The sequence below is a fragment of the Pinus tabuliformis genome, chromosome 5_2, assembly GCF_031772625.1.
Source record: "Pinus tabuliformis cultivar Carrire ecotype Pingquan chromosome 5_2, CPIR1, whole genome shotgun sequence".
NCBI classification, from domain to species: domain Eukaryota; kingdom Viridiplantae; phylum Streptophyta; class Pinopsida; order Pinales; family Pinaceae; genus Pinus; species Pinus tabuliformis.
Genome location: NC_142306.1, coordinates 317,089,797 through 317,161,885, shown reverse-complemented (window position 1 = coordinate 317,161,885; position 72,089 = coordinate 317,089,797).

Below are 72,089 nucleotides of genomic sequence, written 5' to 3'. Positions count from 1 at the left end.
AATTTAACTCAGTTAAACTGAATTAAGTAATTACAACTCAATAATAATGCAACCTGGGCCCCCAAAATTTAGGGATCACTCTACATGACTCTAGATAGAAATCTAACTCGAATTTACTGAGCCAACTAATTTAGCTTAACTTAGTTAATTGCTACAAGTTTATATGAGAATATAATTACAATTTAATTCCCAATTTAATTCAAGGACAAATTAAGTTAGGATTTTCTTGTTGCTATTTTTAACACTACAGAGGTTATTGAGCATTTTGTCAGTCACTATTATTTTGGATAGTTGGAAGGTTGTTGTTCATGCATATACTTGTTTCAAGGAGAATGTGTTGCACAAAGTGCCATTGTTGGGTACTTCGTTTGAAGGAGGTACAACAACGTAGACAGATGAAGGAACAAGTGAAGAAATGCAAATGGACGCAGGATCAGATGTGCCAACAACAAATTGACTCGAGGGCGACTCAATAATCTATGGTTGGGGCCTCTTAGGTCCTTCCTTTTTTTGGAATAATTTTGAATAATATGATTGAAAAGGAGATGCGGAGAAGAAATCGCTAGATTTGCTGGAAGTGGCCAACGAAAATCAGGAAGTGATAGAGAATTGAAAATTCAATTATGTTTGGATTTGTGAAGCCACGAAAGAAGGAAGTGTGGGCCAAATTTTGAAAGTATCAAATATGATAAGGAAAAAAGCACTATAACTCTTCAAAGTGGACCCAATCGATATTGGGATCAAGGAAGTTGCATCAAACGAGCGTGATCTATAAAAAGGGCCAAAGATGAACAAATAGGGTTGTTGTTAGTTTTTAGTTGTTAGGTGTAGATTGAGTTCTAGTTAGCATAAGAGTCAAAATTTTGTTATTTTTTTATAATGAAATGCAGTCCATAGTATTAATAACTCGCATTATGTGTGGGATTCCGCTGTAATGATTTGGCTAATGAATAAAGGATTTATTGCGGGAAAGAATTGTGAATTGATGGTTGATGATTGTGTGCCCCTTTAAAATTGTAATTGTCTTTGCATTTTTATTCTATTGTGTTTAGCTATGATGTTTAATCTGCATGTCATATCTATTGCATTGGGTATTGGAATGTTCAAAATACATGTATAATATAATGAATAAAACTTGTTCTCCACCATTCTAGGTCCCTTATTTCTTGTTGTTCTGGCATTCCTCGAGTGAGACATTCCTTTTTCCCCAAAGAGGAGTGAAATGTCGATGATAAGCTATACTACGTGTTACATAGTAATTTGTCACCGAATTTGCATTCCCTAATCTCAGATATTGTTACTGACATTTGTGTTGTGTCATGTTGCCAATTATGTGTCATTACCTTCCTTGTAATCTCAGGAAGAGTGTCTCATTTCATTATCCCTAAAGAAGACCCTTTTTACCTAAGTTTCTAGGTCGTCGCGAGTCAGAAGTTACCCCCCTCACGAAGATGGACAAGTTAACACTAGCCCTAGCAAAGTCTTTGCTCTGTCCCTATGTTGCACCCGCGACGAGCCAGATTTGGCAAGTTTTTCAACAACTCGTCGAAACTTTGAGATGAAATTGCTTCATGGGCGGTCCTACGGTTGGTTGTTGGTTCAATTGAGCTCGCCTTTCCCCTCTAGGATAGTTGTTCCACCTTTTTTGCAACCTCCCTAAGAGATAAGCTCTTCCTTCCTTCTCTTATGGGACCTCTCCCTCCTATAAATATCACCTCCATGAATAACATCAGCTATCTTGGATGTAACTGGATGATAGCTAGATGTAATTTGATAGTTTCAAGTTTCTAAGAGAGGAGTAGAGGTAGAGAGTGTTGTTGGAGTGTGGAAGTAGCCTCATTTGTATTTTGATTTAAGAGATGTTTGAGTAGAGTTGGCTTGAGATATTTCTAGTATCAATCCTTTTGGACAGAAGAGAGAGTCACATGTTCCCTTGGGAGACAGTTCACAAGTAAATTCTTAAAGAGACATACCGACATGACCCTTCAAGGAGGCTTACGACGTCAAGGCTCGGCCGTAAGTTTTACTTCGATTTATATTAATACACATCAATAGCTTGTTTCCTATATCATGCGTTAAATTGTATGTTGATAGCTTGAGGTTCCTCGACTCTTCAAGTAGATTGTTTAGTCATTTTCTATTTGCGTTTGTGGTGTTTCTCTACATGTTGCTTTCAAGTATGAACGACTAGAAGGAAAAAGATATGGAGCAACATGAAGAGGACTTCATCGAATGTCGGATTTGAAGTTAGGTCTTCATAACACCAACTTTCTAAGGAAATTTTCTTTGGTATTGTATGTGCAGTGACTAGACCCACTGTAGGGCTAGAGGGGTTGCCTCTATCCGCAAAGAGAACTTACCTGTGTCACAAGTTAGAGAGCATATTGGGGACCTGTCTTTTGTCTTGTGTTGATTGGCTTTGTTGGTTTATTGTCTTCCTTACTAGTTAGGTAGCATGCTTCATTCCGGAAGTTGTTAGACTACTTCTATAGGCTTCCCAACCCTCTGAGTGATAGATCTGGCCCTAGTCCAGTCAAACCTTCATTTTCTACTTTTGATTCTGGGTCATCGTTATTTATTTCCTAACATTCGTGAAGTAGTCGCGTCTGTGTTGACTCCTGGGTTGCATCTTTTACTGTACGGTGCGGATAAATTATCTAATAGTCGCGCCGAGGCATGAAATTAGCTCGGCGCAGCTAACTGATGTACTTTCATGACGATGTCACAAAGTGCTTGGTTAGGGAGGTGCAACAAATTTTTTTTGGCACATGTTGCTAGTGTTTTACTTGCGACGATTCCTGTAAGTTTCAAATTTTGAGGTTTGTTTGGTTGATTAGCCAGTGTGTTTTGTCCTCAGAGCTTGTTTTGATCCTCTTTATTGTGTCAAAATTGTTGGTTGTTAAGATTTTTGATTTCGATTTTCAAGTCTTTTCAAATCCTCTCTCTTGAACCATGTGACCTAAATACCGTAGGGTTTCTCTATTTCTTGGTTTGCTTGGGTCACTCATTCATTGAGATCTTTAGACTCTACTTGGTAAAATCTCTCTCGATATTTGAGGCTTCTTCTATTTTTCTATTTGTCATCCTATTGATTGGTGTATGCATTTGGTCACCAAACTTCCTTGTCTTATTCATTCGGTCTCCTTCTTTCGCTTGGCATAAATCACTTTTCTTCCCAGTCAATGAGATAGTTTTCAAGTTTTGTAAAAAGGCTTATTTATTTAGTTTGAGTCTTTGATTCATTTGTGCATGTAGTTTCTTATCATTTATTCAAGAAAATTTAAAAAGTGCATTCATCTTGTATTAAGGTTTGAAAGACGATTTTTGCATTAGTAGATTCTTGAGATTAAGACATTGAAAAGCAAAAAGTGTGTTTCTCATTATTTCTTGGATTGCTTGCAAGTTTGAGTAGATGGTAAAAGTGTTCCTTTTTATTTAATTGGTTTGCTTGTTTGCCATTCAACTGTTATGCATTGAACCTCTCACTCTTCCTTAGCTAGTTGTTCATCCAACGAAAATGGTCTTTTTGCTCATTTAGTTGCATTCTAGGAGTGTTAAAGATACATTTGATAGGGCCTTAAAATCGAGACTTAATTCAAGATTAACTGTTAAAATTTATTGAATGAACTTAAAAATGCATTGGAACCTAACGCTCACATATCTAGAGGTCTAGGCTAGAGACGTGTTCTAGCGTCATTAAACCTAGTCCCTATTGTTTTCACTAAGGTTGGGTGATTCCTCCTTTTGTGATACAATAGATACTAGTACGGATTTGTGCTCCCCGTACCGTCGCGTATATATTGGGAGACCCCACTAGGTTATCATCCTATTATCCATAGGAAGCTGAGTCTACCACCTTACGAGTCATAACGCACCGAACACAACATTCGGGAAGATTGACTGTCATATGGGAAGTCCTTGGTCATTTCTCTTTCATTTTATTACCAAGGTGTATATGCAATTTTACGATTTGTCTGGTAAACCTCTTGCCTAGAATTCCAGAGCAGTCACTTTCATTCCTTTTCGACTCTTTAAAAGTAAAAGGATCATTTGAGCACTTGTCCTTTCAGGCTCATTAAACTTCGAAGGCGACTAGAGTCATCTTTGTCTTTTTTCTCGTCTCTTTAAACATGAAAGGGTAGTGTTTTGTTCTAGTGTCCTAAAATTTATTTGTCCGCAATAACATTTTACCTATTAATCTTGGCCACCTTGTGATCACATCTTAAAAGATTTTTTCAACCCTACTAATTATACCTTTTCTCCCAGACTTTTGAGTTAGGCCATCCTGGCGGACTCACTGAATCCGTCTTCCCTGCCAAGTGACGAAGAGCCCCTTTCTCCTGTCTCTTATAAGGTATCATCTATTACTAGTACTCTTCCTATTGTCCCAAGTGTTCAGCCTCTTGATTCTCGAGCTCTGAGTGAAGACCCTTTTGATTGGACTCCTCCCAACATTTGGGAATTTTTAGACATGGATCTCCCATCTACTCCTTGTTGGCTTATATGGGCCTAATCCAGGTTCGGAAGAGTTATTTAGCCAAACAAATCCCACAGCTACCGGCCCTTTTGGTAACAACCCGCGGAGCGCAAACTGAGATCTCACCTGAGGTAGCAAGGGAGGGTGTTGGAACTAGGTTTTTGCACCCTTGGGATGTCTTGATGTGGTCTGGAAGGTTTGCGCGCCGTTCTGTGGCCTCGCACCACTCTGCTTCCACGCAAACCCAAAACAAGGCAATTCCTTAATATTTATTATTACTGAATTTGTTATAGATCAGATCTACTTCTTACGATCTTTAAGCAAACATTTGATAGAGATAACTAGTTCGCGGCCCCAGAGAAGCTATAGATTTTCATAAACTCATAATATAAGCATAAATGTGTAGATCAAACAGATATATCAACCATAAATTAACTAAATCCACAATATTTCAGAATCAACATAGTATTTTAGAACAAACTTATCTTTATTCAACTCTGTCACCAATACAACCAGATTTACCCTGCGCACTCAACTGTAGGGGTCCACACACATAGCTGCGGACTCTACCAGGCCTCTACGCACACAACTGTAGAGCCTCTATCTACCCAACAACACCCTCAACTCGAACTTACAGACGCAGAGATTACTGTCCTTACAAACCCATAGCACTTAGATCTATCAACAACCAAAAACTGCCTTTTTCCCCTAGAGCCATGCTCTATTTATACATTCCCATGGTCTGTGGACCAAGGGCAGGCCGACTTACTTCCTATTATTCTATACTATTTCTTGGGTAGACAACCCCTTGACTCGACCTATTACATTTTGTGCTCCACATATTTCAGATATTTGCACTATTATTATCTTAACTTATAGGCTTTAAGTCCCAAAACTATTATGCGGGACCTCCGATACCCAGCAGACCCCTAACACAATCATCGTGACTCGTCCCGAGTCACTCGTCGGTGCAGCGAGATGCACTGCCTAGGATTCGTGGTTCACCTTCCTGTGAGTGATGTACTGCTTCCTCTTTGTCTCCTGCAACTCTTCTTCTAGCTCCTGCTCTAGTGTCACTCCCACTTCACACAACTGATACTGCTCATTCTACTCTACTTAGTTAACACAGAACACCCCCTCATAGGATTTTAGCTCTAGTTGGGGTGCCGCATACGGGAACTCCTCGTACCAACACAGCCATTTTCCAATTTCGTATCTTTTGTACGCACTTTCTGTTGCAGCTTGTGTTGCAATTTTGCAAGACCATTGCTGCTGTCCACGGGATCCCAATCTTCAAGGTGCATCAGAGACAACATATTAACTGCAATTCCACCATTTGTCTCCGTATTTACAGCCTTTCCCTTATCTTTCATGGTTCGTTGTCCAACCCATGGGTGAGGCAGCGGCATCCGGACCAGTTCTGCTTCATGTCTATAAGTTTCTGGCACATCCCCTACCGTCGATGTTGAACTCTACACAATGCCCATAGCTGTCAACACCGCCCTTTTCAGAAATCTTGGCACCTCCAATGGCCAGATCACAACCCTCGACCTTACTCCTTGAGCGTAGATAATGAATAGTTCCATAGCGGCTGGAAGGCACAATATCTTACAGTTCTCAGAAGCGTAACTCATTCGGTGGATGCCCCCCTGTGATTTATAAGTGTCTCGAAATTCAAATTCATTGGCTCCCACCTTTTCTGTTGCCCTCATGCTAAGCCTACGGTAGATTGTTTTAGATCTGGCTCATACCCCGTCTCTTAATTGCCTGCCGCCTGCTCCCTTTCGCCATAACTCAAACATCTTGTCATGAATAGTGATAGCAACAGTCACCTCTCTACTTGTCAACACAGCAGCGCAGACCTGTCGGCGCAACCGCGATCCTTGTGACAGATAAAATCGATGCGCAGCCCAGTTGTTGCACAGCTGCTCCGCAGACTGCTTTAACATCCTGCGCTCTCTTTCAACTGGCCGGAGCGGTGAGACTGTCCTGCGGGCAGTTAGTCAGGTGGTCAGCCCACCCATGTAGAGCTTCAGGTGACTGCATTTACTCTTCCCAGGAAGGGGTCTTCATTGACCTTAACAAGCTGGACCACGCCCCCATCTGTAACTTCTTTCACTACATAAGGTCCCAACCAGTGCATGCGAAGCTTACCAGGGAATTTTTCGAACTTGCTGTCATATAGTAATACTAGATCATTTTCTTTGAATGTGCGCATCTTGATGTGATGATCATGCCAAGCCTTCTCTCGCTGCTTTTGTACTTGTTGATGAAATCCTGCTAGAAATCACTCCTCCTCCAGTTCCTGTAGTTGCGCAATCCTCTCTTCCAAAGCCGCGCGATCTACCATGCCTGTCGTCGTTGTTATTCGTAAACTAGGTACAATGTACTCCATGGGCATGATGGCTTCCTTGTCGTAGACTAACCGGAAAGGTGTCTGGCCTGTCAACTTTTTGCATGTTGTTTGGTATGCCCATAACATAGCAGATATGCATAAATCCCAATCGTTGTGTTGCGCATTACATACCTTGGTCAACACTGTCTCCAAAATTTTGTTAAATGCTTCAATGGTCCCATTTGCTTGCGGATGGTACAACGTACTCTGTTGATGGTATATATGAAATTCCTCAGTGAGCGCGCTGATAGTCTCATTCAGGAAATGCATTCCGTGGTCACTCATTAGAATTTTCGGGCATCCAAATTGCGTTAACACATTGTCGAACAAGAATTTCGCGGCTGTAAGTTCCTCAGAAAGAATACCAAAAGGACACCACTCACAACCAGATCTCAAATCAATACACCAGTATTTTTGACGTGGTTAAAACCCTCAAAGTGCAAGGAGGGAAACAGTCCATGGCCTGTCCCAACGTGGGTACTACAGGCAATTTATTAATCAAAGAATGAAAATTTACATAAGCTTCTCTCATGCACGGATTACCCGAACAATGACCCTCCATGCGCTTTAAATAGAACTCATGGACCAATCGGGTGTCAAGCCACGGATCAAGTGTCGGTAATACCGAGGTGAGAGTGAACCGTCGGATCACTACATATTGTGACCGTCGGATTGTAAGTTACAAAATGTACAACGGTAAAGAAACACACTTTACCTAACTCTATACTAGACCAAGTTGAACTTAACTATATCCTATGTGTCGGAATATCCTAACATCCCCCCTTAAGAACAACTTGGGATAGGATTGAAGGATTTACAAATATGACACAATAGGAGAAGGAAGGAGGCACTAGAGCCTATCCCCCCTTAGTGACAACTTCCTGAACTCCAAGCATATATCGAAGTTTAGTGAACTTCGCCTCTGTGAGAGCCTTTGTGAAGATGTCTGCAACCTGATCATCTGTTGGACAATATTGCACTTCAAGAACATGGTCATGAATGAGCTTTCTGATGAAGTGCATGTGTAGTTCAATGTGTTTGCTGCGCTGATGCTAGACTAGATCTTTGCATAGCTGAATGGCACTTTGATTATCACACCAAAGTGTGGTTGGATGCTGCTGCTCAAAGCCAAACTCTGATAGGATCTGACGAAGCCACAAGGCTTCCTTACTAGCTTCCACGGCACCACGATACTCTGCTTCTACTGACGAAAGAGAAATGGTAGCCTGTTTCTTACAAGCCCGTGTAATAGGTCCTGAACCAAGAGTGAAGACATAACCGGCAGTAGACTTCCGATCATCAGGGTCACCAGCCCAATCAGAATCAGTGAAACCAACTAACAGAGGAGCTGCTTTGGCACTGTAATGAATCCCAAACTGTACTGTACCTCGAACATAACGAAGTATTCTTTTAGCTGCTTTCCAATGACTTTCACGGGGGTTTTGCATAAAACGAGCAACAAGGCCAACAGCAAAGGAAAGATCAGGACGAGTATGGGTTAAATACAAGAGTTTTCCGACAAGTTGACGGTATAAGGTAGCATCAACTTCAGGAGAAGTACAAGAGACTGAAAGTTTGACTCCAGACTGAAAGGGAGAAGGGGCTGGCTTACAGTCTTCCATGTGAAAATGACGAAGAATATCATAAGCATACTTGGACTGGGAAAGGAAAATACCCTCCTGGGATTGCAAGACTTGAAGACCGAGAAAATAGTGTAAGTGTCCTAAGTCTGTCATTTCAAATTTCTTTTTAAGGCTGGACTTCACATGGTTTATAAGGTTGGGATCACTACCAGTAAGAATAAGATCATCAACATAAAGAACAAGGATGATAAGAGAGTTGCCCACTTTCTTGGTGTAGACAGTATTGTCAGAATGACACCTAGAAAAGCCAGATTCTAAAAGAAAGCTATCCATTTTGGCATACCAAGCCCGAGGAGCTTGCTTGAGGCCATAAAGGGATTTCTTAAGTCGACAAACAAGGCTGGAGTCTGTTTGTATGAAGCCAATGGGTTGTTCCATATAGATTTCTTCCTGCAAGTCCCCATGCAAGAAGGCAGATTTAACATCCATCTGATGGACTTCCCATTTTAAGGAGGCAGCAAGGGAAAGAACAAGGCGGATAGAGTTCATTTTGGCAACAGGGGAGAAGGTTTCAGTGTAGTCAATGCCTTCAACCTGTGAAAAGCCCTTAGCAATGAGACGAGCTTTATGTTTATCAACTTTCCCATCTGGTCCATACTTGGTTCTGTAAACCCATTTACATCTAACAAGTTTGCGTCCCTTTGGTAGAGGAACAAGATCCCATGTATCATTTGTCATCAATGAATGATATTCTTCATTCATAGCTGCTTCCCAATGTGGATGGCCTGAAGCTTCTGCAAAAGTGTCAGGATCATGATTTACTGGAGCTTGAGCCAGTAAAGAAGAGGCTCTTTCAAACTGAGAACGTGTACGTCGCTGATCTGTAGGATCACCGGCAAGATCACCTGCTGCATCCCGAGTAGCACGGACCCATCGTGGAAGTTGAGGATCCTGAGAAGGTGGGAGAGGATTATCATCCTCGCTTTCATCATCTGAAGAAGAAATGTTTTCAAAAGTAGAAGAGATAGGAAGAGGTGGCACATCCGCCGGACTAGGCTCGCAGGCCGATTTATTTTCATCAAATTTTACATCTCTTCTAATGATAACATTTTTGGACTTAAATGGAATAAGTCTATAACCTTTTACATCTTCAGAATATCCAACAAAAGTACATTTCTCACTCTTAGGTTCTAAAGCTTTATGCTTTTCATCTGGAATATGGGCCCATGCTTCACTTCCAAACACACGAAAGTGACTTACATCTGGTTTAATGGAACTCCAAGCTTCTTCTGGAGTGATATTCTCTAGAACCTTAGTAGGAGTGCGATTGATTATATAATTTGCACAATTAATTGCTTCGGCCCAAAAACTAAGACTGAGTCCTTTAGATTGCAGCATACAATTAGCCATTTCCTTTAAGGTGCGATTTTTCCTTTCAGCTACACCATTTTGTTGTGGAGTGTATGGAACAGTATGTTGCATTTGAATTCCATTTTCGATGCAAAAGTTGATGAATGTGTTTTTAACATATTCTCCACCATTATCAGTTCTTAGCTTAAGAATTTGATGTCCAGATTGTTTTTCAACAAAGGCTTTGAAGGCCAAAAAGGTGTTAAATACTTCGCTCTTGAGTTTTAAGAAGTATACCCAAGTGCGTCTGGAGAAATCATCAATGAAAGTTAAGAAATACTTGCAGCCAGAGAATGAAGCAACAGGAAGTGGACCACATAAATCACTGTGCACAAGCTGTAAAGGGGCTGAGGCGTGCCAAGAGGCACGTTTTTCAAAACTGTCCCGATGATGTTTTCCGAGTACACATCCGGAACAAACACCATCTCTGCAAGATACCATAGGAAGACCTGTCACCATATTTTCTTTACATAGATGCTGAAGGGAGCGATAGTTTAAGTGAACAAATCGCTCATGCCAAAGTTTGCTCACTTCATCATTATGAGCAATAAATACTGAGGGAAGATTTGATGACCCAAAGTTGTGAAACTTATACAACCTTTTGGAATCATCAGCAAGACCAATAGCTAGAATCTGTTTAGGATCTCTTAGATCCTTGATTACAACATCATGAGGTGAAAATTCAACAATTTTACCTTCACCTGAATGAGTTATCTGATAGACAGATAGAAGGTTGCAGGATAAGGTTGGAACACATAATACATCATTAAACTGACCATTGTCTAGATGAACAGTTCCAGTCCCTACAACATTAAGAGATCTATCATCACCAACATATATATTTTTGGTGTTACAATCATTTAAAGAAGAAAACATGGCTTGGTTTTTGGCCATGTGACAAGAGGCTCCAGAATCAATGAGCCACTCATGAGAATGAGAAGAAGAAGAAGATACATCAGACTGAGATGATTGACAATGACATGCAGAAAGTGCCATTCCGGAAGTTGAAGTTGAAGTTGAAGTAGGCTCCACATGGATGTTATGTTTCTTCATTGCGGCTTCCAAGGCTTCCATCTTCTTAAAGCATTTAGATTCTAAGTGGCCATCTCGATTACAAAAGTTACAATGTCTATCAGTCTTCTTCCATTTGTTTTTATTGGTCTTATCATTTTGCTGAAATGATCTTTCATTTTGAGGCTGAGATGGTTTAGGACCATTCTTTTGAGGATATGACTTCTTAGGATTCTTTGAATTTGGTTGCTGCTGGGCGGCTAACGCTTTCGTGGAAGAGTTTCCAAGATTAAGAAGACCAAGGTGTAAGAGTTTTTCTTGTTCTCTTATTAAGGAATCAAAAAAGGAGTCAAAGGAAGGGGCCTTGTATTCTTGTCCTTGACAAATGAAAGCTTCCCTTGTAGAATGGAAGGTGGAAACAAATACAGAGTAGGCTGGTCCCAACTTAGTAAGGATGGAATAAATAAGGTTACCATCTTCTTTCTTAACTTTAACACCTTCCAAAAGATATCTAAGGGTCTTGAATTTGGACAAGAAATCTTCAATGCAAGAAAAATTATTAGGATCCAAAGTAAGCAGCTCATTTTCAAGTTGATGGGCTCTAATTTCATTTTTAATCCCAAAAACTTTAGTGAGTTTTTCTAATGCTTCATGAGGAGTCTCAAGTTCTACAATGTGGAATCTAAGATCAGGAGAAATAGACATCCCTATCAAACCACGTGCTTGATCTTGTCTATTTTCCCATTTTGCAGCCTTGTCTTCATCTTTTGGTTTCTTCTCTTGGTCTGTGGCTATTCTGTAGAGACCTTTACTTCTAAGTAAATCTTCCATGTAGGCTACCCATTGGAAGTAGTTAGTGCTGTCAAGAATGACTTGGCATGGACTTTCCATTTTTTTTGGAAAAAAAAACTGAAGCTGAAGATGCTGAAAGTAAGTGTTCCAATGGATAGATCTCGAAAAAATAGGCGGTTTTAAAAAAAACGGCTCTGAAAAAGGCTTCCGGATGAAGAAGTTATGGCTTTTTGAAAAAAAAATTGTTGAAGTTGCCGGCAAAGTGCGCGAATGTGCGGGAATGAAAAAATCCGCCCCCACAAAATGGAAACTTGAACCCAAGACCTCTACTCTCTTAAAATAGCTTTGAACCAATTGATCTATACAAAAAATTTGAGAGAGAGAGAGAGAGAGAGGGGGGGGGGGGCCTTGGTTTGCGTGCTTGCCTTGAGAAAGCTCTTTTTCCCTACAAAACACAAAACACAAAACCCAACACGAATATGCAAAGAAAAACGAACCTTGCGGCTCGAAGTTAGCTTTAGCCAAAAAACTAGAAATTTTAAAAAAAATCTCAAAGTTAGCTTTAGCCGAAAAACTAAATATTTTTCTCAATGTTTCTGATTTTCCGAGATCACACTAAGGTGCAGGGAAAAGAGCATACGCATGAGAAAAATCCTTCCTTTCTGTTTCTGATTTGCCCAGATCGCACAGAGTCGCAGGGCAAAGAGCATACGTAGAAATGAAAGGTATAGATCCGGTTAAAAAAAAAGGCTAAATAAACTGAGACCGAAATAAGCAGAGAGAAAATAACAGTAAACTGCAAAAAAAACACTGTATACCTCCCGATCTGAAAAATGACGCAGCTAGGGCTACCGGAAACCTTTTCGCGTGAAACGAAAGGGCTTCCTCACTGGAACAGATGCTCCGAACGCAACAGAGCAGTCCTCTCGGCCTGAAAGCAGTCAGAAACAGCAGATCTAGGAAACGACAGCCGCATGCAGTTCTACCGGCTTCAGATTTGGATCACCAACGGACGCGGCCCTCAAATAGCTCTGATACCATGTAGGAATTTACAGGGTAAGTTCCTCAGAAAGAATACCAAAAGGACACCGCTCACAACCAGATCTCAAATCAATACACCAGTATTTTTGACGTGGTTAAAACCCTCAAAGTGCAAGGAGGGAAACAGTCCACGGCCTGTCCCAACGTGGGTACTAGAGGCAATTTATTAATCAAAGAATGAAAATTTACATAAGCTTCTCTCATGCACGGATTACCCGAACAATGACCCTCCATGCGCTTTAAATAGAACTCATGGACCAATCGGGTGTCAAGCCACAGATCAAGTGTCGGTAATACCGAGGTGAGAGTGAACCGTCGGATATTCCGACACATAGGATATAGTTAAGTTCAACTTGGTCTAGTATAGAGTTAGGTAAAGTGTGTTTCTTTACCGTTGTACATTTTGTAACTTACAATCCGACGGTCACAATATGTAGTGATCCGACGGTTCACTCTCACCTCGGTATTACCGACACTTGATCCGTGGCTTGACACCCGATTGGTCCATGAGTTCTATTTAAAACGCATGGAGGGTCATTGTTCGGGTAATCCGTGCATGAGAGAAGCTTATGTAAATTTTCATTCTTTGATTAATAAATTGCCTGTAGTACCCACGTTGGGACAGGCCATGGACTGTTTCCCTCCTTGCACTTTGAGGGTTTTAACCACGTCAAAAATACTGGTGTATTGATTTGAGATCTGGTTGTGAGCGGTGTCCTTTTGGTATTCTTTCTGAGGAACTTACCCTGTAAATTCCTACATGGTATCAGAGCTATTTGAGGGCCGCATCCGTTGGTGATCCAAATCTGAAGCCGGTAGAACTGCATGCGACTGTCGTTTCCTAGATCTGCTGTTTCTGACTGCTTTCGGGCCGAGAGGACTGCTCTGTTGCGTTCGGAGCATCTGTTCCAGTGAGGAAGCCCTTTCGTTTCACGCGAAAATGTTTCCGGTAGCCCTAGCTGCGTCATTTTTCAGATCGGGAGGTATACAGTGTTTTTTTTGCAGTTTACTGTTATTTTCTCTCTGCTTATTTCGGTCTTAGTTTATTTAGCCTTTTTTTTTAACCGGATCTATACCTTTCATTTCTGCGTATGCTCTTTGCCCTGCGACTCTGTGCGATCTGGGCAAATCAGAAACAGAAAGGAAGGATTTTTCTCATGCGTATGCTCTTTTCCCTGCACCTTAGTGTGATCTCGGAAAATCAGAAACATTGAGAAAAATATTTAGTTTTTCGGCTAAAGCTAACTTTGAGATTTTTTTTTAAATTTCTAGTTTTTTTGCTAAAGCTAACTTCGAGCCGCAAGGTTCGTTTTTCTTTGCATATTCGTGTTGGGTTTTGTGTTTTGTGTTTTGTGTTTTGTAGGGAAAAAGAGCTTTCTCAAGGCAAGCACGCAAACCAAGGCCCCCCCCCCTCTCTCTCTCTCTCTCTCTCTCAAATTTTTTGTATAGATCAATTGGTTCAAAGCTATTTTAAGAGAGTAGAGGTCTTGGGTTCAAGTCTCCATTTTGTGGGGGCGGATTTTTTCATTCCCGCACATTCGCGCACTTTGCCGGCAACTTCAACAATTTTTTTTTCAAAAAGCCATAACTTCTTCATCCGGAAGCCTTTTTCAGAGCCGTTTTTTTTAAAACCGCCTATTTTTTCGAGATCTATCCATTGGAACACTTACTTTCAGCATCTTCAGCTTCAGTTCTTTTTTCCAAAAAAAATGGAAAGTCCATGCCAAGTCATTCTTGACAGCACTAACTACTTCCAATGGGCAGCCTACATGGAAGATTTACTTAGAAGTAAAGGTCTCTACAGAATAGCCAAAGACCAAGAGAAGAAACCAAAAGATGAAGACAAGGCTGCAAAATGGGAAAATAGACAAGATCAAGCACGTGGTTTGATAGGGATGTCTATTTCTCCTGATCTTAGATTCCACATTGCAGAACTTGAGACTCCTCATGAAGCATTAGAAAAACTCGCTAAAGTTTTTGGGATTAAAAATGAAATTAGAGCCCATCAACTTGAAAATGAGCTGCTTACTTTGGATCCTAATAATTTTTCTTGCATTGAAGATTTCTTGTCCAAATTCAAGACCCTTAGATATCTTTTGGAAGGTGTTAAAGTTAAGAAAGAAGATGGTAACCTTATTTATTCCATCCTTACTAAGTTGGGACCAGCCTACTCTGTATTTGTTTCCACCTTCCATTCTACAAGGGAAGCTTTCATTTGTCAAGGACAAGAATACAAGGCCCCTTCCTTTGACTCCTTTTGTGATTCCTTAATAAGAGAACAAGAAAAACTCTTACACCTTGGTCTTCTTAATCTTGGAAACTCTTCCACGAAAGCGTTAGCCGCCCAGCAGCAACCAAATTCAAAGAATCCTAAGAAGTCATATCCTCAAAAGAATGGTCCTAAACCATCTCAGCCTCAAAATGAAAGATCATTTCAGCAAAATGATAAGACCAATAAAAACAAATGGAAGAAGACTGATAGACATTGTAACTTTTGTAATCGAGATGGCCACTTAGAATCTAAATGCTTTAAGAAGATGGAAGCCTTGGAAGCCGCAATGAAGAAACATAACATCCATGTGGAGCCTACTTCAACTTCCGGAATGGCACTTTCTGCATGTCATTGTCAATCATCTCAGTCTGATGTATCTTCTTCTTCTTCTCATTCTCATGAGTGGCTCATTGATTCTGGAGCCTCTTGTCACATGGCCAAAAACCAAGCCATGTTTTCTTCTTTAAATGATTGTAACACCAAAAATATATATGTTGGTGATGATAGATCTCTTAATGTTGTAGGGACTGGAACTGTTCATCTAGACAATGGTCAGTTTAATGATGTATTATGTGTTCCAACCTTATCCTGCAACCTTCTATCTGTCTATCAGATAACTCATTCAGGTGAAGGTAAAATTGTTGAATTTTCACCTCATGATGTTGTAATCAAGGATCTAAAAGATCCTAAACAGATTCTAGCTACTGGTCTTGCTGATGATTCCAAAAGGTTGTATAAGTTTCACAACTTTGGGTCATCAAATCTTCCCTCAGTATTTGTTGCTCATAATGATGAAGTGAGCAAACTTTGGCATGAGCGATTTGGTCACTTAAACTATCGCTCCCTTCAGCATCTATGTAAAGAAAATATGGTGACAGGTCTTCCTATGGTATCTTGCAGAGATGGTGTTTGTTCCGGATGTGTACTCGGAAAACATCATCGGGACAGTTTTGAAAAACGTGCCTCTTGGCACGCCTCAGCCCCTTTACAGCTTGTGCACAGTGATTTATGTGGTCCACTTCCTGTTGCTTCATTCTCTGGCTGCAAGTATTTCTTAACTTTCATTGATGATTTCTCCAACGCACTTGGGTATACTTCTTAAAACTCAAGAGCGAAGTATTTAACACCTTTTTGGCCTTCAAAGCCTTTGTTGAAAAACAATCTGGACATCAAATTCTTAAGCTAAGAACTGATAATGGTGGAGAATATGTTAAAAACACATTCATCAACTTTTGCACCGAAAATGGAATTCAAATGCAACATACTGTTCCATACACTCCACAACAAATGGTGTAGCTGAAAGGAAAAATCGCACCTTAAAGGAAATGGCTAATTGTATGCTGCAATCTAAAGGACTCAGTCTTAGTTTTTGGGCCGAAGCAATTAATTGTGCAAATTATATAATCAATCGCACTCCTACTAAGGTTCTAGAGAATATCACTCCAGAAGAAGCTTGGAGTTCCATTAAACCAGATGTAAGTCACTTTCGTGTGTTTGGAAGTGAAGCATGGGCCCATATTCCAGATGAAAAGCATAAAGCTTTAGAACCTAAGAGTGAGAAATGTACTTTTGTTGGATATTCTGAAGATGTAAAAGGTTATAGACTTATTCCATTTAAGTCCAAAAATGTTATCATTAGAAGAGATGTAAAATTTGATGAAAATAAATCGGCCTGCGAGCCTAGTCCGGCGGATGTGCCACCTCTTCCTATCTCTTCTACTTTTGAAAACATTTCTTCTTCAGATGATGAAAGCGAGGATGATAATCCTCTCCCACCTTCTCAGGATCCTCAACTTCCAAGATGGGTCCGTGCTACTCGGGATGCAGCAGGTGATCTTGCCGGTGATCCTACAGATCAGCGACGTACACGTTCTCAGTTTGAAAGAGCCTCTTCTTTACTGGCTCAAGCTCCAGTAAATCATGATCCTGACACTTTTGCAGAAGCTTCAGGCCATCCACATTGGGAAGCAGCTATGAATGAAGAATATCATTCATTGATGACAAATGATACATGGGATCTTGTTCCTCTACCAAAGGGACGCAAACTTGTTAGATGTAAATGGGTTTACAGAACCAAGTATGGACCAGATGGGAAAGTTGATAAACATAAAGCTCGTCTCGTTGCTAAGGGCTTTTCACAGGTTGAAGGCATTGACTACACTGAAACCTTCTCCCCTGTTGCCAAAATGAACTCTATCCGCCTTGTTCTTTCCCTTGCTGCCTCTTTAAAATGGGAAGTCCATCAGATGGATGTTAAATCTGCCTTCTTGCATGGGGACTTGCAGGAAGAAATCTATATGGAACAACCCATTGGCTTCATACAAACAGACTCCAGCCTCGTTTGTCGACTTAAGAAATCCCTTTATGGCCTCAAGCAAGCTCCTCGGGCTTGGTATGCCAAAATGGATAGCTTTCTTTTAGAATCTGGCTTTTCTAGGTGTCATTCTGACAATACTGTCTACACCAAGAAAGTGGGCAACTCTCTTATCATCCTTGTTCTTTATGTTGATGATCTTATTCTTACTGGTAGTGATCCCAACCTTATAAACCATGTGAAGTCCAGCCTTAAAAAGAAATTTGAAATGACAGACTTAGGACACTTACACTATTTTCTCGGTCTTCAAGTCTTGCAATCCCAGGAGGGTATTTTCCTTTCCCAGTCCAAGTATGCTTGTGATATTCTTCGTCATTTTCACATGGAAGACTGTAAGCCAGCCCCTTCTCCCTTTCAGTCTGGAGTCAAACTTTCAGTCTCTTGTACTTCTCCTGAAGTTGATGCTACCTTATACCGTCAACTTGTCGGAAAACTCTTGTATTTAACCCATACTCGTCCTGATCTTTCCTTTGTTGTTGGCCTTGTTGCTCGTTTTATGCAAAACCCCCGTGAAAGTCATTGGAAAGCAGCTAAAAGAATACTTCGTTATGTTCGAGGTACAATACAGTTTGGGATTCATTACAGTGCCAAAGCAGCTCCTCTGTTAGTTGGTTTCACTGATTCTGATTGGGCTGGTGACCCTGATGATCGGAAGTCTACTGCCGGTTATGTCTTCACTCTTGGTTCAGGACCTATTACATGGGCTTGTAAGAAACAGGCTGCCATTTCTCTTTCGTCAGCAGAAGCAGAGTATCGTGGTGCCGTGGAAGCTAGTAAGGAAGCCTTGTGGCTTCGTCAGATCCTATCAGAGTTTGGCTTTGAGCAGCAGCATCCAACCACACTTTGGTGTGATAATCAAAGTGCCATTCAGCTATGCAAAGATCCAGTCCAGCATCAGCGCAGCAAACACATTGAACTACACATGCACTTCATCAGAAAGCTCATTCATGACCATGTTCTTGAAGTGCAATATTGTCCAACAGATGATCAGGTTGCAGACATCTTCACAAAGGCTCTCACAGAGGCGAAGTTCACTAAACTTCGATATATGCTTGGAGTTCAGGAAGTTGTCACTAAGGGGGGATAGGCTCTAGTGCCTCCTTCCTTCTCCTATTGTGTCATATTTGTAAATCGTTCAATCCTATCCCAAGTTGTTCTTAAGGGGGGATGTTAGGATATTCCGACACATAGGATATAGTTAAGTTCAACTTGGTCTAGTATAGAGTTAGGTAAAGTGTGTTTCTTTACCGTTGTACATTTTGTAACTTACAATCCGACGGTCACAATATGTAGTGATCAGACGGTTCACTCTCACCTCGGTATTACCGACACTTGATCTGTGTCTTGACACCCGATTGGTCCATGAGTTCTATTTAAAGCGCATGGAGGGTCATTGTTCGGGTAATCCGTGCATGAGAGAAGCTTATGTAAATTTTCATTCTTTGATTAATAAATTGCCTGTAGTACCCACGTTGGGATAGGCCGTGGACTGTTTCCCTCCTTGCACTTTGAGGGTTTTAACCACGTCAAAAATACTGGTGTATTGATTTGAGATCTGGTTGTGAGCGGTGTCCTTTTGGTATTCTTTCTGAGGAACTTACCCTGTAAATTCCTACAATGCAGTCTTTAACCGGCTGTGCTTCCGCCCATTGGATCAAGTATTATATGGCTGTGATGATATATTGTGCCCCCGTCTTTCCTGGAGGTGTGATTGGCCCCACAAAATCGATCGCCCATTTCTCAAACAGTTGCAGCGTCATCTGTGGCTTGAGCGGCATTTCATCCCTCCACGATTGTTTCCCAATCCGTTGACATACGTCGCAGGCCTGACAGTACGCTTTCAAATCTTGATGTAGATTTGGACACCATAGTTCAGCGTGAAGAATCTTCTGTGCTGTGGCATGGCCCACATAATGTCCTCCAGCAACCCCCCCATGTGCTTTAGCTAGAATCTGTCCTCACTTGAATTCAGGTACATATCTGTGTAATATTTCATCATTGCCCATTTTGTAGAGGTGCCCTGCAATAACAATAAAATCTATTGCGCATATCACCAATTCTTTCTTTTGCTGAACAGAATATCCCTGCAGCATGGTTCCTATGGTTAAGAAATGGATTATATCCTCAAAATGGTCATCTGCGACGCGCACCGCATATAGTTGTGCATCCGGTAGTCCTTCCTCTAAGTTTGTGGGCTCTTCGCCGTTCTCAATCCGGGACAGGTGATCTGGGCCTGCGTTTAGATGTCCCGACTTTACGACGACTTTGAATTCATATTCTTGAAATAATAGCAACCACCTACAAATGCGCCCCCCAACACAGGCTTATTCACTAGGTATTTTAGTGCAGAGTGGTTAGTATACATCTTAAAGTGTCCTCCGAGCAAATAGTGGTGGTATTTCTGGAGCATGTATACCATCGCCAATCCTTCTCATTTAGTAGTGGAATAGTTCTTCTCAGCTTTTGACAATCGGCGACTTGCAAATGCGATCGGGTGATCGATTCCTTCTGCTCCTTCCTGTGTGAGTACCGCTCCCAACGCGATACACGATGCATCAACATGCACATGAAATTCGATGTCCCATTTTGGAAAGACCAATATAGGGGTTGATGCCATCTTTTCCTTAAGCGTTTCCAAACTTTTGTTACATTCTTCATTCCAGCAATACGTAGCATCCTTTTTCAGCAATTTTTCCATTGGTGTTGTGATCTGTGCATAGCTTTTTATGAGCTTCCGATAGTAACCAGTGTGGCGCGCAGTTGTTTGACACTTCGTGGCGCTTGTAGGTTGAGTATGACAACAATCTTTGCCAGATCCACCATCATACCTTGCTTACAAACCACATGGCCGAGCAGGTTTCTGAAGGGGATGAGGAAAGTACAATTCTTTAGGTTAAGCACAATCTGGTGTCGTTGGCAAGTATCCAGCATTAACCGTAAGCTCACGGTATGTTTCTTAACCAACCCGAAAACGGTCCAATCATCAAGATATACCTCTAAGAACTTGTGTATAAACTCTTTCAATGCCACTACCACAATGCGTGAGAATATTTCTGGCACATTCTTTAGTCCAAAGGGCATCACCGTATACTGAAAGCAACCCCATTCGGTAGCAAACATTGTTTTCCTCCTATCCTCCGGTGCAATCTTGATCTGGTGGTACCCCGAGAAGTCATCCGTAAAGGAGTAGGCTTCCTGTCCCCCCACATTTTCTAGTACTTCATCTGTAAATGGCGTCGGAAAGGGATCGTTAACGCATGCATCATTGAGCTTCTGAAGATCCACGCAGATGCAAATTTCACCTTTCTATTTTTTCTCCTGCACCACCATAGGACTTACCCAATCAGACTCCTCCACTGGTTCAATTATCCCGGCTGCGAGCATCTTGTCCAATTCTTCCCGGACCTTCGCTTTGTATTTTGGATTCAACTGGTAAGGCCGCTGCTTGACTGGCTTCGCATCCGGCTTCAAGGTTATCTTCATCACTCCCAAGTCACCAATGATCCCTTTCAACTCCGTGATTTTAGTCGGGAATAAGTCTTGATATTCTCGAAGCAATTCGATGACCTTTTCTACTGTGGCATCGTCCCAATAGTCCCAAGAGTTGCACACTTCAGCTCTTCCTTTGTTCCGATGTTTATTTGTTTTGTTTTCAACGGCGTGGTGATGTTTAGATCCTCAATTTCTAGTCCGCGAACCTTGCGACTCCCCTCTATTTCCAGAATATTGATATTCCTAGGGTCATCCTCATCATCTTCGACCTGCACATTATAACATTCCAAGGCCTGGCTCAACTGTCTCGACCAGTCTAGCTGCACGATTTCTTCTGGTTCCAGTGGTATTTTGAAGATAGTGGCCTTCACCAACTGCAACGCGTCATCCACCATATCCATCCATTGATCTTCAAAGAGGAACGTTAACAAAAAACCCTCACGCAAGATATCCCATTCGCCTGTACCATGTCGGAGCTTAGTTTCAGTATACCAGTTCCTTGGAATGACATCCAGGGTATGATAAAATAAGTGTACCCACTCCGGTTGAGGCTCTTCTCCATAGGCTTGGATCCATATGGTAAGGTGCATGCACGGGTCATCACGTCCATCGTATTTCTCAGTTATCCGTAGTTCCGAGTTCCCAAATCTTATCTGCATCATGTGCCTGCAACTGTGCCAATCGTCAAAAGTTCCTTCATGTGTGCCCCACCAACACATAGGTGTCGCGTGCAATGCCCATCGCAACACATCAAACCGTTGGGTCTCTGGAACCATGGTTTCAAATTTGGTTAGGAATTCCTCTACTGCTATGAGCCCATCATACATTGGCAGTTTGTGGTCCTAAGCTTTGACGCAATACAGTGACTTAGTCATCATATTGCAGTTTAACGTGGTTACACCATTCAACCGATTATGACACCGCTCGTCTTCCACATTTGAATCTTCAGTGTAGGATTCTGCATGCCCCCATGATATTCTTTCTCCCACAGTTGGATTGACCCAATCTTGATTTCGTGTGGTAGTTTTGTAGATACAATCTAGCTCATCATCACTTCCTTCATCACACACAGGCTTAGTGTAATGCGGTCCTTCAGCCGGGTCTAGTGGAATGACTACGTAGAGTGACTTCTTCTCAAATATCATTTTCCACTTCTTTAAATTAATAACCCCATTCATATCCGTGGCCCAGTCTATCCCTAACAATGCAGGATATGGGCTACTTTCATCCACGATTTCTATTACCTCAAAGTTCGTTCAGGTGCTTGCGCCTTCTATATCTACTGTAATTCCTTGCAGTCTTCCCATGGGCAGAATCTTCTATTGATTCACCATCCGTAATTGAATAGGAGACCATTGTAGTGTGGGTTTGCCCATGTGTTCCCAAGTCTGTTTAGGTAGTACATTTGCATCTGAGCCCAAGTCCAGAATGATCTAATCCATCTCAAAGTCACCAATCTACATCATTAGTCGCATTTCTCGCCCAATTTGTGACACTTGTTTTCCCAATTTTCAGACTACGTGAGGTTCCCCTAACCTTTCATACCTATTTATCAATTCTTGTAATCCTTTAACCACCCGATTGTCGTGAATCAATTTCATACATGTCTCTAAAAGGGTAGTTAGCATTGAGGGATCCCTCTCTGGCTTGGGTTGATCCTTACTACCTGGGGTAGATACTTCCGCGAAGTTCTCCCTAGCTTCCATATCTGATAGAGGGAAAAGTTCCCCTAGGGCTTTTTGGGTTGAAACCCTAGCAGACTGGAAGTTATCTATTCAAAGAAACATGCATTCATACAACCATTATGCTATTATAAGCAAATTCTATGATAGGGGTACGTACCTTCGGTCCTACGTTTGAGAAGGCCCTTAGGGTCAAAACCCTTCTTGGAGTTCCCTTCTTCTCTTTTGTCCTGCAAAACAACCAATTCAAAGAACACAGTAGTACATGGACAAAAACTTATAAAGAAACCATCTTCATGTTATAAAGAAAGGTAGTTAGTTATGAAATCAAAACAACCATTTACATATGAATTCTAAACATGAATATCATTAACATAAAGAAGATTCATTTCGGGAACCAAGACATGTGTTTCTTTTATTATAGATAAATAAAGTACATAAAAAGGAATATTTTTACCTGAGTCACCTTCAGCAGGCTCCAAGCAAAGCTTCCTTCAGGATCCGTTCCAACCTCAAGCCTTTAACAAACTCCTTCCATGACTCTCTCCATGATGTCATAAATGATGGATGAACATCAACACACAAGGAAACAAAGGTTTCCTGTACAAAATGGGGGAACTGCAGAAGGCACAAGGGACTTCAGACATGGTCAAGGGAAAAATCTCAGCATAATAACCTTTCTCTCTCTTCTCTCCTCCCTTAGACCTTCCCTTTGAGGTCTTTTTATACCACTCCCAAAGTAGTTTTTTAGTTAGGAGTTGGTTGGGAACAGTTGGGCCATGGGCACTGACAGGTGATCAGCAGGTAAAACCCGCGATCTCCGCCCGAAAATAAGGAGGTTTATATTTTTTTAAGTGTTTTAATACATACACGCGGGTTGGCTATACACATACCCGCATATACACGCGTTTAACTCAGGGAAATGTCGCGTATAAGGGATAAAACACTGTTTTTAATTTTTAGGACTAGGTCTGGAAGGAGGGGTTGCCCTAGGCCATGAGTACAGCATAACAAACCATAAGAGTGAGATTTGGAGCTATAATAGGTGCCCCCTTATATATGAGGTCAGAAGGGGTACATGATGGCCGAAATATATTATGCGAGTACATGGAAAGGAAGTCTGTCAAAAACCGAGGAGGACTTCACCAGAATTCAGCCTACCAAGCCACCAAAGGAGATCAGAAAGAAACACTTTCTGAGGCGGGCATACCCATGCTCAGAAAAAAGTAAAGCATGTCCGCATATCAAGTACAAGCAGATCCACTAAGTATACAAGTATAAATGACTGAAAGATACATAATGGATCATCTGATCATAATGAACAAGTACATGTCTGAATATCACATATAAGAGTGTCAATGATGCTGAAAGATGCAATGGATCACTGATATCAAAGACTGATCCCAAAAGGTACCAACTGAAGATGATGGAATAGGATGGTACTACACTACAAACTCAGGTGCCAGCATATAGAATGTCGCCATGACTGACTGCAGCATATAAAGTGGAGTGGTATCAACTAGTAGCAACAGGAGCAACTGTCAAGTGAACCAATGAATGTTGATACAACCTGAGGTCTTCATCGACCGCCGTGGTACATTTCTACACCATGGGAATAAATGATCTGAATTCGACCATGTGAGAAATCGTTTGATTACCGGTCATTGATGTATACTGTTAACAAACGCGAGACTACTCACCGATAATGATAATGAGCGTCAAGTTACCCAGTACAATCTAACAAGTGTGAATAGATGAGCTGGAGTCGAACACCTGTAAGAATCTATCGATCAGGAGACAATGATGGTTTCCCACTATCGATAGCGAAGGATCTGCCAATAATGACTGCAAACCCCAAGGTACTGCCAAATGGACTCTAGATCTTTGCCCTAGAGCAATGAGTCGGAGTCGATAGGGAAAGATCCGCTAGAAGGAAGGCATTAAGGCATCCTTCATCAATCTAGCGCGAGTGTAACCCGTAGGCCAATAATGTGGAAGGAATCGGACGAAAAAGATGTAGTAACCCAACCGAAGTACGTTTCCGGCGTACACAAGATGTGGCTAGCGCACGGCAGAAACCCTCTGAACCAACCAATAATGAAAGCTGACACAGAGGCGAGGTATCCACCAATAGGGTCAAATGGAAACCAAGGTACTGCACGAATCCCAATGTGTGATAATGTAAGCTGATGTCGAACACAAGGGAAACCACTCAGTCAAAGACCCATGATACTGATCGATGCTGAGCACAAGGTAACCTATCAATAATGAAAATAGGGCCAGGGTGCAGCTCTAGGCCTGTCCTCAGAGCAAGATGTCATCGTCGATAAGGACAAGACCCGCCAACAAGAAGTCAATGGGGACCTTCTCAAACTGGCACGAGTAAAGGACCAATATAACTGATGTGATGATAGACATGACACTGACAACCAGGGATGACCGACTGAAAAATGAGTCAAGAGACACTGTAGAGAGGCCGACTCAGGCTAACTTCCCTTGAACAAAAGCACGACTCAATGTGACTATGTGGCAGCATATGATGACTCTGTATAAGTTCGCCATGCAGGAGGCACGAACGAACCCTCCATATGATTAGAAGAGAGAACCAATCGGGGGAGAACTGACTCAATAACAAGGTTATGGTGTACCTAAGTCAAAATAAATCCAACCCATATGGAGGAGACTTTGTTTTGAGTGCTTTGTTCAAGGGTGACACGACTGACTCTAGCTGCCAACAATAAATGGAAATACTGTCCCGTTCCCGCTCTTTTTTGGAATATTTAACTTTTTTTTTCTTTTTTTGTTAAGCTGGAAAAAGAATAAAAGAATGCTATGGTACAGTGGAAAGAACGAGTGTTGGTGAAACATATGATCTAGCTCCTGGGAAAGGAACGTTCCTATGCTCAATGCAGGGAGGTGAAAACTGGTCAGTGACACTCAAAGGTATGTTCCTTCCGCGGGTCAAGGTGTGTCAAGCTGCAAAAGTCAAAGGTATGCAAAGTTGATTTTGCAGACGTCATGGTCAAAAGTTGGCTTAAACACGAGTCCAAGTGAAGCCGGCTCTTGGCCAAAAGGTGCCAGTGGTCAACATGCAATGCAGTAGTACAACTCAACACAAAGGAGCCTCTAGGGTATAAGGCCAGAACGAAGCGAAGAAGCTAAGAAGAATGAGTCTTCAACGCACAAGTCATGGCGGGACTACAGAGGACTCTCGAGCCTACTCAAATCGGAGCAGCATGGGCAACAAATGTCAGTGAGGTGCTAACTAGGATGCCCATGTAAAGGATGGCTCTACCATCGTGTCATGATTTAAAGAATCGGCGAGTGAAGATGGTTTACGAACCATAACACGATGGAATCGACCCTATGGCAGATGTATCGGCAAATGGAGGCTAGTATGCATAATGCAATGGAAAAATGATGTCCCTAACCTATATGCCAGTGAGAAAACGATACCTGCCATGACGGGTCAGCAGTCATGGAACCGTCTCGAAACTGAAAATCATCCAAAATGTCCTAAAAAACAAACCAATCTCGACATTCCAAGCTCCCAAGTTAAAAGTCACATGAGGCCAAACAAAATAAATTTTTGAAAAAATTTTGCATTTTCATTACTTATAAAAATCATTTTGGACTCACCATTTTTACCATTTGAGTTTGAGAGCAAAAGATTTGGAGCAAAAGGAGCAAACTTCCCACAGCCAGATTTAACCGTTCAAATTCGTCAAAAACCTCCAGGTAACTCTTATACTTAGCTTGCAATTGATTGTGACTGGTTTTAAGATTTTTGATTGATGTTTCACCGTTGAACTTTTGTCAAAAATTTCCTTGCGGCGTATACGCGAGTTGGTAATATTGAACCCGCATATACGCGGGCCCTATACGCGACTGTGTGCACAGGGACCCGCGTATACGCCGCGAACCATTTTTAAACAAAAACTAACGGTTTTAAATCGATTTTTTCTCAGGATGTCAGTCACGTGGCGTGAAAGAGAGCACACAGCGGTAGATAATGAAGTTATAAACAGTCCAGAAGCATTATATGCCCTACGGGGATGCGGTTTGCTTAAATTTTTCAAATTGCCAAATATGAAAGCGAACACGCGTCTGCTTGAGATGCTCATCGATTATTGGGATGTTGATGAGGAAGCCTTTATGATCGATCGGATGCCGCTCAGGGGAGAAGTGGAAGATATCTATTTTTTCACAGGCCTTTCCCGAAGGGGAGAGGTAGTACGTTCCCGGGGCAGGACACGGAATAGCCTCACGATAGAGGACTATGTACAGATATACTGTCCGGGACATCCCAAGAAAGTTGGGAGCCAGATTTCAATCACACATGTGGCGAGTTTATCACTTAGGATTATCCTGTTCACCATGGCTCGAGTGAATGGATCATCGTCTCTGCATCAGGCGTCACGGCTAAACATGAGCGTGGCAGTTGACTGTCTCACTACTGTGTTCGACTGGTGTACTCCTCTTCTGGCCAACATGAAGAGCCAGCTCACTTCTATCAGGAGGGGACAGACCAAGAATTTTGGATATGGGACTATCCTGTGTACTTTCTTTTTCGAGAAGGTTCCCGCACTCTGCCCCAGGGTAGTAGTTTCCATCAGCACCCCACGCGATCCACGCATGGGCCGGTGGGCTGATCTAATGAAACATCTGGGGGGTGGGGAGGTCCCACGGACTGCCTTTGACAATGACTTCTTCACCTGGTGGAATCAGTAGATCATCGCCATGGATGACTACCCCTATGCTGGGCTGGATTTCCGAGGAGATCCTGATCTAGCGTTACCACCGAATGCAGCATGGGGCGAGATTGGTAAGAATTTTTTGATTTTATGATTTTTTTGGATTTTTCAAATATAATGATGCATTTTGAAAAATATTTTTTGATGAGATTCAAATGACTGATATGATGATCATGTTCCAGACATTGGGCCAGTACGACCAGATGGATTCCCGCGGCATGGACGACGCGGCCGAGGAGCCGAAGAGGCGGCTGCTGATACAGAATGGACTCTAAACAACGTCCAGCGACACTTGGCGAGACTGAGCTGCCAAGTGCCGATGGCCGTCATAGAGGACCTTCCTGAGGATATGCAGCGTCATGTGGTTGGCATGCCACGTGACTGGGTTCGCATTTTTTGACATGTGGCCAATGCTATAGTTACATACTTAGATGCTCATCCTGAGCCAAGGCATTAGATATGCCGGACATGATTATGGGCATTTGAGTCCCAATTTTGTATATTTTTTGGACACACATATGTACACTCGAGACGCTTTATGATATATATATATATATATATATATATATATATATATATATATATATATATATATATATACAGTTTGACTTTTTGATGCTTGATTTTATTATGATGAATGATTGATGTGCCAGTCTAATGCCTGATTAGCGATAGAATCAGCTAACCAATTATGAGATCTTGGAATGTGCAAATAATTAATATAAGTAAAGGATCTTTGCAACAACCTCACCCTTAAATACTGGCGATGTAAAGATGGATCCCGTACCCGATAAATGTTATTTAATTGAGACACCATCAATTGAGAATCAAGATACACTACCAACGAGTTAATCCCATGAGAGATTGCCTCGGATAATAAATTAATAACAGCAGTATACTCGGCCATATTGTTTGAAGCAGGACCGATGCACACGCCTCTTGATGCCATCAATTGACCAGTTGGATAATAGAGTACCCAAGCTACGGAAGCAAGATTCCGAGTGTGCTGACTAGCACCATCGGCGAACCCAAAATAGACCAAATTATCCATCAACACCTGCCACAGCAGACCAAAAAGTGCTGATATCAAAAAACTCTCGATGATATATGTACTAATATACATAAAATACAAAGAAGCCATTGCCTGGCCAAAAGTAAGCAAAGTACTTCTTTAGGTAGAGCCCATTTTGGGGCTCCGCCAGCTTGTTTCCCTCAAAGTCGATTAACTCATACGACCCTTTTTCTAAAACTCGTTTAATAATGAAAGGACTGTACCACATAGGCTTAAATTTGCCTGCCCCCAAGGTGTCTTTATCTTGGTCATAGACCAAGACAAGGTCACCTTCAGCAAAGACTCGAGGACGGACAGACTTATCATACTACATTTTAACCCTTTTCTTATGAGCCTCATTCATCATGGCAGCATCTCGACACTGCTCATCGAGATGTTCCAAGTGAACTAGGTGCTCTTCAAGACTCGAAGTCTCAGGAAGGAGCTCAACAGCTAACTTAAGAGATGGAATTTCACATTCAACCGGAAAGATAGATTCCATCCCATAAACCAACTGAAAAGGTGTAAAACCAGTAGCCATTTTGACGGAGGTTCGGTATGCCCAAAGAGCCGAATACAACATAATGTTCCAATTGGACCGATTTTTATCGATCATCCGTTGGAGTATCGTCTTAAGATTTTTATTGACTGCCTCGACCTGTCCATTGGCCTAAGGAAAATAAGGGGACGAATGCTCCTGGCGGAAACCTAATTTAAGAGCCAATTTGGACATCAGTTGATTCTGGAAATGACTGCCATGGTCAGTGACAATCTCTCTCGGGATACCGAATCTTGAGATAACCTGATTGAAAAGAAACAATGTTGTCGTGTCACTATCGTTCTTATAAGTAGGCATGGCCTCAACCCACTTCGTAAAGTAGTCTACAACCACGATAATGTACCTGTGATTCGCCGCTGAAGGCAGATTACAAGTCGTAAAATCAATACCCCACTTAGTAAAGGGACCGACGGTGACAACGGGAAAAAGAGGAGCTGGATGCGCGTGCATCTTCCAAGTAAAAATTTGACAAGGGTGACAGCGTTTGACCACTTCCACACAATCTTTAAAGAGTGAAGGCCAAAAATAGCCGGCACGTAAGATGCGTTGGGCTATAGCAAGCCCTGATAGATGACCACCACAAGCTCCACTGTGGCATTCATTGAGCACTGACTTTGCTTCCTCTAAGGTTAAACAACGCCGAAGGATTGAATCAACCCCTCGACGGTATAATGTGTCACCAATGATAACATAGTTTTTAGCCAGGTGACGTAATTTTCGACGTTCATCCTTGGAGAAAGTAGAGGGAAACTTCGAAGTCTGGAGATAAACAATGATATCTCCATACCAAGGGTTGAGTGAAGAGATGAGGAATAAATGTTCGTCGGGAAAAGTTTCCTCATAAAAAATATCCTCTCCACAGGGTAGCTCAGAAATTAGCTCCGCGAAAACCATGGATTTCTTAGACTTGGCAAACAAGAACTCGAGATCGAATTCTTGAAAAATCACTATCCATCGATTATATTTGCCCCCAATCACTCGCCTACTGAGGACAAATTGAAATGGATTGATCGCCGCTAAGACAAAAGTTTTGCGTAGCAGGATATAATGACGGAGCCTCTGGACAACGTGGACAGCTGCCAAGGCCAACTTCTCAACCGGAGAATAGCGAAGTTCAGGACCTATTAAGCCTCGGCTCAAATAATAAATCACATGCTCGGCAAGAGCATCGTCTTCCTGAACGAGAACCATACCAATGGTTGATTCTGCTACCGCGAGATATAAAAGGAAGTCTCTACCATAATCCGGTGGAATCAAAAGCGGGGCAGAGACTAATGCTTTTTTCAAAGCATCAAACGACTGCTACGCAAAGTCATCCCACACAAATGGAACTCCTTTCCGTAGCAAACGCATGAACCCTTTAGTGATCTCGGCATAGTTTGCTATAAACCGTCTTAAGAAATTAGCCTTCCCTTGAAGACTTTGAAGTTTTCGAATTGAGGACGGGGGAGGCAACTGAACTATTGCCTCAACCTTGAAGGGATCAACCTGAATCCCTTCATTGGACACGATGAACCCTAACAACAGACCGGACGTAACCATGAAAACGCACTTGTTGGGATTCAACCGGATTTTATAAAAATGAAATCGCTCAAAAACCAATCGAAGATGACTAGGATGATCAGTTCTCTTTTGAGAACGAGCAGCGAGATCATCCAAGTATGCCTCGATGATATGTTTGATGTCTTGGAAAGCATATGACATGGCCCGCTGAAAAGTGGCTCCAGCATTTTTAAGACCAAAAGGCATCTTTCTACATGCAAAGGTCCCCCCAGGGACATATAAAGGCTGTCTTATGTTGATCTTCAGGATGGATAGAAATTTGATTATAACCCGAAAAACCATCCATGAAGGAAAAAATTTCATTACCTGCACACTCGTCGATAATCTGATCAATGAATGGTGTGGGGTAATTATTTTTCAGACAAGCCTTGTTTAGGTCCCTAAAATCGATGCATACACAGATTGTTCCTTGCTTTTTATCCACAGGGACTGGATTAGAAACCCAATCAATAAGAGGAACAGGGTATATAAAACCCGCCCTTAGCAGCTTCTCAACCTCAGCTTTGATAGCTGTTGCTTTCCTAGGGTTAACCGGCCGAAGCCTTTGACGAACCGGTTTCGCGTTTTCATACGTCTTGATCTCATGTTGAACTATAGAAGGATCAATGCCAGGCATTTATTCATAAGACCAAGCAAATACATCACAAAATTCCTTAAATAGGTCGGTGTAAATTTGAATTTCTTCAGGGGAACACTCAATTCCGATGAAGATATTCTCGATGACGTTAGGGTCCCTAGAGATGTTTATAGGTATCGTTTTTGAAATTACCGACATATTACCTTCGGCACGAATGTGTGTTGGAGCCAAAGGATTTGACACCGTACAAACATCACTAGTGAGGAGCTCGGAGAATCTAGATTCTACTTCCTACAATGGAGGAAGAAAGTATGAATGATGGTGTAAGTCTTCCCAAGGTCGATCTATACCCATCATTACTTCGAGGATTGCTTCTTCAGAAGGTAAAACCGAATCTAAGCAGTCCAAGGCAGTGGTAGAATCAAGGCTCCAAGCCGGGGCCACATGACCATCTAACTCCTCTTCGGAAAAATGAGTAGAGTGGTTGTCTGCAGAGTCTACAATATACTGATATCTAAGCTCAGCTGCAGATATAGGGAATGCCATTCCATTTACTTGTCCTTCAACTAATGTGGTTGTAGGTGAAGGCAAGGTCCAAGGGTCTTAAAAATACGAGTTCGAAAGAACTATTCTCAAGGAGACTCCTTAGATGATGAAATAGCATTGATTTTAGCGAAAGGAGAGGGAAGATCAAATGTACCCATCAATGAGGAATACATCCCTACTCCTAAATTCTCAGTCGGCAGGCGAGGGTTATCCACTAAAGGGATAGTAGAGTCAGAGTTTGCTTGAGGATCAACTGGACAATAGTCCAATTGATCAATCTTAATGATTTTCCCCTCATGAGGAAAGCAAATGACACGAACAGAGTCGAAACGACGGCGTCCATTTCGTATACCCAGTTCCTTCCTAATAGGAGATTATAGTCTAGGTTAGCATCTATGACTTCAATTTTGATATTGATGACCTTCCCTCCAACACATATAGGAAAGGTCGGGATAATCCCATGCGGCTTATGAGAATGACCATCAAATGCAGTCAAGACGGTGGGTGAAGGAACAGCTGAAGGCGATCCAATAGCCTTCCAGCATGACATTGACATGACGCATGTGGAAGCTCCTTCATCTATAACGGTGCGAAAAATATTGATTTTCTGGTATGTAGACTTTATTTGGAAAGCCATATGATGAGGGAGTCACTTTTTGAAATTTAACATGTCAAAAGTGAGCACTAAAGAGTTAGCTGGATCGACTACTCCAATCGTGGAGAGTAAAGCACTTCTCTGAGCCGGACACGACTGGAGAACCTCTAAAGTGGACATGGCGCATGGACTCTGAGCCAGATCCTCCACAATGGAGTAATTCTGGGTGGCCCTAGCATTAGGATTAATAGTCGCGCGTTTAGCGGAACCTTTCGGTATCCGTGGTATAGTCTCGACAGGGGGTCGCTAAATATGAAGGTCAATACTTCCGGGAATAGTCTTGTCCTTGGAAGTTTCGGCTTCACCATAATCACGTGACCGGGTAGCCACATGGATGTTAGAACCCATCATGAAAACATTTGACGATTTTTCCCCTTCCTGGTTGCCCCCTGCGGAGGTTCCAGGGTTTGAACTCGCGCCAGCAAGAAGTTGCTACCCTTGGGGAAACGGGTTAGTTAACACAGCTTGAGAACTAGAAGTCCCTTGCTGTCCTAACAAGCGCTGACCATCTTCAATCTTAGGGCAGAGATGAGTTAGATGGTCTCCACTGCACAACTTGCATGGAAACTTGACTTTCTTTCTTGACTCATTTCTACCACCACCAGCGTTGTTGCCGAATTTATTTGCATCAGGCTTCCCATCCTAGTTCTTTTTCTTACCTCGTCCTTTCTTTTTCCCATTGGAATTTTGATTTCCTTTGGGGTTATCAGATTGGACGGCATTAATTGAAGAATTTTGGGAAGCATGGGGATTAGACGATGTGACTTGGTTGTTAGAAGCAGTTTTCAAGGACAACTGCTACAATTGATTCAACAAGTTCACAGTAGTTGTGTCTACTGTCCCAATGATACCATCTGCCTGCGGACCTGGCTTCGACTTAGCTACATCAACCTTAGACCCAAGAGCATCTGGCAAGTATTTTTGTAGGTTCCCAGACTGAGTAGATCAATTCTAATTGCTGGGCCCTGAAAATGGCTTGCTCCTCAGAATAGACCCCAGACATGGAGACATCCTTGGAGATCTCGGGTTGTAGAGATTTAAAAAACCACTCGAGACGGTACTCTGGAGGGATTTCGGCTTTAATGAGCCTCTTTCTCCGTCTCCATTCTTGAATATGGTCAGAAATGTGAGTTGCCTTATCCTGACGAAAGGTGGCCAGAAGTTCAGTTCTGGCATCATAGCGGACAGGCAACTGGAAATGATTTAAGAAAATATTGGCTAAGTCAGCAAAAGATGTAAAGCTGCCCCCTGGCAACTCTATATACCATTTGGCCGCATTACCAGTCAAGGTGCGCTGAAAGAGTCTCAACTTAATCGAGTCATCGATAAGGGAGTTAGATGAGCACCACAAATGGAATGTGGTTACATGGTCACCTGGGTCTTCACCACTCTTCCCTTCGAATTTTGGAATGTTCGAAGGGAGTTTGGTTGGGACCGGAGACCAGGCCGGATTGTACTTGATTGGGTCATTTGTTAACTTAGTGAGATCTGGCAAGTTCAACGTTGCCAGAAACGAAAGCCTAGGAGGACCTTGGGGATTCCACCCAGATTGGGTAGAACTCATAAAGTTCTGAAAAGATTGTCCTGGAATTTGGGAGGCACCAGGCTGCCTGAAGTAACCAGTAGAACCAGCTGAACCAAAAGGCAAGCCTTGTGATCCAGCAAAATTCGGAGTTTGACCAACTCCGGCCGTATAGCCTCCATAACCAGCAAAGTTTCCTCCTAAAGGATGGTAAGGAGTTGATAACCCCTGATACGGATTCCAAGCCGAAGCTAGGGGAGGAATACTTTGAAACGAACTAACCGTGGAGTACGGCCTATTCCCTTGTTGGCCGATAAATGGATTCCCAGTTCCCGCGCTACTAACCCCAGGGTTAGTCCAACCTTGGAAAGGATTACTGCTTTGTCCTATAGAAGAAAAAGGCATGGATCCTACCGTCGGGTTGGAATGTGGTATATGACCACTTCCGAAAGGAAAACCCTGGAATGAAGCCGATCCGCCCATCATGGACGTAGCGGCACTAAACGGGACCGATGGAATACCCTGTGAGTGGGTGCCAAATGGGAAGAATCCAGTACCAAAAGCATTGGTTTGGGCATTTCCACTCGTGGACGGAATGGAGGTAGACCCAACTAAAGATGTGCTAGCAAAAGATCCGAACAAGGAAGCAAAGGAGATTGAAATTGTTCCTACCCCTTGCACCGATGTTGGAGTTTGCATAGTCGTAGCACTTGTAGAAGCCATGCCTCCAGTAGTGGTCATCGATGGTAAGCGCGTAGCGTAACCTGGACTTGACGGTCTATGCGTTGGAGTCCCAACGTATTGCAATACATTTGGATGACTAGATGGTAGTGGAGAATTTGGAGCCGCTAACGACTCTGAGAGTTCTTCTACCTTTATGTTATTCTCCGCTTGAAAGAGAACTCGAGAAAGGACTGGAGTGTCCCTCTCATGTTCAGAAGTGCCAGGCCTTGCTTGGCCACTAATGCCCCCGAGAGGAGGATCAATCCCCGATGCGTCAACTGGTGTGGGACGGAACCCACTGGTAGTATTACCTATGTGCCTTCTAGGAGAAGGTTGTAAACTTGGTGGCGAAAGACCACGAAGTCTTCGAGACCGTCTGGGAGATCGGTCAGCCACTTTGAATTTTTTGTTATGATCTAACTAAAGACTCAACAAATTGAAAGCTAGGCCGACTAAGAGCACAGAGCACACACTATAAAGTCCCTAAAGATACAGCCAGTCAAACAACTTCCAAGTATTTCCACTCTGGGTGATTAAGACTGGACACCAAAATACGAGAAAGTGAATTAAGGGGCCTTCCGAAGATAGTCTGGGATGATGAGGGCCCAGTCCTATCAACGAAGGTATCAGAGGAAGTTACATGACCTCCTAAAAACAGCCTACACCGGTGCAAGCCCCCAAGCTTCGCAAGGGTGCCCTCCAGTAGTACTGTCGAGAGTGATGCAACATCAACCTCAAGTGCCATGGGATTCCCCTCCGCAGCCACCTGTGTAGTTCCTTAGGAGTAGCAACTATGGATACCAACTCGTTGCAGAAGCCAAGCGGAACAGTCATGAGGTAAGTTCAGACAAGTAGGAGAGGGAGTATCTCTCTTCCCTGTCTTCACAGACCCTCGTGCTTAACTCCCAGATCCGGAGCTTTCCTTATCTTCCTAACGCTATTGGATTTTCTCTCATTATTCAGACTCCTACGTTTGACGTTTATATGGCCTTGGAGAGTTAACTCTCCAGTCGCCTAATCCAAGGTCCTAAAATCCTAATCTTGTTGGTGTAACTGACTAAAACAAAAAGTTCTAGTGAATTTTAGTTAGCGCTTGATTTTAAATTAGGCTGTTCTTTAAGTCACAAGGTAACAGAAGTGAAACTAGTGGTGTTTTTTGACGCAAAAGAAATTAATAAAAACTTAACTACATGCACATGCACTTTTTCATTTTTCGATGAAGAGCAATTTCTATAGGGTTCAGAGGTACTTCTAATAAAACAAAATTTTCTTTTCTTTTCGTTAATTCACGCTTCACACTCACAAAAGCTAACAAAACTATGTATGCCTAAAAAGGGGATGCAAATCTATCCTAATGCAACAACTATATGCGGATGCAAGATTTAAAACTACTCTAAAAACAAAAAATGAAAGTTGCTTGCTTATCAATCTTTATCTTGCCACTTAAGATGCCTAGATGGAATATGAGATGCTACCATTCATTTCGTCTAAACACTAAAAACAAGTTCTAAGACAAACATAAAGCACTTTCACTCAATAAAAGGAAACCAAATGAAAAGCAAGTTCAAGAAAGAAAAACTAAGATTTTCAAAAGATTTTCTTCAAAGCAACAAACAAAATAGTCTTTTAAAAAAAAAACGCTCTCAATAACACTGAAAACTTGTGATTGAAGAATAGGCAATTAAACACATTTTCAAATTGACACCACTCAACGGATGAAAACTCAACAAAAATAAATGTGTTTGAAATCGCTCTTAACAATCAGAAGCAGCAATGACAGCTTTGGCAATGAAAACCAAAAAGATCAAAAATACAAATTCCAAGAAAGTGTGAATCAACAACTTTCATGAAACAAAGAAGTGGATGGTCACAAAAAGTGATTTTGTCAAGCAAACAAAAAGTCACCAAAAGCAAGATTAACACAAAGATTGTGATCAATCTCCCTACTCTGATGAATCAGAGCAGCCAAGATTCCTAGCAAGAAATCTTGTGTGCTTTAGCAAAAAACGATGACGCTTGCAATCAACAAAAAACAAGACCAATACTCCTTATAATCAGAGAGAATTCAGAACAAGATGCTCGCTGTAAAACAAATAACTGATACTGGACAGTGACTATTTCAGACCGAATCAAACCACCAGACAAACCTCTAGAGACAAAAAGATTTATAAATCTTGAAAATTGCAATATATACGCGACTGTAATGATGTACAGATTGCGTGTATACATGACTGTATCTGAGGAAACCTACTTATACGCGGGTTTACTCAAAGAAACAAGCGTATATGCGCTTCTGTAACTAAGAAAAACAACGTATATAAAAAGCTTCAAGAAAAAAAAAAAAAAAAAAAAACTGAAGAAACTTGCAAAGCTTAAAGTTCAAGAACAGACCAGACAGTAAGAGCAAGCAAACAAGGCAGCTGAGCCCTGATTGGCTTGAAAAACACCAAAACTAGGAACAACAAGAGTGTTGTCCCCAGTGGAGTCACCAATTCTGATCGAGGGAAAAGTTACCCTAGGGATTTTTGGGTTGAAACCCTAGCAGACTGGAAGTTATCTATTCAAAGAAACATGCATTCATACAGCCATTATGCTATTATAAGCAAATTCTATGATAGGGGTACGTACCTTCGGTCCTACGTTTGAGAAGGCCCTTAGGGTCCAAACCCTTCTTGGAGTTCCCTTCTTCTCTTTTGTCCTGCAAAACAACCAATTCAAAGAACACAGTAGTACATGGACAAAAACTTATAAAGAAACCATCTCCATGTTATAAAGAAAGGTAGTTAGTTATGAAATCCAAACAACCATTTACATATGAATTCTAAACATGAATATCATTAACATAAAGAAGATTCATTTCGGGAACCAAGACATGTGTTTCTTTTATTATAGAAAAATAAAGTACAGAAAAAGGAATATTTTCACCTGAGTCACCTTCAGCAAGCTCCAAGCAAAGCTTCCTTCCGGATCCGTTCCAGCCTCAAGCCTTTAACAAACTCCTTCCATGACTCTCTCCATGATGTCATAAATTGTGGATGAACATCAACACACAAGGAAACAAAGGTTTCCTGTACAAAATGGGGGAAGTGCAGAAGGCACAAGGGACTTCAGACCTGGTCAAGGGAAAAATCTCAGCATAATAACCTTTCTCTCTCTTCTCTCCTCCCTTAGGCCTTCCCTTTGAGGTCTTTTTATACCACTCCCAAAGTAGTTTTTTAGTTAGGAGTTGGTTGGGAACAGTTGGGCCACGGGCACTAACAGGTGATCAGCAGGTAAAACCCGCGATCTCCGCTCGAAAATAAGGAGGTTTATATTTTTTTAAATGTTTTAATACGTACACGCGGGTTGTCTATACACATACCCGCGTATACACACGTTTAACTCAGGGCAATGTCGCGTATAAGGGATAAAACACTGTTTTTAATTTTTAGGACCATGTCTGGAAGGAGGGGTTGCCCTAGGCCATGACTACAGCATCACAAACCATAAGAGTGAGATTTGGAGCTATAACAATATTTGTTTCCTTGCAAACCCTGACATCGTCCTTGATCACTTTCCTCTTTTCTTCCCTTGTAGTTGCACCACTTCTGAGCACCATGTTTATGTTGGGGTCTTCCTTACGTGGTTCAACCCTCATCATTTTGACATTCTGTGTCGTCATCGGTTGCGTTTACCTCTTCTCCCGTATCTGTGCTATCAATGTGGGGCAATCTATCATTTCATGATCGAACTGTTCGCAGTAAAGGCACGATATTCTGGTCGGGTTGGTACAGTCCCACGCGTAGTGTCCTGGTCCTCTGCAGTTGTAACAGATTAGCTGCCCGCGACCCCTTCCTGGCCCCATTCCTCCCCGTCCTCATCCACATCCCTAGAACCCACCACACGCTATCGTCGTGGCTGGATCCTGACCTCATGCTTCAGTCTGCACTCTGTAGGCAGGTGACTAGTCCATTAATAATTGATAACTACGGCAGTCTCACTCCTTGTGGCCCACCGATCTACAAAAGTTGCAAAATAACTGCTGGGGGGTCTGGTTAAATTTTGGTAGTAGATGACAGTTGTCCATGTTGTGCTTTCCTCCCACCTAGCAGATTGTGCACCAGAGCGAGGGTGCCACGCTCGGCCCTGCTTGTGCCTTTGGTCGCAATGGCGTTGGTCCCCCCGCTACCACATAGTTCACAAAAACTGGACAGTGACCCTGGCTTCTACACTTTATACACCACACTTCCTCCTGGACCTCTGGCCGGGCACCTTTTCCTTTTTTAAGTTCTGCATTTCTAAACATAGGTTTTGTATTTGCACGTGGATTTGTTGAACTCCCAACCCCAGATCCTGTATTGGAGTTTCATGCAACCTCATCGCTATCTCTAATGCTTCAGCCTGGGTTGAGATCTTTTGTTGTGACAGCACCATCCTTAGATGTGGTGTCAATGATGCCACAAACCATATGCAGTGCTGCACATTTGACAGCGTCATGTTTGCCTCGCAGATTGTACTTTTCAATCTCTGATCTAGATCCCATGGAGTTTCACCAGGCATCATCGCGATCTCCTTGAACCCTATGATCGACTGCATTTCTTATTTTGGCCAGCTAAATTCTTTTTTCAATTCATCCCAGATATCTGTTGTCCTCGCATTCGGGTGATCACTTGAGTACTTTATATACCACGTCAGTGCGCAGTCCTGCAGCGCGCTAACCAGGGTAGCCTTTTTGATGTTGTCGTCTGTAACTCTGTGTGCCTCCCATACTGTCGTCACCACAAACCAAAATTGTTCTGGATCTTCGCTTCCTGCTCCTTTGAATACCGGCAACTAAATCATGCTCATCATCTTTAACTACTGGTTTGCGTGTCGGTGCACTAGGACCTTCTATGAACTTGTACCGCTCCTGATTCAATCAATCCTCAGACTCTTTCTTCGTAGGATTTCAGCGTCCTAACATCAAAAATCCCTTAGGTAGATCCCAGTCTTAGAAACAGAACCATTTGTTGGCTTATATGAACCTAATCCAGGTTCAGAAGAGTTATTTATCCAAACAAATCCCGTAGCTACCGGCCCTTTCGGCAACAACCCGCGGAGTACGGACTGAGGTCTCACCCGAGCTAGCAAGGGAGGGTGCTGGAACCAGGTTTCTGCACCCTTGGGATGTCTTGATGTGGTCTGGAAGGTCTATGCACCATTCTGTGGCCTTGCGCCACTCTGCTTCTGCGCATACCCAGAACAAGGCAATTCCTTAATATTTATTATTACTGAGTTTGTTACAGATCAGATCTACTTCTTATGGTCTTTAAGAAAATATTTGATAGAGATAACTAGTTTGCGGCCCCATAGAAGTTATAGATTTTCATAAACTCATAATATAAGCATAAACGTGCAGATCAAACAGATATATCAATGATAAATTAACCAGATCCACAATATTTCAGAGATTTACACTATTATTATCCTAACTTATAGGCTTTAAGTCCCAAAACTGTTACACGGGACCTCCACTACCCAACACTCCTCCTGATGCTTTGATTCCCATGGCCACTTCCTACATGGATGAGTCAAGTCCCATTAGCAGTCAAGAGAGCCTTGGGTTGACTGGGGAACATCAGTTTCCCCTGGAAGGCTTTCCTTTCCACAATGCTCTGAATGTGTCATTGCCACTTCACTATCGCGCTTTGGCTGACATACTTGGTTCTACATCTCTGCATCAGAGCTCTATGTGGTCTCATACTACCATTCTGTCTTCCAGACCTTCTCAGTTGACCCTAACTTCCATACCTCAGACACAGGTTATGTCAGTTATGTCCGTTCCATCAATGCCCACCGTGTGTGTGGCATCCACGTCTCCTTCTGTTAATGTGGTTACTGAAACTTCGGTAATTACTACTGTTACTAGGATATCATCCGGACCTACTGGCAATGGTCCTTCACCTTTGGTTTCTGGAGTTGGTCAACCTACGGGTAGTGTACCAATCTCTTCAAATTCCATTCTTTCGGGATTGTCATATGAGCAATACCTATTTTCTCTCCAAAATAGACTCATAATCCTTTAGGTTCTCAACCGCTATCCATTCCGCATAACCCTTCGCACTACTATGATCACCATGGAGCTCATATTTATTACACTGCGTCGCTTCCTCCAGGGGTTCCAGTTGAGAATTACATTCCACTTTCGATTTCCTGGAATCATACTACCTATCACGGCCCATAAGGGCAACCTTCGCGTTTGAAAGGGAAACCTTTGGGTTTGTAAGGGCAACCTTTACAATGGCAAATTTCAGGCTTACAGGGAAAACCTTCAGCCTCCACATGTTCCTCTTTTGTTTATTTAGGGCAACCTTCTGGTTAGCCAGGTCGGCCTCAATTTTAGCAAGGCCAACCTGTTTCCCAGCAAGGTAAACCTTCTGGTCAGCTAGGTCAACCTAAGTTTCAGCAAGGCCAACCTTTTTCCCAGCAAGGACAACCCTCTGGTCAAGTGGGACAACCATAGTTTCAGGAAGGTCAACCTACCTCCCAGCAAGTTCAACCTTCTCGAAAAATAGTTCAACCTCAGTTCCACCAAGGCCAACCTTCTGGCCAGTTGGGTTAGCCCCAGTTCCAACAAGGACATCAGTCTGGTCAAATCAATCCAACTCTTAGTCAAACGGGTGTTAGAAAATTATATATTACGGAGCAATGGAATGCATAAAATATTGCAGAAATATAAACACAGAAAACGCACAAAAACAAGAGAGACACAGATATACGTGGTTCACCCAGTTTGGGCTACATCCACCCCGAACAGCCAGTCCTTCCTTTCTATTATCCAGCAAAATGAAGAGACACAACCTACAACAAATCTGCTGTAATATCCTATGTTTTCTCTCACAGTCTCACCTCTCTATTCCTCGCTCACAGAATACACATCTATCTCACAGCCTCAAATACAATACCCTCATACAAAGAGAGGGGTTGCCTTCTAGGGCAAAAAACCCTAAACTAAACATAAGTTCTACCGTCAGATCATCTGCCTAATGAACGGCCCAGATTGACTAGAAATTACTATACTTTTACAAGGCAATTTTACAGCTGTTTTTAGCTTCGGGGGCGCTGCCCCCGAAACCCCCCGCTAGGGGGGGGCTCCCAAAGGTCGCAGCCGCCCCCCCTGGACCCCCCCTGCAGCGAATATTTTACGGGCGGCGTTGCCGCCCCCATTTCGAACTGGGGTCCTATGTGGCGATACCTTTGAATATAGAAGATAATCAGGCTCCACACCCAACAATCTCCCACTTGGAGACTGATTGTAGCAACTCCACCGCTACTCCATTTGCTGGACAATGACTCCTCTTTGGACCTGGCTGTTTCTCATCTTCATCGTCATCCTTGAAGACCAACTGAAACTGAGCATATTCTCAGTTTCTGCCTGGTTACAACTTTTGTTAGCATATCTGCAGGATTCTGGCTAGTGTGTATCTTTTCCAGCTTCAACTCTCCATCTTCCAACACTGATCGTATGAAATGGTACTTGAGCTGTATGTGTTTAGTCCTGGAATGAAATGATGAGTTCTTTGCAAGATGAATGGCACTTTGGCTATCACTGTATAACGTGCCCATATCATGCTCCTTACCAAATTCACCCATAAACCTTTGTAACCAAATCATTTCTTTACTAGCCTCTGTAGCAGCAACATACTCTTCTTCTGTTGTTGAAAGTGCAACAACACTTTGGATTTTTGAAACCTAACTGACAGCTGTTCCTCCAACAGTAAATACATATCCTGTAGTGCTCCTCCTGTTATCTCTGTCACCTGCCATATCTGCATCAACATATCCTTGTAGGGAGATGTTTGAACCACCAAAGCATAATGCTTGATTTGTGGTACCTTTCAAATATTTGAGAATCCATTTCACTGCCATCCAATGTTCCTTTCCTGGATTGTTCATGTACCTGCTTACAACTCCCACTGCATGTGCAATATCAGGCCTTGTGCAGACCATTGCATACATTAAGCTTCCAACTACTGATGCATATGGAACTTTAGACATATAATCCATGTCTTCTTGGGTCTTTGGGCACATTTCCTTGCTAAGTTTGAAATGGCTAGCAAAAGGTGTACTAACTGGTTTTGCATTGTGAATGTTAAATCTTTTCAACACCTTTTGTATGTACTCATTCTGAGACAATGTTAATTTACGATTTTTCCTGTCTCTAGTTATTCTCATACCAAGGATTTGTTTCGCAGCTCCCAAATCCTTCATTGCAAATGAATTTGCCAATTTTCTTTTGAGCACATTTATTTCCTGCATGTTAGATCCTGCAACAAGCATGTCATCTACATACAATAACAATATAATATAGCTGCCATCATTTTGCTTTTTCAAATAAACACAATGATCAGAGTGACATCTAGTATAACCTTGTTCAGACATAAACTTGTCAAATTTTAGATACCACTGCCTTGGAGCCTGTTTTAAGCCATACAAGCTCTTCTTCAACCTGCACACTAGTTTCTCCTTCCCTTTCACCTCATATCCTTGTGGCTGCTGCATATATATCTCTTCCTCCAAATCCCCATGGAGAAAGGTTGTCTTTACATCTAACTGCTCAAGATGCAAATCTTCAGCTGCTACAAGACTTAAAATAGTTCTGATTGAAGTCATTTTAACAACAGGAGAAAATATTTCATCAAAATCAATACCTTTCTTCTGTGCAAACCCCTTCACCACAAGTCTAGCTTTATACCTCTGTTTTCCTCCATCTTCTTCCTTCAGCCTATAAACCCATTTATTCTTCAATGTAGTTTTTCCTACAGGCAACCTGACTAAATCCCAAGTTTGGTTATGCATTAAGGAGTCCATCTCTTCTTCCATGGCTACCTCCCACTTCTTCCTGCTTTCAACCTGCATTGCTTCTTCATAACATTCGGGTTCACCGGAATAAGTCAACAATAAATAATATAATGAAGGAGAGTATCGTTCAAGGGGTCTACCTATCCTGGTAGATCTTCTAACACCACTTTCAGGTGTTTGGGGTGCCTGTTGCTGTTGTGGTGGTTGCTGTTGTTGTGGTTGTTGATTATTATTATTTTCAGGCACCTTTACTTTTTCAGTGATTTCATCAAGGACTGCGTATTCCTTGTTTTCCTTTTCCTGTTTCTTTTCCTGCAACTGATTCTTATACAAGACCTTTTTGAATATTACATCTCTGCTCCTAATGATTTTATGATTTTCGTAATCATATAAGCGATAACCAAAATCATTAACACCATATCCAATAAAGGTACATTTCTTTGACTTTGCCTCAAGCTTTGTTCTATTTTCTTTATCAATATGGACAAAGGCCTCACAACCAAAAGACTTTAAAATAGAGTAGTTTACCTTTTTACCTGTCCATGCTTCCTCTGGAACACCACCATCCAAGGAACTTGAAGGCCCTTTGTTTATTAGATAAACAGCAGTATCTATAGCATCTGCCCAAAACTGTAAAGGCAATCCTGCATGCAATCTCATGCACCTTGCACACTCCATGATTGTTCTGTTCATCCTTTCTGACACACCATTTTCTTGTGGTGTTCTTGGAACTGTCTTCTCTCTGCGAATTCCATGCTCTGAACAGTACCTATCAAACTCTTTGCTGCAATATTCACCTCCATTGTCTGATCTAAGACACTTCAATTTCTTTCCTGTCTCAATCTCAACCAAAGCTTTCCATTTCTTGAAAGTATCAAATACATCAGATTTATTCTTAATACAATAAATCCAAGTTTTTCTAGTTGCATCATCAATAAAAGTAACATAATAACGAGAGCCACTGAGAGATGATACCTGAGCAGGTCCCCATACGTCTGTATGCACAAGCTCTAATTTTTCGTTCTTCTTTTCTTTCCCAACTCTGAGAAATCTGACTCTCTTCTGTTTTCCATAAATGCAGTTCTCACAGAAGTCCAAATCAACATTCTTCAAACCCGGCAACAAATTCCTTGAGTGAAGAATCTTCATCCCCTTTTCACTCATGTGTCCGAGCCTATGATGCCATAATGCTGCATCTGCTCCTCTGGAAGTTAAAGCATTAACAGAGTTAGAAATACCATTGCATAAATACAATGTACCAACCTTTTCGCCTTTTGTTATTACCAGGGCTCCTTTAGTGACCTTCCAAGCTTTATCTATGAAAGTTGTCACACAACCTTCACCGCCTAACTGCCCTGTTGAAATCAGATTTTTCTTTAGATCTGGAACATGCCTTACCTCCTTTAATAGCCATTGGTTTCCATTCTGCTGTTTTACAAGAACCTTACCCATTCCAACGATTTTATAGGGTTTATCATCACCTAGACGAACTTGTCCAAAATCTCCTTGAACATAGTCATGAAAGTATTTCTTATCAGGTGTGGCATGGAATGAAGCCCCTGAATCTACCACCCAGGAATCAGTAATATTTTCGAAAGAAAGAATCAAAGCATCTTGTAGCACCTCACCTGTCACATTTGCTTCATGATTGTTTTCTTGCTGTGCATCTCCTTCTTTTCCCTTCCGAGATCTACAGTCTTTCTTTAGGTGTCCTTTCTTTCCACATTTCCAGTACACTATCCCTGATCTGGACTTGGATCTGCCTTTCCTTGATTTACTGCGATATCCTGAGCTCTTTCCTCTTTCCATTTTTCTTCCTCTAGACTCTGCACTCAAAGAATTTCCCGATGTCTCACCGGAGCTTTTCCGTCGCATTTCCTCGCTAAGGATAGCACCGACAACATCATCAAACTTTAAAGTACTAGATCCAGAAACGGAGTTACTAATGGCCATTACCAAACCATTCCAACTTTCTGGTAATGAGCATAAGAATAACAGAGCTCTAACTTCATCATCAAAGTTTACCCCTACAGAACTTAACTGACTTGTAACTGTATTAAAATCATTTAAATGGTTGGCAACAGATCCACCTTCCGACATATTCATATTAAATAACCGTTTCATAAGAAATACCTTGTTTGAGGCCGAGGGTTTTTCATATAGTTTCGACAACGTCTGCATCAAACCCTCTGTTGTGGTTTCCTTCGAAATGTTGAAGGCGACTGACGCAGCAAGGCACAACCGTATTGTTCCGAGTGCCTTTCTATCGAGAAGGTTCCATTCTTCGTCTTTCATACCCGTCGGCATCTTTGTTTTTTTGCCCAATGGTAGGTATAGATCTTTCTGATACAGATAATCTTCCATTTGCATCTTCCACAGCGAGAAGTTTTGGCCGTTAAATTTCTCGACCCTAAACTTACCATCTTCCGCCATTGCTCCCACTCGAACCAGGAACCCTTCTTTCCTGCGAGTTTATCAGCCAAATAGACCTTCGGCTCTGATACCAGTTGTTAGAAAATTATATATTACGGAGCAATGGAACACATAAAATATTGCAGAAATATAAACACAGAAAACGCACAAAAACAAGAGAGACACAGATATACGTGGTTCACCCAATTTGGGCTACGTCCACCCCGAACAGCCAGTCCTTCCTTTCTATTATCCAGCAAAATGAAGAGACACAACCTACAGCAAATCCGCTGTAATATCCTCTATTTTCTCTCACAGTCTCACCTCTCTATTCCTTGCTCACAGAATACACATCTATCTCACAGCCTCAAATACAATACCCTCATACAAAGAGAGGGGTTGCCTTCTAGGGCAAAAAACCCTAAACTAAACATAAGTTCTACCGTCAGATCATCCGCCTAATGAACGGCCCAGATTGACTAGAAATTACTATACTTTTACAAGGCAATTTTACAGCTGTTTTTAGCTTCGGGGGCGCTGCCCCCGAAACCCCCCGCCAGGGGGGGGCTCCCAAAGGTCGCAGCCGCCCCCCCCTGGACCCCCCTGCAGCGAATATTTTACGGGCGGCGTTGCCGCCCCCATTTCGAACTGGGGTCCTATGTGGCGATACCTTTGAATATAGAAGATAATCAGGCTCCACACCCAACAACGGGCACTCAAACGCTAGTTGGTTCCCAAGCTCCACCCAATTTCTAGACTCAGGCTGGACTCTTAGCTTAACCTGGTCCCCAAACTCAATTTGGACTCCAAGCCCAACCTGTTTATCAAATGCAACCTGGGCCCCAGGCACAGTTTGGACCTCAGCCACAATACAGTCTCCAAGTACCTCAGCAACCCCAAGGGAAACCTTAGGGTGCTCCATATCAGAATTATCAACAACCTCAGGTTAATCCATATCATAATTTTCAGCAGCCATATGTTACCCCTGTTGGTCAAGCTAGTAACCAATGGTTTGTTGGCGGTCAAAATCTAGGTCAACAACCAGGTTATGGCATTAATCCGCCCAACTATAACCCTTATGGAAAAAATCCATGGGCGAAACAAGGCTCTAGTTGGAACCCTAATGTTGGTCCTTATCAAAGGCCTATGATGTCCTTTAACCCTCAATTACCTTTTCTTGTGACTTTGGAACTAGCCGATGTGTCCAAGCTGACGAATGACCCTATCCTTCATAATCAATATTGGCCACCAATTCTGACCAAGATTCTCGGTGATTGTCCTAAATTCAATGGTAAATCTAGAGAGGATCCCCAAGCGCATGTTATGACTTATCACCTTTGGTGCTCATCTAACTCATGGCTTGATGATTCTATCTACCTCCGTCTTTTGTAAAGGACTCTTACTGGTTCCGTTGCAAAATGGTATATTGAGCTCACTTGTGTAACTTTCCAAGACTTCAATTCACTTGCAATGACATTTCTTACCCATTTTCAGTTACCTATTTGTTATGAAGTAGGAACACATATCCTTACCTCTCTGAAACAGGACATGACTACTCACATCTCCGATCATATTCATGAATGGAGAAGGCGGCACCATTTTATTAAGTTCTGGATCCCTGATCAGCTTCTGACTGACTGGTTTACTACCTCTTTTGTTGGTCTGATAGCCCGAGATATTTCTATGGGGGCATGTGTTACTGAAGAGAAAGCTATCCCGCATGCTCAGTATATTGACTTGGTTTATTCCCAATCTAGCACGCTTTATGATGTCTTACATGATGCTCTACGACCTGGAACTTCTAAAGCCCCGTCGATGCCTTTAGTCGACAGTGTTATTGGTTCCATTGCTCAATCTTCCTGAAAGTCTTCCACGACTCCTGCAAAGCAAAAACCTACTGCTCCTAGTGAAAATGCTTCTCAGTCCGCATCTAATACTGGCAAAACTTCCAAAGTCAATGTCGTTCAATCCACCACGGCAGAGAAAAATTCGAAAGGTAAGAAGAAGGGGAAAGGTAAAAATAAGGTTGATCCACTGAAGCAAGATCCTCCTAAAACTCCTACCGATGATGGTTCTAAACGCAAACCTAATTATCCTTGTCTTATCTATGATGAGGATCACTACACTAAAGACTGTCCTAGACGGTCTAAGGTTAGTAGTTTGATTAAGGCGACTTCGGGATCTCCTGTTGTACTTAAAGAACCTTTTCCCTCCCAGCAAACTCAAATGGTGGCCGATCAACCTCAGTCCTCTTCCACTTTTGGCTCCCAAGTTTTTATGGCTGGGACTATCCCTATTCATGTGAGTACTCGATCGAAAGAATATGCTCCAACTGCTAGGAAGGAACCTAAAATACCTTCTAACGTTCCTTCATCCAGTTCTGTCCCTCTTCGTATTGAACGGCCCAACACCAAGTCTGTCATTAGACCTCCTACTAAGGTAGTTCTCCGGAAATTTTCCTATAACCCCAATGCTCATGCCACGCAGCACTATAGTATTGTTGAAGAATTATCCCAAGCGCCTTCAGCTATGTATGCCTTGGAAGTTCTCCAGAGTCGTCCCCCCCCAATGGAAGTCTCTGCTATTCGCCATTGGTGGCATTGATCTAGCCGATTAGGAGTTAATTACATTAAATCTTGAAACCATGTGTGGCGATTGCCTCATCAAATCACTTTTCTCATTCAAGCCATCATTAACTCGAAGAATATTCATCATACTATTATTGATGAGGGTGCCTCCACTTGCATCATGTTTGTAGCTTGTTAGAAGGCCATCGGTTCTCCATCTTTGAGTCAATTTCCTAATACCTTGGAAGCCTTTGATGGAAGAGATTCTCATCCATTTGGTATTCTCCCGCGCTTGCCTATCACCCTAGAAGGGAAGACAGTCAATGTCAAATTCAAAGTTTTTGATGCTAACCTAAATTACAACCTTTTTTTGGGGCAAAGCTGGATGTACGCTATGCGTGCCATGGCTTCATCATTATTTCATGTACTTCGTTTTCCTCATCAAGGGAAGATTGTCACGGTTGATCAAATGTCCTTCTTTGCTTCCTCTTTCTCGAATGGTAATGTTCCATTTGTGGAGCATACCAGTATTCCCTATGAGAGTGTGGGTGTTGGACTCTTTAAAGATCTTGCCCTTATGGGTGTTTTTTCACTCCCACCTCCTAATGTCGCCTCAGTTAATATGATTTCTATTAATCTTGATCCCTGGGTAATTCCCCCCATTGATCAAGTGGATTCATGGGGTGAGGTGATGTCGTTGAGCCCTGCCAAGCTCAACTATGTTGAAATCGTTTCGGCTTCGGTTTCATCTTCTGATTCTACTCCTTCGAGTAGATCTCTCGACATGTATGTGTAATCCCCTTGGCTTGGCAATATTGCTTCTCCGGATCTGTTACAAGAGACATTTCCTTCTGATGAGGCAATTCTTGAGACTATGTCTTTTGAGGATCCTCCTTGGCTCAATAATCACCATCGTTCCTCGTTTCTCCCAAGCCATGGGGCCATGACTGCCTGTCTAGGTAAGTTTGCTTCCTGTGTTCCTTCTCAGCCACTTCAGATGCCCATCTTGACTCATGAGGTTTTTTCTGAGGGGAATATGGGGAATATTACGCAAACCATGCCCATTGACATCTCTGTTAAACCAGGGATTGTTGAAAATATTCACATTGGAGTTACTTGTTCTCCTGAGGAGATCCAGCTTTACACTGACCTTTTCCGAGAGTTTCGCAACATTATCCCCTGGTCATATGAATAAATGTCCGGTATTGATCCGAGTATTATGGTACACGAGATACCTACGTACCCTGGTGCAAAGCCAGTTCATCAACATTTACATCCCGTGCCCCCGAGAAAGGTTGCGGCCATTAAAGGCGAAGTTGAAAAACTTCTCAAGGTAGGGTTTATTTACCCTATCCAACTAACAGACTGGGTATCTAACATTGTCCCTGTGACCAAAAATCAGGGCACTATTAGGCTTTGTGTTTATTATCGTGACATCAATCGTGCATGTTCGAAAGATAACTATCCTACTCCCTTTATTGACCAGCTTATCGACGACTGTGTTGGGAGTGAGATATTCTCTTTTATGGATGGCTTTTCTGGTTACAACCAGATCAATATTTCGCCTGCCGATCAGCACAAAACTGCCTTCATCTATCTGTGGGGTACTTTTGCTTACAAAAAGCTCCCTTTCGGCCTGAAAAATGTCGGTGCAACTTTCCAGCGAGCAATGTCCTATGATTTTCATGACATCTGACACATTGTTCAACCGTATCTGGATGATCTTTCGGCTCATTCAGCTAAATGTACTAACCATCTGAACCACCTCCGCCAGATTTTTCTTCGCTGTAGACATTACCGTATTCATCTCAATCCGCATAAGTGTGTCTTCTGCATCAAATCCAGTAGACTTCTTGGGTTTGTCGTTTCTAAAGAGGGTATTCGTCTCAATCCCCTCAAGGTTGAAGCTATTCTAAATCTCCCGCCTCTTGCATCTTTGCATCAGTTGCAGATTTTACAAGGGAAGGCCAATTTCCTACGTCGTTTTATCCCTAACTATGCTGAGATTGCTAAAGGTTACACGCGTCTCCTTAAGTGTGACAATCCATTTATTTTGGATGAAATTGCCCAAAGGTCATTCGAGTAGCTCAAGGCACTTCTTGTTTCTGCTCCCTTGTTGCGTCCACCCAACTATCATCATGATTATTCGCTTTATCTAGCTGTCATTGATAGTACTATTGGTATGGTTTTGGTTCAAGACGGCAACAATGGTTCTGAACACATCATCTATTATCTTAGCCGCAACCTTCTTGACACTGAGACTTTCTATGCTTACGTCAAGAAGCTCGCCTTGGCAGCTGTTCAAGCTATCCAACGCTTTCGTCATTATATTTTGTTGCGCATGACGACCATGATTTCAGATTGCAACCTGATGACATACATTCTGTCACGTCAATTTCTGGGGGGAAAATACTCAAAATGGATTGTTATCCTTCAGGAGTTTGATTTGGAGTTTACCACTGCCAAGTCTAAGAAGTCACTGGTCTTCACTGAGTTGATTTTCTCATTACCATCTGCTTCTGCTCCCTCTCGAATAGAGGACCGCATTCCAGACGACACGCTTTTCTTGATCAGTACCCTCGATCCTTGGTACGGTGACATTATTGTTTACCTCCAGATGTCTTCATTCCACCCTGATTTGTCTAAGGATGCTTGGCGACGTATTCGCCACCATTCTCAGCCCTATCATATTATTGGAGACACTTTATACCGTCTCAGTGTTGATTTAGTTCTCCACTGTTGTCTGACATTCGAGGAAGCCGAAAAAGTCTTAAATGACTGCCACTCTAGCGCCTGTGGCGGTCATATGTCTGGCTATGCTACTACCCAAAAGATTCTTCATGCTGGTTACTTTTGGCCCTCCATTTTCAAGGATTGCATTCTAACTGTCCGTTCTTGTCACGCATGTCAAATTTACTAGCGGAAGATGCGTGCGCCCCCTTCCCTTTTGTATCCTATCATTACCGTCGGCCCTTTTGCTAAATGGGGCATTGATTTTATGACCTATAACCCTCGCTTGGCCAAGGGGCATGGGTATATCATTGTCATCATCGATTATTTTATGAAATGGGCCAAAGCAATGCCTACATTGTCTAATGATGGTAAGACAGTTGTGCAATTCCTGTTCAATCATGTGATTACTCGGTTCGGAGTCCCTCAGGCTATAGTCACTAATCATGTGTTGGAAATTATACTGAGAGGGGGGGGGGTGAATCAGTATTATTAATTTCTTTTCAATAAACCATCCAGACTTATGCTTTAAAGTATTCTTCTGATATTGATAATTAACTTGTATATCAAAACCATATAATAATGAATCAAGAACAGTAAAAACAGATAGTCACACAAAGGAACACCAGATATAAGGTGGAAACCCAATGTGGGTGAAAACCACCTGCTGCAATATGTCTCTATCTTCTTTCAAATAGAATTTCTTTTACAATGATTTTGTACTGGTGCAGTCCTTTACCAGTACGCAGGTTGCAACCTGCAGAGAGCTACAACTCTCTCTCATTCTCCAATCTCTCCTGGAAGGGAGCTACAACCCCCTACTTCGTTCAAGGACCACGTTTCATTAATTTTCAGACTGGATCCAAGAAGATAAAATGGTCATCAAGTACAAACAAATCTTCAGAATTACCCAAACAGCAGATCTATCAGAATCACTCAAGGGCCAACCCAAGCACCAGATCCATATACATGACAGTTATCACCCGATATAGACAACAGAGGCTGATATCAAGACCCAAACAGAGGATTTACATACTGCTGCACACCCGAAGGCTGTGGGTGACCGCTCCCACATCACCTCCTGAATAGCGATTCTCCACACCCGAAGAGACTTTTGTCTTTTGCATGTCTGCGGCTGCACAGTTTCCTTAAGATCTTCAATTCATAATCGATGCTTTGCCACCGGATCCCCTTTTTCTTTATATAATCATGCTTTGGATAATACCATGAATCGAAACCAGAGGATCCGAAAACCTGAGGCGCAACTGTTTTTGACCAATCTCTTAAGAATAGGCTTAAGCGGGAAAAACTATGAAAATGGTCCCAAAGCCACAAATGCGGACTTTTAACATAATGCATCCACACTAATAATATATCGGGTCCGCTCTCATCACTAACAATACATGCCCGACGTCCGATCCGATGGATCAGATGCGATATGCCCCATTAACCAGCCTTTATTAATATATCGGGTCCGCTCTCATTGCTAACAATACATGCCCGACGTCCGATCCGATGGATCGGATGCGATATGCCCCATTAACCAGCCTTTATTAATATATCGGGTCTGCTCTCATCGCTAACAATACATGCCCGACGTCCGATCCGATGGATCGGATGCGATATGCCCCATTAACCATCCTTTATTAATATATCGGGTCCACTCCTTTCATCGCTATCGGCGATTTGAAGTGGGAGGCTTATGGGCGAACACCGCGGATGTGATTTAATATGAAATGCTTTTAATTCCTTCATCGGGTCCGACCCCTCTTATCGCAATCGGAGGATTTCACCAAAGTCACATAGCCGGATGCGATATTGTTATAAGCCATGTTTGATGCCACCATCGGGTCTGCTCGCAAGCGGAGGATTCAACGAAGTCCGACGCGCATATATGTCGAACTGCGGATGCGATATTATTATAAGCCAGAGTTAATGCCACCATCGGGTCCATTGCGATATGCTTCCGGGTTACACAGCCGAAACCCCAATGCGCTGATATGTCGAAACATATATATATATAATTGTTATGCAATATGCCGAAACTTTGATGCCGCAATGATATTATTCATGTAACCATTGAAAAGGGGATATAATGTATATATATGGGTTTTACACACCCAACCAACTCCCGACAATATAAATTCATGCATATATGGGTTTTAATAAGCCTGATAGCTCCCGATAGTGATAATGCATACATATATGGGTTTTAAGCGCCCAAACACCTCCCGATAACACTAATACATGCATATGATGCCTGATCACTCCCGATAAGCTCTTTATATATGAGAAGGAGCCTCTATTACTCTGATAAGCTCCCAATGGATCAAAGGTTCCAATAAGCATATGTAAATGGCCCCTCTTCTCTCCTTTTGGCTCATCTTGTCCCCATCAAGAGAAATGTCTGTTTGTGAGAGGGTTGCCATCAAGTTCAACACATGTCCATAATGCCATAAAGCCAACATCATGGTTCTAATTTTTGTGGTTATATGATGACTGAGTTGACAACCCAGTTAGGCTTGCATCACGATAGTTCGATGCCTTATTACCCTCAGGCCAATGGCCAAGTCGAAGCAGTAAACAAAGTGTTGGTTACCATGCTTCGGTGTACCATTTAATTGCACAAGTCCAACTGGCATTTGATGTTGTATTCTACCCTATGGGCCTACCATACCTCGGTTAAGGAGGCGACCAGATTCACACCATTTCAACTTGTTTATGGTCTGGAAGCTACCATCCCGATTGAATGTGAAATCCATTCTCTCAAATTAGTTGTCGAATTGCTCCCAAATACTACTTCTATGGAAGAACGCCTTCTTTATCTAGAACACCTTGAAGAGACTTGTCGACTTTCTTCTTTATTCGTTGAAGCACAAAAGAAGAGATTCAAAACTCACTTCGATCAGACAGTCAACCCACGTTCCTTCATAGAGGGAGATTTAGTCCTGATGCATGATCAAGCTAATGACAAGCTAGGGGCAAGCAAATTCGAACCCATGTGGCGTGGACCCTATATCGTCAAACGTGTGTTGCAAAAAGGGGCTTATGAGCTAATTGATTACAAAGGTAACCCTTTAGATAAGCCCCGGAATGGGCTTTATCTTAAGAAATACTATGCATGAGTCTTTCGTGCATCGTTGTGTACATAAGTGTGTTTTTCATTTTGTACGTGTTTGGCTTGGTGTGTAAGTGTTTGCCACTTATTGTGTCCTTTTTTCTTCTTATGCAGATGTCTATTGCACCTTATGTTGGTTTTGCTGATGGTGCCTGTCGCAGTACCCGGAATCTTTCCTCCACGGCATGGGTTATCTACGATCCTCATGGTGAGTTGGTGGATCTTCAAGGTGTTTGTCTAGGATGTACCACAAACAATGTTGCTGAATATAGTGCAGTCATTGAATTACTAGCTGAGGTTTTTGTCCTCAATATTCATGCATTGATTGTGAATCTAGACTCTCAGCTTGTTGTTCTTCAACTCAACGGGCGCTATTCCATAAAAAATCCTCAAATTTTAAGGTTGTATTTACGTGTTCGTTTACTAGAAAGGAATTTTGATTATATTACATATCGACACATTCCTAGAAGACTAAACTCATTAACTGATGCATTGGAAAATCATGTATTAGATAGACATTTGTGAAATTTATGAAAGTAAATCGTTAAAGACATAATAAGTCATATAGCAAAAAACATAGGTATATATATATATATAGCCATTTGCTGCCACTTCCTTTATAACAAGCACATATGGATTCTGAAAATATGGAGACAGGACGGGAGATAACGCGCGAGGGTTTGGGTTAGGGTTTCTGAAACCCTCTGCAGCTACTAAACCGTGCCTGACCTCCATTACCCGCAACCACAGCTGTCGTTCACCTCTAACCGCCGTGAGCATTTTCTTCGTATTCACGCCGGGGGACTACTAAGAAGGAAGAGATACAGTGCCGCGCCTACCGGTAGACATCCCGTGATGGTTTACTACCTGCCCAGCACGGTCCGTTATTCTGAGATCTGTCATTTTCTCCGGGGTTCACTACTCACCGAGGTGTCCGCCGTTCCGAGACGCAGCTGGCGATGGAGGATCTAGAAGCTGTCGATTATTCAGCTGACCCGCTGGAAGGGGTATCCATCTGGCGCTCACCCTTTTCCACATCAGAAGGTATGTACAGTTCGGGCCTCTCCGAAAATTACTCTCCGTTCTCGCTTAGCGAACAGTCGAGGTCATATCCTGTGGTCCTCCCGGATGTACCACCTACCTGGCCTGCGCTCTCTACCCCCCCTCACTCTCCGGCAACCCTCGGTTTCGTTTCCGGTTGCTTGAACCCTAACCCTGGTTTAGAACCACCAGCATCTGGTTCCATTTCCCGGTCGCTATTAACCCCTACTCTGCCCACTGTCTCGGCCGGTCTCTCTGGGTCACTCGGTCCTTCATCGAGAAGTTTCACCTCCGTACCTCCGCTCTCTGGCCCCCCTACTGCATCTGGCATCTGTGACCCCTCCTCCTCGCATCAGATTCCTACACCGTTGAATGTTACTGCCCCTCCCCTGAGCCGCCCACAGATCATTCCTCCCTCACAGGGCCCTAAAAAGAAATACAGGTGTTTCAAATCTAAGGAGGACGACATCTTTCTCAGGCTGGAGGAGGACATCCAGTGGGGAGAGACAATGGAATTTGCAGATCCAGTACTGGTCGGGCGCATCAGAGGTCAGAACTATTCGGCAGCACGTTTGAAGACCTGGGCAGCTAAAGTATGGGGTCATCATTTGGTGGACATCCCTTTAGTGTAGACCTTCGTGAGGGGATGGTTCGCATTGAGGTTCGCTCGTGTTGATCATACCAATTGGGTCTTGTCCTCCTACTGGCACTTTGAACATGCCCCGGTGCTCCTCAAGCGATGGACTCCCTTATTCGACCCTAAGACATAGCAGATTGGCATCGGGCCCGTATGGATTCGGCTCCCAGGGCTACCTCTACAATACTGGTCGGAAGATATCTTCACGCGGATTGGCAATGCCATTGGCACCTTCATGGACTATGACAAATCTTACCAGCAAACAGGCATGATGGCATATGCCCGGATTCTTATTAATCTGGACACCAGGGGAGGACTACAAGAGTACATTACCATACAATGGAGAGACACGACACGCAAACAAATTATTGACCATGAAGGCATCCCCTATCGCTGCCGTAGATGCCACAAAGTGGGACACCTCTACAGGGATTGTCCACTCCTTCGGAAAGCGATGAGGAATGTTCAGGATGGAGAGGCCGAACACCCCCTGGGCCACTCCCCCAGGCAGACTCCGGAGAAGAATCAAAAGGAGCAAGCTCATACACATGATGATGGAGGACCCCGAAGCACTCCAGAAGCAGCAGACACTGCTATAGTATCCACAGCTCCCCCTCCTTCATCACCAGCTCCAGTGCGCCCAGAGACTGAACAGGAGGGCAACGCGGCGACGGGTATGTCAAATTCATCCCCCTCTCCTTTGCCTCCTGTTTCTTGCATATCTTTTGGCATTACATCTCATCACATTATTAGCACATCTCCTATTTCTGCACTATCATCACCTATGGCTTATCGTTATCCCCGGGACATGCCCCCTCACCCCTCTCTCATTTGCTCCCTCCCGCTTCCTTCTCCGGTGGCTTCCCCTTGCCAGCCATCTCTGATATCATCTTCCCTCGCATCCCTCTCCATTCCTACCTCCCCGGTATCCCCCCGTTATTCCCTCCGATCCCGATCGAAGGATAGAGGTCTTGATGTCGTTGGACTTGACCCTGAGGTCGCTCCTATTACTCTCAAGAACTCTCGTGGCCGACCCTCTCGCATTACCAAAGCTAGACATACTGCAGACGAAGAAGTTGCCCTCGGGCGACAGCAAACTATCTTCAGGGCCCTTAGAGCGAAGAAAGGCCCCTTATCTCACCCTTCATGAAGATACTATCTTATAATTGTCGTGGGTTTGCTAGTTTAGCCAAAAAACTAGCGCTCAGGAGATTGCTTATCTCATCACAGCCGGATATTATTTTCCTACAAGAATCCCTCTGCTTGGCCGAACCTCTTATCCATACTCTCAACTCCTGGCTACCTAATTGGACCTTTCATGCACTGGATGCGTCCGGGCGATCCGGAGGCTTGGCCATTGGGATTAGCAACAGAGTAATGGAGATCCGGAACATTTGGGGAGGCAGAGGTTTCATTGGTCTAGACATTTTTGCTTACTCTGTTGCTTTGGATATTCGCATCATCAATGTCTATGGCCCTTGTACCGACCGAGCCAACTATTGGAGAACTTTACTGGAATCGGAATTACTTCAGGCAGATAACATTATTCTTGGAGGCGATTTAAATTTTTCCCTAGGATTCTGTGAGTCATGGGGGCACTTGGCGCAGGTCGACTCCTTATCAGATACCTTATCCAATCTACTGGAGGAACACCAGTGGGTGGATATTCCATCTGCCAGAATACAGTATACCTGGACTAATAACCGAAGTGGAGATCAAAGCTTGGCCAGAAGACTCGACAGATTCCTTATTAAGGAGACACTACTCAACAGACTCCCTCGAATACGTCAATGGGTCGGCACGGGAGGCATATCGGACCATCGTCCTATTTTCTTAGAAGCAGTGGACATTAATCATAAAATCAAGAGCCCCTTTAAGTTTAACGCCTCTTGGTTAAAGGACCCTACTTACATACAATTGGTAACTAACTATTGGCAGACAACCTTATCAGGGAAGATGAGGATCACTCAGAGGGCTTCGTTAGAAAATTATATGAACTCAAGCAGATATCTAAAATCTGGGCACATCAGAAGCGTATCCAGGATAACCAAACACTGAAGGAGGCGGAAAGTGTCATTGCTGCTTTCGAGGATTCATCATCTGGGACCTTCCCCACCCCTGAGAGCAAAGAACAATACACCTCTCTTATTGCGAAGCGCTCACATATCCTGAAGGAAAGAGAAGAAAGTTGGAGGCTAAGGAGCAGGGCAATTTGGCTCACAGAGGGGGATGATAATACAAAATTTTATCATAAATTTGCCAATGGGCGCAAATCCATCAACACTATATGGGAATTAAGAGACGAGCGAGGACAACCTGTATCATCCCAGAAGAACCTAGCCAGACTAGCAACAGAGCACTTCAGGGGTATATATAAAGCTCCTGGAGATATTAATATCATGGAAATCATGAGGGTGGCTGAACTTTTCCCCAGGTATGTAGCTCAAGAAGACTCGGATGAGCTACTGAAGGAAGTGACTATGGAGGAATTGGAGGCAACTTTAAAATGGTTTAAAAAAGATAAAATCCCAGGCCCAGATGGGTGGACCATTGAGTTTTACATCGCTTTCTTTGAAATCCTGGGGAATGACCTACTGAAGATTGTAGAGGAAAGCAGAAGGAGGGGCAGAATATCCTCTGCCATCAAATCCACCTTCATTGCTCTTATCCCTAAATCGAATGATCCTGTCTCTTTCGATGACTTTCGCCCCATTTCCCTCTGTAATTGTCTTTACAAGATCATTGCCAAGATTATTGCCAACCGCCTCAAGCCTATACTCTCTCAGCATATATCTCCAGAGCAATTCGCCTTCCTTCACCACAGACAGATACATGAAGCTATTGCCACAGCACAAGAGCTCATGCACTCCATGCAGATCAAAAAACAGAAAGGAATGATTCTAAAAGTGGATCTATCCAAGGCCTTTGACAGAACTAACTGGCTGTTTATAAGACTGCTGCTTACTCATCTTGGTTTCCCCTTTGAATATATCAAATGGACTATGAGCTGCATCACAGATGTATCCTATAGTGTGCTTCTCAATGGTGAAGCTACTTCTTTCTTCACTTCAGAAAGGGGACTCAGACAGGGATGTCCGCTCTCACCCCTGCTTTTCTTGCTTATTATGGAGGGATTAAGTAGGATTATTACATCAACTTGAGATAGGCATTTATTGACTGGCATTAAAATTGCGGATAATTTCTATCTCACTCATTTGTTATTTGTTGATGACATACTGATTTTCCTAAATGGCAGCATTGGGGACTCCACTTCTCTCCATAACTCAATCCTTCTCTTCCAGCATGCTACAGGTATGAGGATCAATGACAATAAGTCCACGATTACCACAGTCGGATACACTCAACATGAAATTGCCTATGTTGTACAGCGCTTCCCTTTCAACTCTCTGAACCTGTCGGAAGGTATAAAGTACCTAGGTTTTAGATTAAAACCTCTCGGTTACAGGATTGCAGACTGGACATGGCTCATAGCGAAAGTGGAAAAAAGGCTTCAGGTATGGTACCATAAATATCTCTCTCGCGCAGGCAGATTGGTCCTCATTAAAGCTGTTATTGAAGCCACTCCAGTCTATTGGATGACCTTGGCCTGGATACCAAAAGGTATATTGAACCGATTACAAAGTATTTGCTGCAGATTTCTATGGAAAGGTCACCATTCGGGGAGGCTTTTTGCCTGGGTCAAATGGGACACCATTGCTAAACCCAAGCGCTGGGGGGGATGGGGTATAAAGAGGCTTGATCTATTCTCCAGAGCATTAGCAGCCAAACTTGGGTGGCAGCTCCTCACCTCTAATAGTCTTTGGACTCGAGTTGCATATGTAAAATATATCAAGCCACAGAATGTTATGGACTGGATCCGTATGCAGCAAGGAACTAGCCAAAACATATCCAATATCTGGAAAGCAGTCATAGGCTCCTTACCACTGCTGCGAGAAGGAATTACTTGGCGTATAAGGGAAGGAAATGCAGTCCGTATTGGACTGGACCCGTGGGTCGGCTGTGGCAATGCACACAGATTATCAGCTGATCTTATAAGGTATCTACATGACAGAGGGGTAACTCACATTAAACACATTGGCGATGACGAAAATTCCTCCTTTCTCCAACAGGCATGGACTACAGCACAAGTGTTGGAGATTCCTGTTCAGTGGCATCACGAATGGCTGGAGTACACGGACGCCCTCACCCAAGCTCACATCAGGCTCACTGAAGGACCGGACGAAATCATCTGGGCCTTTGCCAAGCATGGAACATACACCCCGAAACAAGGATATTTAAGGCTCATGGAAACATTCAAGCCCCCGGATATCCTCCCCACCTGGAAAGCGCTCTAGAAACTTAAGTCAGCACCGCGCACGCGCCTATTGATGTGGAACATTCTTTTTGACAAGATCCCTACCGGCACCAATCTTATGAAGAGATCATTTTATGGTCCCTTTCGATGCCACTTATGCCGCGGGGAAGAAGAAAGCACAGAACATCTTTTCTTAAAATGCAGTACTGCTTTAGAATTTTGGCAATCCCTCACCTCTCACTATCCAAGCTTAAAAGACTGGCAAGGTAATAACCTCATGGAAGCTTGGAATAACTGGTGCCAGAATCACACCGGAAAATCCATCAACATACCATTGCTGGTCTGCTGGGCATTATGGATTGCGCGCAATCAGGCCATATTCAACTTAAGGACCCCACATTGGCCTACCATCTTACACCACACGATTGCTGATTTTGACTTGATACCTGAAGAGGATTCCTCTGCCCCCCCCCCCCCCCCCGCACCATCAGACCTGAGATCATTGACAAATCTAAGCCCTGGGCATATTTTGATGGCTCGGCACAGGACGCAGGCTGTGGGGGTGGGGCCGTTCTATATCTCAATGAATTGCATTGCTTCAAGATACAAATAAAACTAGGCAGAGGCACCAATAATTTTGCTGAACTGTGCACGGCAAAACACATCATACATTTTGCAATTCAAAAACAATGCAGACACCTACAGCTATTTGGAGATTCTAAAATTGTTTGCAACTGGCTGAATGATGCATCTCATTGTTATGCATTTTCATTGAGGCACATTTTAGATGAAGCTAAAAGACTGATTACTTCTTTTGAATCATTTGTCTGTCGACACATCTACAGGGAACAGAACACAGTCGCCGACCAGCTATCCAAAGAGGCAGCACACAGACTAGGAAACGACTGGTTGATTCATGAGGAAATCGACGGAACATTCTACCAGCATTACCATAGACCTTTTGATGATCAAATAGGAGATGGGCTATAAGGACCTCACATAACAGTACTATTTTTTGTTAACAGCATGTATATATATCTATTGTTTAGTCATGAGTACCAACTCTTTTATGGTTGCATACAGTTTATATGAAGCTCTCTGCGTAGAGCGTGGACTTAATTTTGATCACTGCTAGTTACAGATTTTGTAGGCTCCCTGCGTGGAGACAACTTGGTTTTTGCCAGATCTATAGACTGTGAACTCGACAGGCATTGCTGCCTCCATATGAATATGCTTCGGCATCTACAAAATGTAATTTCTTAATATTAATAGAAATTACGACTTTTTCCCAGGGGAAAAAAAAAAAAAAAAAAAAAAATATATATATATATATATATATATATATATATATATATATATATATCAGTGTTGCACATCACAGTGCTCAAAAAATATGTGTTCAGTTACATCACAAGACAACATGTCTTTCAAAAATGACAGAAATTAAACCTAGGAGTCTAATCTATGTGGTGCTCTTTGTAGCACACGACTGCTTGGACCACACGTCTGAGAAGTCAGTGAATCCTGCCCGACACCCCTGCTATGTGTCGTTGGTACTATCGAGGGACATCCTCGAATCTCGTGTAGTTAGGGATTCCCTCCATCAATCTTTCCAGGTCTCGAGCGATCTCGTCCTCTATGTCTCCACCAGGAGGAGGAATCTCAAACTCCTGCTCAACTCTCCGAGAAATCAGAGACAAACCTGCAGGCCTTTCCGGCCCAACATCTGCCAGATTGAAACATAGTGATCAGAACATATATAAAAAATGATAAAAATTACAAAATCCTTACAAAATCAAAATTTTTTATCTCTGTGGTCCCAGTGTTCCCCAGGGGGAAGTACTAACTCTGGATCGCCCCTGAAATCTAGCCCAGCGTATGCCCAGTCCTCAACAACGACAAGCTAGTGGTCCAACCATTGGAAAAACTCGAGTCTCCATGACATATGCTGACCCCCGCCTCCTCTGGGCATCAGCAGCGCCCACCGAGTCATCTGTGGTTCCCACGGAGTCGACCATGCTACAACTGCTTCCTGTCTCTGAAAGATAGGAAGGTACTCAAGGATGAATGATACCAGGATGGACCCATACCCGAACTGTTTTACATCCCCTCGCTGACACTTTGTTAATTATCATTTCATGTTATCAGCCACAGCCTCAGTCCAGTTGAAGAAAGTGGGATCCATGCAGTCGGCGGCCAGCTGAAGTTGGGTTTTGGTGGCCTCATGAGGGGCCTGTGAGCTAGCTACTCTAGTAATGGTCAAGAGAAGGACACGGAGAGACAAATCTCTGACGGTAGCAATATTGAGCTTTCCGCCCTTGTTTGACTTCTCTGCCTCTAGGTACATTATTCCTATCATCATGTCCATAGTTTCTCTAGTGATCCGAGTCCCGGTCATGCGGGGCCTTTCCCCCCTCCGTGACAAACCTGTCAAGAAATAGATGTTTGCTACCTCAATCTCCAGCTCTTGCCCTCGGATAATGAACTTAGCCTCATTCGGATCCCATGCTCCAACCAGATATTGGAGTAAGTCTGGTTGTGCCCTCAGACTAGGCACCATGAAAAATTTCAGCAGACCATAGTTCCGGAGCATGTCCAGACAATCTTGGTCTCCCATGGCTAGTTCATCATCACCAGTATGCTCTCGTTATTTCCACTCAATCACCATTTTTCTTCCTGCACACACACATCAAGGATTATAAATACTTTGCTTGCATTTAAAATCCAAAGAAATGGCTTCAATTTTGAGAAATGTTAAGAATTGACGCTTGGCGCGCCTGTTTTTCAAACAGGTGCACTGAGCCAAAATCACCCGTTGAGAAAAATTGGGATCTTCGTGAATTTTCCGTGTACGGTCGTGAAGACCTCGTTTTCTCCGCATGGAAGATTTTGGGTCATCGCAGTCCCGAGCTGGTGACTTGCGATTATCGCCGCACATATGTCGGCCCTAAAACCTTCCTTGGAGGTAGCTCAAACCATAAAAAACGAAATATTATCTATGAAAAAATGCAGGAAAACGATTAGAGCTTACCTGGACCGGACGAATTTGCTGACAGGCTGCTGATCTTTCTCCAATCGACCATTGAAATTTCGAATGCACGAGGGTAAAATTTTCGCTCTGAGGTAAAATGGTGAAAAGTAATTTGTTTTTTACCAAATGACTCTTTTATAAGCCTTTTTGGTCAAATTAGGGTTTTTGACTATTTCACGTATTTTTATATCAAAGATGGATCTTACACTTGTTTTTGTGCAGCAACAGGTTTCGTGAACCCTGGTGACTACCTTGCAAGTTATATTTTATACTTTTTTCAGACTCGGTAAAAACACGAAAAAGTCCCTCTTGGAGTCATCTTTAAGCTCTTTTCTGACTCTCGAAACATGAAAAGATCATCGAGCTCTTATCACTTTGAACTCGTTAAAGGCTGTGAAGCGTCATCTACCCAATATACGTTTACCCCTTTTTCGGGATGTGATAGATTATTTACAAAAGAGGTATACATTGATCTTTCATAGTCAATAGGTTCCCTTGGAGATAATTTTCTACCTTTTTGGGTTCGAGGGACAAATTTACGAAAAGGGACCTTTGGAGTTTTCTTTTCTGTGTCTGTTTCAAACTCTCTAAACATGAAAAAGACTTCAATTTTTACCTATGTCGGACTCATTAAACCCTGACGACATTGGACTTGTCACCATGATGAGATCGAGCTTCTCCTTCCTAGGGCTCATTAAAACTCACTAGGTCGGATTCGTTCGAAGGATGAACTTACATTACAAGCATATGTTATCCCCTTCAAGCTTGTGTTTCAAAAATAATTGGGGTACTCGCCAAAAATGGTGGGGGAAAATTTGGAAACATTTTGTTGATTGTATTAGTTATTACGACAGCTTGTCACTCTTGGACATCGACACTCTTTCTGCTTCATGTCGGGTTGGGATATCCTCATTTTATCATCGACCTTCTAGGTTTTGGGTTATTCATTTTGCCTCATTCCATCTAATCCCTGCTGCATCGTCATGACCTTTAATCCTTTGGTACCAAAATGCTACCAAATTCCGGAGTTGTGTCGCTGATATGTTCAAGAGCTTAATCCTTCTATAGTTTGTAGCCTTACACACCTTCCTCAGATTCTCTGTCTCATTCACAATCATCTTGTTCCTTCGTCTCGCATCGATGATGTGGGAAACATTATGGCCCTCCTTCGACCGGTCACTTCTTGTCAACTTTATCTCATTATTCGGGAAGTTGACCTTGAGACTCCTTTCTGGTACCTTGGAGCTTGCATGCCTCAATGGCAAGTTCTTCGCATTTGACAACGGGCTTGCATCATTGGTCTTCGATCGAGTGATTTCACAAGTGTTCGACTCCAGATCATTCTTCACACTTTGTGGATTGTACTAGAAATACCTTGAGAACCATTGACATTACTGGTGGTCTCTCTCGCACTTGTTAATGGTTCACATCATTGGCTGGTAATCAAATGATTTTCTAGTGTGCTCGACTTCAACACATCTATTCTCATATTAGAAATTGTACAGTGGTCAGGATGGGATTTAAGACCCTAGGCTCAGATTACACAAGTCTAGGTTGTGTGGCTTGATTTATACATGACTCTTTTGATTGGATGACTGTGACCATACCTGAGTCGTTTTTGTGGTATTTCTGATTGGATGGCTGCGCTCATACCACAGAACATTTATATTTATCTTCTAGATGGCTGCACCCATACCTTATGCACATGTACTTCCTTTCACTATGTACTCATGTATCAGAGATATTAGTTGTACTTGCGTCTACAAGTTCTCCGAGAGGACACTCTGTTTCAGTTATGGATTCGTAAATTATTTCACCCCTCCCACTCTCTCGACCTTCATGCTTTCGGGGGCATCTGTTACATAGTAATTTCTCACCAACTTTGCATTCCCTGATCCCGGATACTGTTACTGACATTTGTGTTGTGTCATGTTGCCAATTATGTGTCATTACCTTCCCTGTAATCTCAGGAAGAGTGTCTCATTTCATTATCCCTGAAGAAGACCCTTTTTACCTAAGTTTCTGGGTCGTCGCGAGTCAAAAGTTATCCTCGTCGCGAAGATGGACAAGTTAACACTAGCCCTAGCGAATTCTTCGCTCTATCCCTATGTTGCACCCACAACGAGACAGATTTTGCAAGTTTTTCAACAACTCGTCGAAACTTCGAGATGAAATTGCTTCATGGGAGGTTCTAGGGCTAGTTTTTGGGTCAGTTGAGCTCGCCTTTCTCCTCTAGGATAGTTTTTCCACCTTTTGTGTAACCTCCCTAAGAGAAAAGCTCTTCCTTCCTTCTCTTATGGGACCTCTCCCTCCTATAAATATCTCCTCCATGAATAACATCAGCTAGCTTGGATGTAATTCGATGATAGTTAGATGTAATTTGATAGTTTCAAGTTTCTAAGAGAGGAGTAGAGGTAGGGAGTGTTGTTGGAGTGTGGAAGTAGCCTCATTTTTATTTTGATTTGAGAGATGTTTGAGTAGAGTTGGCTTGAGAGCTTTCTAGTATCAACCCTTTTGGACAGAAGAGAGAGTCATATGTTCCCTTGGGAGATGGTTCACAAGTAAATGCTTATAGAGACATACCGACAAGACCCTTCAAGGAGGCTTACGACGTCAAGGTTCGGTTGTAAGTTTTACTTTGATTTATATTAATACAAATCAATAACTTGTTTCCTATATTGTGCATTAAATTGTATGTCGATAGCTTGAGGTTCCTTAACTCTTCAAGTATATTGTTTCGTCATTTTCTATTTGTGTTTGTGGTGTTTCTCTACATGTTGTTTTCAGGTATGAACGACTAGAAGGACAAAGAGCTGGAGCAACATGACGAGGACTTCATCGAACGTCAGATTTAAGGTAGGTCTTCATAAAACCAACTTCCTAAGGAAATTTGCTTTGGCATTTTCTGTGCAGTGACTAGACCCACTCTAGGGCTAGAGGGGTTGCCTCTATCCACAGAGGGAACTTACCTGTGTCACACTATGATGCCACTTTTTGTTGGAAAATTAAGGATGAACCCTAGGTCTTTGATAATTAATTTTTATGTCAACAATAACACTCAACCCTTAACTAAATGTATGGGTTTGAACCTCCTAGAGAAATCTAGGTGGATCCTTAATGACCCAAAAATCAAAATCCTTGAATTGCAATGAAATTAGGGCAAAATCAAAGAGCTCGCAGAAAGATTTCCAATGATGCAAACGACGTCTCAATCTGAGTCCATAAGCAGAAGTTATGATCAGTCAATTTTTTGGTCAAACTTGGCCCAAGGGATAAATTTAGTAGGTCGCTAGGTTAAACTTGGAGCTTCACCAAATTGGTGGTCCATGCAAATCAGTAGCTAAATTTGGAAGAGTCTCGTTGAATCTGACGGAAAATTTAATCATAGTTAAAGTTAGCAGCACCACCAAATATGGCGTCATCCAGCTAAACTTTGAGGAGGTTAACTCGCACAATTGATTGGGGACACATGGCACAATCAGATGGTGCCATGTGGCACCCACTTGGCGGCAAGATTGGGCCTAGTTAACCAACATTGACGGATGGTTATTTAAAATTTTATTAGCAGAATTTTTATTAGTCGACAGTTACAATAAATTTAACACCAGTTATAAATCTCATTGGAGGTGGTTAATGGTTCCAATTGACCAACTGAATGCCAACTATATTACAACCTGTTATCACAAAATCACTACTAAGGGCTGCAACCAAGCAAGATTTCATGTAACTCTTTCAACCTAACTTTAGATCAAAGCTTAGCCTCTTTGATCAGAGAGGGCTCTCTCACAAACTCTTGATAAAAATCATTCACTACAACAGATGGCTAACTCTTTACTCAGTCATGAAAGCAAAAGCTGGTTGGAAACATATCAAACTGGTTCTCATTGGGCTATGGAGTCTCATATACTAAGTAAACAGGAAAAACATAGTCATTTCATGGAAGTCAAGGCTCTTTGCATTACATGTCAAACATACTCCATCAAAACCACAGCTTGCCAAACACACAGGAAGTCAGAGCATAAGATTATGAATTCTGAGTGATTGTGTTACAACAAGGCTGTAAAAGAACATAAAATATAAAACACCATCATTATATTTGAACACAATAATCCATCGAGAATCTTGAGAAGAAATCAACACTGTTTTACTATTACTGTCACAAGTCTTACAATGGCCCAAATAACTCTGTTTTTCTATAAAATGTCCAACCTTTTTTACATCAGAGTCATTTCTATATATAGCAAACCAAAATACTACTACCTGAGACTCCTCAACAAGCATGAAGGGAGCTCGGAATTCTATCATTAATTACCTTATCTATATCTTAAACAAACTAATTAATTACAAAAGGTATTGTGCTACGAAAACAGAGGATTCCATTCCATTGAAACTTCAAGTCTATCTCCTCGTGTACATTGATGCGTTCTTGAAACTTGACACCTGTAGCACTTCAATAATAGCCAAACCAAACTGGAAGCACATTCACTGGATGAGCAGCTTCGGATGCCTGATATGTGGATGATTCATCAACAAATAAGAATCTGTGCCCTATGTTCACGGTCTCTGTCTCCCATTAGTGTTCATGCATTTAAGATCATGTTTCAAGCCATTTAATCCTCTAATAGTCCCGTATGATGGAAGAAAACTTATGATCTGGCCATCCCATAACTGAACAGGTGTACCACTCCACACCTCGGCAACCCTACCAGAACCCTAAAATTTCGGAGATAAAGTGAAAACTTTAACAAAAGACAAAATTTCACCTTTTCCTTGAATACTTACACCTGGCACCTTTTTAAACATCTGAATGACTTTCTATAATCCCCATGCTAGCCTCGAGTCATCCCTTTAAGATTTGCTTACCTCAGCATTCAATCTTCAAATTTTTCACATAAACAGTCATCTACAACAGTTTCGTAGCGCGCTACGAAACTGCTGTAGGTAATCAAAACTAAGCATATGAACCTTAAAGCAACAATGACTTAACTCTGTGATTTCTTCAGCCATTTTACACAGGTGTCAGGACTTCAAAAAGTTTCAAAAAGTTTCAAAATGATGATAACCAAAATTTACCAAAATTTGAAAGGCAAATTTCCCCTTGAATCAATTAGCTAGTTTGCCTAGCTTCCTTTTCAAGCTGCTAACTTCTTCCTTTAACACCTTGTTTTCTGCTCTTAAGCTTGTATTCATTTGTTTCATGATTTTTGCCTGCTTCAGAGCTGGCACTGTCCACACATATGCATCAGATACTGAGTCAGCTTGACTAATCAAACTTGTTCTGCCTTTCATTACAGCCTTTTTATAATTTGTATACCTTACTGCTCTTTCCTTAGAAACATTTTTAATCTGAGGTATTTCTTCCTTTGTTGCTCCAGATTGTTTCTTAATAGCAATAACATTTCCACTTTGACTGATGATAACCTTATTATCCTTGTTCTTGCTTTTGGCTGCTTGAACTATTCCAGTGAAAACTTCAAGTACCTCTGCCCTAGGCATTTTTAAAGGTGCCTTCTCTTTCTGAGCTTTCTCCACTTCTTTGATTTGCCTTCTTGTAACTGGTCTGCGTGGCTTGAAGGCATATTCTTTACTTGGCTCTTCAAATTTCAACCTTTTAGAAGCCTTTGATTTTTTAGAACTTTCAGGTGAGGACTGAGTTAGATCAATATGCATTGGCTGCACCGAGTGATCTTGCTCAAATTCTAGTGGTTCAATTTGTATTGGATGATCTTGCTCTAGTTCAATGGCTTCAAGTAAGTCATTTAAACTACCTTTTGAAATAGGACTTTCTTCCACAGGGACTGACTTTCCTTTTTCCTTGTTTAGTTGACCTCTAGTTCTCACCCTTGAAATCTTTTCAACCTCACTGGATTTAGCTTCATCCTTCCTTTTCTGAGTCTTCTGCTTTGATGACTGAGGTGTTTCCTTTGATGATGACTTAGGGGTTTTCTCCACTGATGCTTCTGGTGTCTCTTTAGCTGCCACAGACTTTTCTGATTTCCTTGATTTAGTTTTAGGCTTCTTATGGTCTGTCACTTCTCTTCTAAGTTCAGCCAAAGTGGGTTCTTCACTCCTTTCTTCTCTTTCTCTCACAGGTAATGGAGTGAGGCCTGTTTTGCTTGGGAAACCGGCCATAAACACAAATGAATCCCAATCTTTGCCAATTTTTTGTAAACTATCCAACACCAGCAACTTTACTAGACCATGATGAAAAAGGGATGTTTCACAACCATCTTTCTTTAACTGAATCTTATCACACATTTTGCTAATGCTCCTGAACAAATAGAAAGGTATGTCTATAGAAACCTTACCTGTGAAATGTAACAGAAGTTTGAAGTGGTAGGAGTAAACTTTATTGTACCTACCCTCACATGTCAGGTACTTCTGGATACATGTCAAGAGCATAGCATAATTCTCTTTTATATAACTCCTTGGCACTGCTTTGGTGAGGTCTTCATCTACATAAGGTTCCTTCAAAAACTCTTTGCAGGGACTCATGTCGAACTTGAAGTTTTTGAACCATTCTTGGCCACCCCTCGGAATTTCAGTGACAGTGGAAATAACTTCAGGAGACACCGGAAACTCTAACATTGCCACTTTCGAATTCAGTCCAGTGAAATTTAATGCGAAAGCCTTTGTCACTTCTGCATGTCCTCCCTTCAATTTTTTGCAAAACCGCCAGCAGCCAGCGTTTTGAAAGGCTCTTGCTACACCTTCATTCCTGAGAGTAACATCTAACCCCTCCGGCTCTGTCCTCACACACTTACCAGATCGGTGTTCCTTCCTTTCCATGCTGCTTTGAATATTTTTACACAGGAAACTAATGGTAGCTTGTAGCATGAAAACAAACTTCGACTTTGGAGTGCAGGCTCGCTTGCAGTAGTCCGTTTAAATAAGAACTTGGGCTTCTCATACAGCAAACATGTTTACATAATATGAAGAACCCATTATGATATAACCATCTCTTGTAACATCCCTTAAACTAACACTCAAATACATGACTTCGGACCTTATGGCGGAATAATGGTTTGTCATGACATGGAGAGGATGTGAACTGACAATCATGAACGGACCTATGACTCACTACTCTCGGATTTGACATTCAAAGGAAAAGCGCTACAAAAAACCCTGAAACCCCGATTTCGTAGCGCGGGCAGTTCAAATTTAACAAGATGCGCTACGAAATCGCTGACAAACAGAACGCTGCGAAAACACGAAAACATCATTTCACAGCTAAACTGACCAATCAAACCTGCGCTGCGAAACTGTGCAAGTACCAATGACATCAAACCCGCGCTGCGAAACTGTGCAAAGTACCAATGACATGACATGCTTTAACTAACAATGATGGAGGGTGTCTAATGATTTTTCCTTTACACGAATTCACATCAATACCTCTTGAATTTCAAATTTCAAATTGACATATACTAATAAACCTATTCACAAGACTTCAAAGCTTTATATAAAACTTATGGACAACCTTATATACATGAACTATAGTTCCAAGTGATAACACAACCAATATGAGCCAACTCAACTGTTACACGCATATTTGGTTATATATTCATGAACCATTTGAATGGTTATAACCGTTGGCTATTATATACCAAATGGTTGTCGACATTACCATTAATTTGACGAAATATTTAACGACGAGAATTCCATATAATAAAACAAAACAATAGTTGGGGGTCAGCAGGGTTGGAACCCCCAACCTCCCCACCTAATCGACATTTTGTTGGCTTGTTGGGGCCTAACCCAGGTTCGGAGTTAATTAGCCAAACAAATCTCTATACTACTGGCCCTTTTGGCAATAGTCTGTGGAGCGCGGACTGAGGTCTCACCCAAAGTAGTATGCGAGGCTGCTGGAACCAGGTTTCTACACCTTTGAGATGTCTAAAAGTTTGGTTTGGTCCAACTGTTAGTCCCTTCGTGCAGGTTACTTTGCGCACTTCCCTGGACTTCGCGCCCTGATATATTCGCCTTCACGCAGCCCTAACCAGGGGTTGTGGGGCTTCTGCGCTACTGGAGCAATGCTCTGCACTATTTCCCTAAGTCACACTCGAGATCTTACTTATCTTCTTACACCAGTTAGTTATCTTCGCGTAAATGGATGCTTTATGTTATATTTATTTATACAACACATTCATATGAGTTCACGCAACAAATAAATAGTAAACTTGCAATTCATACCCTATAATACCTAAAATAGGAAAAGATACACAGAAATATGGTAAGACTTCTCTTTATTAATTCTTCCCACAATTACAGACTCGACCTATCCTGCGCACTCAGCTGCAAGGGTCTGCGCACTCAGCTGCAGAGCCTTCTCCTACTCTACGACCCTAAGACACAATTTACACCTGACTCAACGCTTCATAAATCCCTTAGACTCATCATGCTTCGTTAGATGTTCTTTCTACACTTAGAGCCTTGCTCTATTTATACAATCCCATGGACCGCGAACCATGGGTAGATCTTTCAAATCGACATTACATTACAAAACCAAGGGCGGACAACCCTGTGACTTTATTATGACTTTGCACTCTGCGCCCACAAATCGTGGAGTCTTTACAATGGAATTAATCAAAACTTGGGCTTTAAGCCCCAAAACATGCCTTGGGAAGATTCCACGCCCAACACATTTTAATATACATTATGTAAACAATCTGTGGACTAGAAAAACCTTGATATTTCTATCGACTCAGCCATATAAAAAAACATTATTTGCTATTCAACGAGAGAGTGTGAAGGATGAGAGAAACTGGGCCCCAAGGAACCTTGACAGAGTGGAAGAACTAGAAGCAAAACCTTGAGACGTGTTTTTCAAGAGAATGTTCCCAAGGGAATATTCCTTAGAATATTCTCAAGAATATTCCTTTTAGACACTGTGAAGAATCTTGAAGATTCTTTAGGGGGTTTCCAAGGATGACAATGGTAGA